The sequence below is a fragment of the Rhinolophus hipposideros genome (genome assembly GCF_964194185.1).
Source record: "Rhinolophus hipposideros genome assembly, chromosome: 5".
In the NCBI taxonomy this organism is placed as follows: Eukaryota; Metazoa; Chordata; class Mammalia; order Chiroptera; family Rhinolophidae; genus Rhinolophus; species Rhinolophus hipposideros.
Window position 1 is genome coordinate 24,020,011 of NC_138051.1, and position 72,089 is coordinate 24,092,099.

Genomic DNA, 72,089 nt, shown 5'->3' on the forward strand with positions numbered 1-72,089 from the left:
ATCATAGAATTTTTGCTTTTAACACATTCCCTCGAGTACCTACATGTTTTCATTATAAACCAGTAGTTGAAAAAACACGTCAGATGCTAAATTCAAATCCACCATGCAGGAAACATAGGAAAATATAACAACTGTTTTGGAAGAAAATGTCTTGAAGTCAGTCAACTTACATAAAATCTTAAATGATTTGCCAATGAATGATGATTAGCATTTATGTTACAAGTACGACTGTTAAACAATTTCTGTTTAACTACTATAGGACTGAAATTATTTTTGTCAAATACGCATAAAACCCTTAAGCTAAATGTCTGTGTTATAACTAAACTAAAAGTGTAGTGATATAAACGTAGAATTTGTAATTTCTACAGTTTAAATTATAAAACAAAAAGAACAAAATAGTTTAAACTCTAGAGCACTTAAACCCTTTTAATACTTAATACATTATATGAAATCTCAAAGAATTTTCAGCACTCAAGGTAATAATTTCTTATATAAATATTCCATAACTTATATGTCCAAGTACACTGAAAACAGAAATATTTCTAGAGGTTCACATTCACTAGAGTAAATGAAAATTTAAGTATCCTTGTGTAAAAGTTAAAATACCTCACATTATTTTCTTAGTAAATGCTTACTAGTCTTCATCAATCATTATTCTAAAATATAAAGAAAATTATTTATATAATGCAAACAATATAATCAATGAAAGGCTATATGCAGATAATGCAAGATAACTGAGCTTATAATACATACCACCTAAAATACTTACTCATTTTTATGACTACATACTTAATAATTTATTTCTACTTAATAAAATAGTAAAAATGCCATTTTCTACTTTTTAAAATGCATACTTACAAACATTTTCCTCTCACAGAATTGTTCATTAAATAATATGCGTTTGCAGTTAAAAAACTAATGTATTTATGCATATTCATTTTTCTATATTTATTTATTTAATAAAGTTTACAGTTGGTTAGGCCAGCATGGAAACAAAGTTCATGATGTTATTTTGAACTCCATACACTCTTTTAATTTGCAAACAGGAAATTAGATGAAAAAACTGGAATGCACTAAAAAAGTATCTGGAAAACAATAAATACTTTATGCAAGAAATATTAATTAGTGTTATAATCTCTAAAAGCAGAAGTATACACACATATAATCATCTAAAGAATGTCAGTCTCTAGCTTCAGTTAATTACTAAATGGTCATTTTAAAATGTTTCTTAATGAGATTACAAATATATCTTTTGGTTAAACATGAATAATAAGGAATAGTTTGATTTTTAATAAAAATGTCAAAATATAAGACTAACTTCATATATGCATATTAATTATGAGAAAATAATTAAAACATGTATACCTTCCAAAACAGTATCAATATAATTAAAAATACTCTTAGTGGAAATGAAACCATTAATATATATAGCCAGTCTGCAACAGATTATTGGTATTATGAAAGTGTGAGTGTTGAGTGCTAGTAGCTGTTATTTGCCATTTGTTGGGTAAAGTGTAAAATAAGCAGGACGTTTGAATCTATTTCCTTAACCATGGTGAATAAACACCATCATGAAAATATTAAAAGTCTGCCTTTTGGAGAGTGCCTTGGAATTCATGTACTAAATGGGTTTTAATATTAAAAACCATCTCATCAGTAAAATGCAACTTCAGATAGTTGTATTTTGGAGTATCATAGCAAAGTGTGCACTGTATGTAAAGTGTACCATCACAGAAATTCTTCATAGAAAAGAAATTCTTAAATCTGAGGTTATCAATCTGCTGTTTTTGAGTATTGTACTCGTTTAGAAATAGCAGTTAACAATGAAAGAAAACTCTTAAAAGTATTGACTTTTATACTTCATTCTAACAAAACAATTCACTATTTACGTATTTCACAGTTAATCTCCATGCTAAATCTGAAAGTATGTTCTCAATAACAACTATAATAAAAGAGTGTTGGGATAATGACACAAGATGATAAAAGCACGGGAAATGCTTATTTGAGGATATAATCTCACATATATGAGCTTTAAGTAGAAAGGAAGTAGGATAAATGCTCCACAAAAAGTTACCAAGAAGATTTCTGTAGAATATAAACATATCAAAAGGTGGTAGAAAGTCTTCCTAGCCTCCAATCCCTGTTGACAATGTCTTTGTAATGTGAGATATATAGATCTATAAAATTATGTGCAAATAAATTTTATAAGCAAGAGTTCCTCACCATCTTTAGCTAATTAATTGACTTAGTATTGTTGGTGGAAGTTTGTTGGTAAGGCAGAGATAATGCTCTGTGTTAAGCAATATGTTAGTTTTCCTCTCAAACACACAGCTAAATTACATTCCCAAACCTCTTCTGCAGTTAGGTTGGTCCATATAACTTCTGGCCAATGGAATAAGGTATTTTTCAGAATCCTCAGCAAGTTTTCTTTCCTCCCTACCCAATGCAGAGTATAAAGTAGAGAACTTTAGGGCGCTAAAAGATGGCAGAGCCACTTCTGTGTCCCTGAATGACTGAACAGAACTAAATGGAACAAAGACTCACTCCCACTTTCTACGTGATATGACATGAATAGTAGTAAATCTTGATAATATTAAGCCACTGAGACTTGGAAAAGACTAAAAGATTATTTATTCATTAATTTATTCCTCAAATATTATGAATAACAAAGAATTATAGTGCACAAAAATAAAATTTTGCACTTCAGAAGAAGGCAAAGGTGGTAATTGTACTGGTTCTAATTATTAGAATAGGAGTAGTTTTTAGAAACTATATGATCTCAAGTATTCTGCAGTTGGTCCCTGTTAAAGTCTTACTTTCCTAATCCTACACTGAATTTGTCATCTTATTATATTAATATTATATTATTATTACTCTTAGTGATAAATGCTTAAAGCATTAGTTACCATTCACTTCTTGCCATACCTTGGATAGAGCTAAGCACTTCACGTGATTTATTTAATTTCAAAGAGACCATATGAATTGTTTTTGGCAATATACTCGTTTTACAGGGGAAACTGATGTCTATAAGAGTTAAGATGATCTCATACCATGTTTCCCCGAAGATAAGACCTAGCCGGACAATCAGCTCTAATGTGTCTTTTGGAGCAAAAATTAATATAAGACCCGGTCTTATTTTACTATAATATTAAGACCCAATATAATATCATATCATATCATACCATATAATACCGGGTCTTATATTAATTTTTGCTCCAAACGACGCATTAAAGTTGATTGTCCGGCTAGGTCTTATTTTCGGGGAAACACGGTAGTAAGTGGTGAATCCAGAACTTAAGAAGTCTTGTTTGAGCAATGGTAATTTAACTAATTTCCTACCCACAAACAGAAACATACAGGTGTATGTTCATTTCGTAGATCACAGAAAAGGCTGACAGGAAGGGTTTACCTTTGCAAATACCGGGCATGCCAAAAATATGTATACCAGTGGGTACTTCGGTCAGCGTTGCTCAAGCAGTAGTTCGCTGTAACCAGAAGTGTCTGGACACTTTGAGCACCTCTTGTAATTGCAGAAGTTAAACGTGACTTATATTCATATTTTGTTATTGGTATATATTGAGTTACAATTTTAATACAGTTTTACTTTCTTAAATGTGTATACATTTTCTTGACACCCTCTGTATATTATAATCCTTGATCTGCCTCTCATAGTGGAAAGCTTACACCCTTATTTTATCAACATGCCAAAAATTGATCCGTCTATCAAAAGTAGATGCACAGTCATCACTAACCTTTTGCCCCAGAAATCAAATTAATTCCTTATAATGAATAATTTAAATGAAAAAACTTCACTTTAGGCCTGCGATATAATATTTACTCAACTAAAGGTAACTACCGTTGTAGACAATATATTTGATATTCATACTAGATAAATATATATTCTAGAAGCAGAGATATTAGGTCGGTGCAAAAGTAATTGCGGTTTGTGCAATTATTTTCAACCCTTTAAACTGCAATTACTTTTGCACCAACCCAATATTTTGGAAGCCCAATAATAATCTAAATATCGCTTGAAGCACATGGATTCAAAATGAAGAAACTTTCATAGATAGAATGCTTAATAGCATCAGGTTGAAATAGCCTGACGTTCATTCACAGTAGGAATGGCCTTGTCACTGGGATAAAGTCCACGCCCTCATCTCTGAGCCATTTGGATAGGCTATGCAGTACTTTTCACTTTCCTTTATCTGCTCTCAGGGCTGAAATTCTTTCTGTGGTTATGTCAATACCTTCAACCCTGCTACATAGGAATTTATCTGTTCTTTTAATATAACTTTGCACATTCTTGTGCCAAACTTATCTGTGTCGATCATAAAGTTTAACAATCAAAAGGCAAGTTCATCTTACATCCTTTATTTCAAATTTCTTGCCAACACTTCTCATTATAACCTATAGAAACAAACCAAAAACAATGACAAAAATGGAAAAAAAATAATTCTAGAATAAGATAATGCTTACTGAAAATCCTGGATATTGCTGAGAAATGAGTGAGGTAAATAATAAGAGCTGTCCTCTTTTTTTTTCACTTGGGCTAGAAGCAGTGTATGGACAAGATTCAGTGAATCATCTTAATACACATCTTGATTGTTAGGGTAAAGCTCACCAAACTCCTCCTACAAGAGGCACCATCTTTCTCTTTATAATGGTACTGAATCCCATACTCAGCTAGAACTGTTGCTCTGGAAGGAGGTGTGGCTCAGAATAAATCAAAGCTGACATACAATGTCAGGGAAAGATGGTGCTATGTCGGTTGCACCCCATCAATGAAAAAAACTAAGCTTGTTCAAGCTTTATGCTGCCATAGCACCATGCGCTTCAATAGCAAAGTGTAATGCTGCAGTCCTAGTGTTCCTTTTTCCAACTAGGCAAAAGCCAAGAGGAACATTTTCCCACAAACAAGTGTGTGGGAGATAGTAAATGCAATAATAAGGCTAATTAACCCATCAGGGTGCCTCAAGACTGGAATAATTCAGTCAGACAGAAACAAACGATTTTTATTCCTTTATTATTATTTCTTCTTTATCTGTGGAGCCAGAGGGTGGGAAGAGGACCAAGAATTCAGACATGGGAAAGATGAATGAACTTAGGAACCTATGTAGTACAGTTTGCAGGATACTGTAGAGAAAAATATCCCCTCTCCCCCAAAAAACAATGCTGAAGCAACTTTCTCTGGAGACATATCATTCATACTTAGGGAGTTCCCAGACACCTTTCTGCCTGGATCCAGCTACTTTTCATTGAGTTGGAGAACATATATTTGGAAACCTCTGACTGTTAACAGCACACCGATGAACAGTTATCCTTTGGTGCGTGGTGGACCATCATGCCATCAACCTTCATTGTACTGACCAATGAGAAACCTCTGAAAATAATGTGAAAAGGACAAGAAAATAGATGATCAGTACAGAAAAGGCAAAACATCTTAGTAACAGAGAAAGAAAGATAAAAATTAAGTTATAAAAACAAAAAACAGTTTTAAACTTTATTGATGTATTTGTAATATTTTAAATTGTTGCAGTGTTATTGTATGTGGTTAAGCTTACCAAATTTTATTTTTATTAGTAGAAGTAATTTAATTGATAATAAAATGATGGCAATTTCATTATCTATGGTGTAGAAATTTGGTAAGATCTAAATACTCGAGCTGTTTCAGTAAAGCAAAAAAGAACACATGTGAAAACTTGTGTATAACTGAGGACATGCAAAGTCATTCTCCCCAAAAATGAGTAAAGAAAGAGAATTTAAAAGAAAAAATGCCAAGAGAGTTATTTTTGAAAAAAAAAAATTGTTGCAGATCCTAAAACCCTAATTAACTTATTCTATTCAATTCTTAGCAACAGTAAAAGACAGGATATAGAACACCAGATTCACCAACCATCACGTGGTTTCACTTGATTCCACTTAATAACAGTGTCCTATAGTCAACAACAAGCTGAACCATATTAATGGAGAGAAATCAGAAGAAACATAAAATTCTAAAAGAAAATATTCCAAAGAAAAAAACTAAAGAAATATCTAATAAAACCCCTGAAATGAGATAATTACTCTCTGGCAGAACTAACGAATGGGGGGAAAATCAAAGTTGAATGAAAGCTTTATTACATTTTCACTACTACTGAAGAATAGCTTGAGGTATTTTGTCCAAAAGCGATTTTTTTGACAATTATTTTTTGGTTTGTGGGATTTTTTCCCCCAAATATTAAAGCTTAATAATATGTGCATAACAGAAAAATAATGAGCTATTAAACTTTACCTAAGACTCTTAAAGATTACTTTCAAGAAAGAATCTCATACTCAATTATAATGTTAGAGGAAACTTCCATTTTTCAGAATAACAAGTTAGTCCTATGCAGTTATATTCTGGGAGGCAGGATTTGACTTTCAAGTTCTAAAAAGTCATTATCATAAGGCTCTGCTTTAGTCGTGTAACTACAAGTTGAATCTGGGTTTCCCTTTCTAAAAATGGGAAATCAAAAGGAATAAAGTACTAAGCATATTTATAATCTTTAAACTTATGGGAAACATGGTGCCTATCATTCATTATTGAGTGGGGCATTCGGTTTGTCTTGTCTACAACAATTAAATGGGGTAATAAACAAAGAGGAAGGCACATTCAACCACATGCATTTTTCAATCAGAAAAAGAAAATGCTCAGATCCTGTGAGTTACCTGTCCTGTTTCATAGGTAGCACCTGTATTGCGACCACACATCTGTAGAAGTACAGTATCAGCCAACTGTTAATCAAGGATCACTTCCCTTCAAAGTGACTGATGATCCACCGTTAAAACAGCTTATAAAAATAACTTCTGCACGGAAAAGGTGCTTCAGGGTTTCCAGACACATCACACCATTCCTGCTAGCTTAATACAAGTTTGAAAGTTGATTTCTCATTAATATTTAAAGAAGAAATGGCTTCAGAACAAATTTTAAATGATCCATTACATTTTAGAAATAAAATGTTATTGGCATTATTTTCATCTCAATTACAAGGAATAATAATGTCCAAGATTGGCTTTTAAAACTGTTAATGAGCCCTGGCAATGTGAAAAAGATATGGATTAGGTAGATGTAATGAGATATTATTAAAGGGTGCAAGCACTGAAGGGTGTTGGAGAAATTCTTTTCAGAAAGAGTATAATTAGTGTCTGATAAAAGTACTTAGTAGATAAGATTTTTGAAGAAGAAAGGTTAAGATAAACACATACTTTATGACAAACCTGCTTAATTTTTCCCCTTTGGTTCTCTTACATACTCAATATTATGTTAAAGTTTCATACATAAATAATGTTTGTCAAATACTTGATGCAATTCTACCAGACAATTAGAGTGGTTTAATTGCCAGGCACAGAGAGCAGAAAATGTGTTGAAACATCTTATTCCATTTTCAGTGTACATTTCTTTGTTGATTTATGTAATGTAGCTAATAATATGCAACGTACCCTAGTTTTAAACAAACAAATGAACTTCTAAAAAGCAAGCTTCCCATAAGTTGCTAAGCAACTCCAAAGGCACATTTTATTAATTGAATAAATAACGTTTAGATGACAAATCCTTAAGGAAGATTTCTTTTCTAACTCCATTTTATGAAAAGTAGAAAATCCAAGCAGGTATCCTTCTGCTTTACCTGTTTCTAAGGCCTCCTGGCTAGGAAAAGACACTGCCATTTTCAATAGCTACATTTGACTCACTAAACAAATTAAAACATTTCTTCAACTGAAACTGTTACTATAATAGAAGTTAGGTTCTGGGACTCATTTGTGTAGCTCTCCAGAGTTAGAACTCATGCTTCATTCCCGTAACTGAAGGTTTCTCAACCTGGGTATTACTGATATTTTGGACCTGAAAATTCCTTGGTGTGAGGGATTCTCCTGTACATTGTAAGATGTTTAGCAATATCTAGCCCTGGCCTCTAATGACTAGATGCCAGGAGGGGCTCCATAGTTGTTAACAGCTAAGAATATCTCCAGACATTGCCAAACGTGCCCCTTGTGGGGGAAGGGGTGTTCAAAATCACACCCGGTTCAGAACTACTGTAATTGAATAATGAGTAAATATGAATGATGGATAAATGACTAACTTCAAGTCACCATCAGTCACCTAATATTCCCTAGCACCACCAGCAATGAAAAACAAAGGGGTAGTACTGATTGCAGTGGCACTGTGGCTCTTGTCCTATCCAAGGCTCATCACTAACTTTATCATTTCAATGTAATTTCCATTATATAAAAATTGGAGAGAATTCAGGCATACAATTCTGAAATCTATGTAACTTTACTAACAATTGTCAACCAATAAACTTTTTAAAAAATTGGGGAGAAAGGTCCTAATGATGGCTCAGTCTATAGCTACTCTGTAATAATATCCTATTCTAGAACTGTACCCAAATCTTTTCTCTTACTCTTTCTTCCTCAGTTTTCATTACACTCAGTGGCTGGATAGAATTATTTTAAATATAAATCTCAATTTTAATCATGCCATCCTCTGCTCATAGGGCATCGGTCTCTATCACATCTAGCAAATACACACTCTTCTGGTCTTTAAAGTTTCCTACAAATTACCAGCAAATTCCACCTCATCAAACATCTGTCTCATTCTCCATGAATGCTACCGTTACCCAGCCCCAACACAGCTTCCATATTCCAGTCTTCTTATGTGACACATAAAGGACAAATTCATTTCCACCATGCAAGTTTTCCTAATTAATCCTTTAGTTCTTAGCTGTATCATATTTCTGTTAAAAGAATGACATGACTGCCAATTAATCTGAGGCAATTATTTACTGAATGTTTGCAATATGCCAGACACTGAGTATTCCTTAGTAGCTGTTTCCATCAATTCACATTTATATTACTTATGCACAACTAGATTGTAAGTTCCCAGAGGACAAGAATGAATCTTATTTGTATCCCTCTGCTCTTCTTAATAATGATGCTAATAAATACACTTTAAATTTGATTAGCAATTATAACTTTCAAATTACTTTCATGGTTGTTACCTTATTGCTTATATATTTTCACTGTTTTACAGTCAATGAACGTGGAACATTAATGCTCTAGGGAGTAGTCTACAGGTTACACAAGTAATGCTCTGTAGAATATGCATTTACTATATGTTGACTGACTGAATCCAGTCTCACCAATTCACAATGATAAAATTTCTCTCCTGGTTCCAAAAAGTTCTTAACGGCATTTAAAAACAAATGTTATTGTAAAGAATAAGAACAGCTGAATGATACAGAAGACACAACATAGACGTGAATTACGGTTGGCAAGGGTTAAACTATAATGTAGCTTGAAAGCAAAAGAGAAATCTCTTAGTTTTTGCCTCAAATTGGCTACAAGAGATTAACTTCATAAGGTCTTGACCTCTTAGCACAGAAAGTAAAACTTTGAAAACAAAGCAAAATGGAAAAGCCACACAAGAGCTAATAAACCCCCAAATTCTAAAAATCACAGCACTTTACCCCATATATAAGTTCAAGAAAACATTTTCAACAACTCGAAGAGATTTCCTCCCAGTTTTTGAGTGTCCCTAAAAAACATCAAAATACTTATAAAAATCATGTATTAACCTTTCAACTGACTTCAACCAAAAGCCAGAAGTCAGAGGTCAGCCCATTTCTAAGGATACCCACTAACCCTAAGCACCACGGCCCCTAAGAAGTAACATCATGTATTCAGTACTTCTTTCAACATTTATTGCATGCCTACTAAGTGCAGGTACTGGCTTAGCCCTAGGAGTTAAAAAGGCCTACATCTCAGTTGTTCGTGTGAATTTAGGCAGAGAATTAAGAAAGGGCAGGTGACCTGAAAAGACCCCCCCCCAAAAAAAAAAAGACATCTTCAATGCACCTTAACTCTCAACCTCTGGCCCCCCTCCTCTCCACCACTCCAGGTTAGGGGGTGGCCCTAACCTTACCCTGCCAAGTTTGATGAAGTGAAGAAATCAGAGGAAATTCCACATAAAATGGAGGGAACTGGTAAAGGTCCCATCAGCCACCTGAAAGATGCACAAAATAGTTCTCAACCATCTCTTTCAGCCACGTGAGTGGGCGGAAGCGCAGGCGCCCACGAGGCGGAAGTGCGAGGGGTAGGGCAGGGTCGGGGCCCCCCAGGGACCGGAAGTGCGGGACCTGGAGCGCGCGGGACGAGCAGCCCTCGGCAGGGCTTCGCTGCCGAGCAGAGGCCGTACGAGGCCTTTCGGGGGGTTTTGGGGGACCACGAGGCCCTGTCATATCACAGCAGGCTTTCGGCAAAATAGGGATTTGTGAGCTTTTCCGAAGAGGTTCCTAAAGGTGGCGCGGTAAGCTTGACGTGAGTTCTTCAGGGAAAGGTCTGGGCTCCTCACCCCGCGTTTTCCTAGGCGATTCTGCGCTCCCCACGCGGCGCGGGGCGCGGATCCGACACGTAGCCGGCGTGCGTGCCCGACGTGCGTGCCCGACGTGTGCGAGCGGCGCCGTCTTCCTCACGGGGGAGACTGAAGTGCGAAGCGGGACGCCGCCGGCGGCCAGGGCGTTAGACGGCGGGCGCTCGGGCGCCGGGCTGCGAGGAGGGCACGGAAAGTGGATCTGCGCGAGGAGCTCGTGGAGGGGTCGGGGCTTTGTTCTCGCCGCCCACCTTCCGCGAAGCCCGGCCGGGCTCCGGGTGGTGAACCGGGCAGAGCTCGGGCTCCAGCCTCTGCGGAAGGCGGCGCTTTGTGAGCCTCCGAGGGCACGGGGGTGGGGGGTGGGGTGGGGGGTGGGGTGGGGGGGGCGGGGACGTCACCGGGCTCTTCTGTTATTAAATAGCTAAGAACCAGGTTGCCCCCGGGATTTTTATCCAGGGTATATACACGAAGGTGGAAACCCGGAGTTTGGTTCAGTTTGTCCCCCCCCCCCCCCGCCCCCGCCCCCACCCCCGAATCAACTCTGAAGCTCTGAGCCTGGCGTGCACACGCGGGAGCCTTGGGAGAAGGAGCGCCTCTCTTTTCCTCTCTCTCCCTTTCTCCCTCCCTCTCCCCATGGATAGAGTCGCCCCCACCCGCACCTTCATCCCACTCACTTCATTGGACCATTTCAGGAGTCCCTTCCTTACACATTCAGCAAAACGCGAAACGCCCGCCCGTAGCGCTCCACTTGACTCGCTCTCAGCATCAGGCAACCAACTTACAGCCGACCAGGAGAGCTAGAGACTTCCTTGCTGGCCTTCATTTACATGCACCAGCCCTGTTTGTTCCCAAGGATGTAGAGGGGAAGTGGTTGGACCCGGCGCTAAAGGTCAATAGATCTTCACAGCATGCTTATAAGATCCCTTTTAAGCGTTCCTCAACCTGATGGTCACTGGGAATTAGGTTGTGAGAGGAAATAGCGTTCAAACGTATGACACCTCACTCTCTACTCTCTTTGAATGTCCAAATATGGAATGGAAACGCTTAGGTTAATTTCCAGAGGATCCTTAACTCCCCCTTCCCTGCACTGTTTGCCCCCTGCCATCCTGGGCGTGGGGAGAAACCCTGAGGATGGGGATCAGTGGCCTCAGAACTGAGCACCCTAACAACTTCTGATTATAGAGAGGAGGAGGAAGTATGGAGAAAAGAAATGGAAAGAGGAAAAAAAAAAACATTTGTGTTCATTTACACATTTCCTGTGCAGAACAAAAAAGTCCCACCATCAGCAAAAGAAGTCTCTTCCTCCAAAATAGCAGCCAAAGAGGGAAAATTAGAATATGCATAAATTCCTTCATTTTCTTTCGCAGAGAACACGATTTCCGGCAGATTTGTATTTAAACTGCTCGATTAATCACAATCTCTAAACAGCATTTTACTTAGCATCTTCCTAAAACTCACCTAAGGAGTATTGCTCTCCTCCCACTATTCTGTTTTGAAGCCTCCCTCTTCCCTATTCTCCAACTACGAATGAGAATTTCTTTGATAAGAGTGTATTTTTCCTGTTCATTGTTTTCTTTTCAATACTAGACTGATGCGTTGGACTATAATACAAGCTGGCTGCTGTCTGTGAAGCCATAACTGCAAGTGAGAGCCTAGTGGAAAGGATACGTTTTTGAAATGTGTTGTTAAAAGAACAAACATGATAGGACCAGTAGGCTTTTGCAGTTCCTCTCATGGCATGGAATCCTTTCCAATTCTACACAAACCATATCCTTTCACCATCAGCAATAGATGGGATGCTTGGACATGTCCACCCTCCAAATCATCCTCCTTCCCATTTTTAAGAAGCATGATAGACAATTACACGACCCTATTCAAAGGAGTATTATTCTTCATAAATATTCGGAGTTCCAGTCCATTAAATCCCCCCACAGCCCATCTCTAAAATATTTGCTTTGCCACTTATGCAACAGATCTGTCTGTATCTGCCTTGAAAAAATCTTTGTTGGAAATGTTATTGAGCATCGCTTGAAGCCATTCCCTTTCTGAAATAGCATTGCTTGACTTGGGCTTACCTCTCCTGTCTTTGAAACTGTATATATTTCTTTTATTTAATAGTAGGTTGTTAATGTTTAAAAAATGAAATTACATCTTGGTTTACTGAAAATGTAAGATAGATCTTAATTCCACTCACCCCTAAATTCCTTACTCTTTTTGCACACCCTAAGATAGAAAGAAATCTATATGTGCTTCATAATAAAAATCTAAACAAAATGTAATGGTTCTGGCTTTCTTTCAGTGTTTACAGATCACAAATAAACCCCAATTATTGGTGGTTAAAAAGTCAGAAATGCTAATATTTGTTTAGTTCTTAGTTTCTATAAAATAAACATACATATTTGAACTATGCAGCATAGTATATATGATACATATGTATAAGCATTTAAATATCTGGTTTATGTTGGCTAAAGGTTTTTTAAGATATTGCAATATAGAAGCCTATTAATTTTGTTAAATGCATGCATAAATTGAATGCACGTGAATTCTGCATAATTTTTACTACTTTGTGAAATAACTTATTGTTTCTTTACTTTCTATCAAATATTCCCACTACAAAAGTATTGAAACTTTTTTTTTTTTTTTTTTTTTTAGTTAGGCATGTCTCCAATGACTCAGAGGTTCTCAGTCATATACAATTAAAACCAAAGGATTTGAAAATAAATTCTTAACAGGCATATTTAGGGGGCTGTATATAACAGGATTCAGGGGCACTTTTACTGGCATTGTTGACTTTTTAAAATTATCTTATTGAAACAAATTATAGTTTTCTCTTAACCAGAGGAACAATTCAAACACATAAAAAAAACCCACAATAACTGAGAATATTGTCCTTAAAGTATTATTTAATTAGAATTGGATTTTATATGTCAAACTGCAGTTTGAGTTCAAGTTGCAGAGCTATACTTCTGGAAGAGTTGAAATGAACTTAGTTATTAATTATTATTAGTGCAGGGGAAAAGCCTGGGCTACCATTGAAGAGCAGAACAATATACAGTTGCAGCCAAAGCCGCCTTTCTCCCGTTGCAGACTAAGCATCTCCTCAGTGAATTTATCCCTAGAAATGAAAGCTCCTTGTTCTTTGCTAATCTTTAGTGAAATCATATTCTCATAAACTGGAATATTTTCATACTTTTTTAAGTGAACAGAATAGACGGAAATGAAAAAGAATTGTTCAGCCTCCCTGGTGTGAAAGGTGAAGAGGTGGATGCATGTACAATCAGCAGGGATGTTGTGTCCTTTTTCCCCCCTCCCTTTCATCCTTTAACTCCTGTTTGGTTTTGGTTATGGATTATGTGTGTGTGTGTGAGAGAGAGAGAGAGAGAGAGAGAGAGAGAGAGAGAGAGAGAGAGAGAGAGAGAGAGAGAGAGTTTGAAGACTAAAGGAAAAAAGTTTTCTACAGAACAAAACTGGGCATTGGTATAGTTATGCCTTTCTTTTTGTCATTTGTTTCTTAACAAGCACGCAGATCTTGTTTTCTCATAAATTTTCAGGGCTACATTAATGTACAGGAAAACAGAGCAAAGCAAAAATATTTAAGTTACCCTTCCTTGCTCCCAAACTGCCCTTCTATACAGCTAATGTCCTTTTCCATTTGGCCCTAGCCGCTGGGCTGCCAGGGAATTTCTATCTCAGTCTTCACTCTCTTCTATAACCGCCCTTCCTCTCTCCTAACCAGCTTTCTTTTCCCTCTACAAATGAAGGCAGTTATCAAACGACCTGCTTTAACCCCAGCATCTTCCTGACAAACATTGAGTCTAATTCCCTCCCCATCCACTTTTTATTTTCTTTCGTTTCTTTTTTTCTTTGGTGGGGATACAAGGGGCTCAAGAGATGGGGAAAACATTGGACTGAGAGGAGAGTTAGATTTCTGCAGATACATACTCACTGGCAGATTCTTTCCAGCCTAGCCTCAGAAACTGATGGCTGTTCTCGCACCTAGAACAATAAACCTTGGCAGGTTTACAATTGACAAAAGCACCTCTCTCTCCTCGTAAGGAGATGAGCTTAGCTTTTCTAGCTACATCACCACCAGTTAAATCTTAAACCTCGTCTCCTCTCTCCACTTCTACTCCCTTCACTTTATTGTCCCCTTTCTGTCCCTCCACCCCTAAATTAATCAAAAGAACTCATCCAAGGGGACCTAATTGCTAATTTTTATGTCGTGCACCATGGTCTGATTTTCTCAAGGCCACTGTTCTCTTTGGACTCACAGGAACCTCATAACTGAGGAACTTTGCTCATCTTAAACTCTTCAGTTCGGAGAACATGATTACCACATATGACAAGTTACCCATTCACCAGCAGAGCTCCAGCCAGAGCCACCAGGTCCTTCTACTCAAGAATCCCTTCACATTTATACCTCTGCTCCAGTCTCCTTCCCAGGTTGATTTACTTCTGAATGGTGTCCAAGGCGGACATGCCCATAGCAGTGAAGAAGAGTGGCTACAAAAGTACTCAGTGCCATTAAAATGACCTACCATATTAAACCAAGGAAGTCTACTAGACTTCCTTGAGTTGGGCTGGAAAGATCAGCCATCTAACCAGCGAAACAAGAAATCAGAGAAACGCCCCACTACAGTTATGAAACACAAATTTCATCTTCATCCTGTCAGCCAGAGAAATTATTTTAAAATTGTTTCCACTATTATTGTTTGCATTATTATTAACATTTTATTTTTGTCATTATTGCTGCAGATTTTATTTTATTTGTGTTGTTGCATCTATTACACTATTCAACAGAAGTTTAGGAACATTAGTCAGATTAATTAGTTTATCAGTAATTTAATGCTGAAAACTACTAATTAAGCCAAAAACTAAAAAACGATCAGGGATGATTCATACCAATGTAGGATTTGGGAAGAAGGGAATCTAAATTTTGGATATAAAATTTGGCAGCTGTGAAAAAAATAGGACTTGGGGATCATAAATATGATAATTGAAATATTCTTAGTCTCTCAACCTCTCCCCCTCCTCCAAATTCAGCCAAGATCATTCTGTGATTTGCTTGGTAGAGGAAAAAATATATATTTGTTTTTGTTGACAGAGAACAAAGACCCCATGCGTGTTCTCCATGTGATTTGCATCTGCACGTGGATTCACTCTGCTCAGGATCACTCAGATAGCTAAGATCACTCCCCTCCAAGTTTGCCTCCTTCATCTCTTTGCTCTTGTTAGGCACCTCACTGAAGAGGTGCATCATGTAAGACAGATACAGACTTTCAGCCCTCTCCACAGACGGGTTCCATGGAATATAACTTCAGTAATGCAGTTGTCTCCACAACAAGCTCTCTGCTCTCTTTCAAACATAATTAATATTTTCATAGTATAGTTCATATATATGTATATGTGTATATATATGTGTGTATATATATATACATATATATATGTCGTAAACACACACAGACTCATGCTCTAGCTTCGCTGTTTGTGCATCTAAAACAGAAATGGATGTGGCTCTTTCACTGATTCTTAATTCAGCCCACAGGTAAGAAAACTGGGTAGGGAACAACTTCATAGTCTATTGTGTGCCCCCAAAATATTGAAAACAATGAAAAAAAATGCAAGCCCCTACTTTTTGATAGTCATTTCTGTCAAATTTCCTAGAAAATAAAGGCTATTCTGAATAAAGATATTCTGATACATTCACTAGATAACACTTAAAATCAACAAAATCACTGTCCTAAACTACTGGTTGTCTTTTTCAAGTTTTGATGATGGAAACTGAATTTGAATACTTTCCATTTTAAGTCAGTTTGGGTTAAACTGACACATATATAAAAATTAGCACCCATAATAACAAAACTATGATTTCCATAAGAAATTGCTTATTCTGTCAAATACCTCAGTTTTATGTTTTAGGTGGATTAATTCATTTAGTTGCAACCAGTTGTATATTGACATACATGTGTAAAATAGATGGTCAAAAAGACTGACAGATACATAAATGAGAGTATGGCCAGTAGGAACTGAGGGATCAAATGCTGCTGAGCTTCCATATCCCTAATATTTCATTTGTACAAGCTGATTACAATTACTAGAGGACAGATAACCTTTCAGACTGTTTTCCATCTTTAATAAAGAAGATACATAATCTATAGTACTTAATCTAATGAAAATATAAACCTTATTCTTCCTATTTTGTTTTTGAGTTAAGCTAGTTATTTGGAATACACTGATTTCCAAGCATCTTGGCCATTTTGTTTGTGAATGTATATAAGGTGTTGGCAGGAGAAATATTTTACACATCTCCCCACAAAATTTGTAGAGGAGATACATAAAAGGGGTTTTTAAAAAATCTTTTGAGGTTTTATTTTCTTCACGTGGTTTGTGATGTTTATAACTGTGAAAGATTTTTAAATGAACAAGGAAAGGAGCACATGCAGCTGATTCCAAGTAGATCTTTTAACTGGATGGGAAAGACACAGAACATTTCCCTAGTGTGGTTGTGCAAAAAAAAAAAAAAAAAAAAAAAAAGGGAGGGAGCGGGGAGACTGATTTGTGAAAACTCACTTGTGCTTTTTGTTATTGTTTTAGTTAGTAGCCCATCAGGGTTCCTTTCCCATTACTTTCTTCCGAACTGTCTTCCTTGAAAGCATAAATGTGGGAACTACTTATCCATTCATTTCCTCACAGGTTAACATATAAACAGCAAGTATTTTAGTTAAATTTCCAATAGAAAAAGTCTTTACAAGTTCAGAGGTTGTCTTAGTACAGAACCAAGTTACCATTCCCAGTTGATTAGATACAGTTAGCTTGGTATTTGCCTCTACTGAGCTATATAAAACATATAAAGGTAAGATTTTTTATAGTATTGATGAGAAATGATGTGTAAGCTATCAAAAAGAAATTCTCGGACTTTTTATATTTTTCTTGTTTTACTTTTCTTTCGATTTGTTTTTGAGGCAGTGATACGATTATTTCTCTGGTTCTCAAATGAAGTTTTATTTGGCTCAGGTTAATACTAAAGAAGATCACATATACGGTTGGAAAATATTGTTATTTTTCTTTAATGGGGAAAATTGGACGCCCACGTGTCAGATTTGTGGTTTTCCGAGGGGCAATGGAAATGGTACTGACATCACTTTGCACTTTGACAATCGGATTTGGTCAGGGTACAAGTTGTTTGTTTAACCCGACAGCTCGGTGCACCCCGTCGCACGCTTTGCACACTCATTAAAACGATTATTCACGACCTGTCGAGTGTTTTCGGGTTCATTCATAGGAAAGGCTTGGAGCGAGCAAGAGCAATTCAAGTGAACACTGTCCACTACGGCGATACACGTGAGGAGAGCTGGAGCGTGCGTCAAAAGACAGAGGGGGGTGGGTGAGCACACCCTAGCTCTAAATCCTGTTCATCCGATGCTCAGGAATCTCAATCTCCAAAGAATGCCAAGAGTGCTTGGTCCTAAAGGGCCATGTTCCTGTGTTAGCTTCGAGGGCTTGGCACAGGACAGAAGAATAAAATAAACAAACTCAATGCTCTCCCTCGGCTCCTCCTTTCAACCTTCTGCAAAGCTTGAGGTCCCTGGACTCGCCCACCTTCTGTCTGCAGCCGCCGGACTGCGAGGCTCCACCTCTCACAGCGCAGATGCTGAGGTTAAGTAGTTTCAGGAAACCTCGCCAGGGTGAGGAGATTAATTCCTTTTCCATCTCCCAAGGCCCTTTCGTCCTCAAGAAAGAATTCGGTTAATTTTCCTCCCTATATTCCTCGCAAATACTGGAGGGAGTCGGGGAGCTCAAGAGAGAAAGCATAGGAGTATAAACCGTACTTGGTAGATGTATTCCAAATAATTAGCAAGGAAAGATTTATCCTCCAAACAGCAAGAAAAGTCCTATAAAACGAGGAATAAATAGCCCTCGATAAATTAACGCCACTTTTATTTTTTAATTTCCAAGTCATCTTTCAACATTTTGTAATGACAATAAGAGAAGCACAAACTCGAAAGCATCGTAGTCTCTCACTATAGCCTTGTACGTATAAGATACACCCCGTGGGCTTTCGTTATCTTATTTGTTCCAATGAGCCCTGATGCATAACATCCACTAGTGAGCTATTAGTTAAAGAGAAATGGTGTATCTTTATACGGAATAATGGTACACATACGCTAAATAATACCATAGATGAGTGTATGTATTTGATATGTACTGAAGAACTCTGGAGTATCCTGTTCAGCATAAGTATCCCTGGCATAATTTAGAGTCAATAAATGTTTTAAAACAAGGCCATTTCTATATTCAAATCTTGCTACTCCTTGATTTTTCATCTACAGCATTAGTAAACCCAGCAGCCACCTTATTATCAGGGTAACCTAGTCTTGCCAACAGAAAACAGACAAGCCTTATTTATCAGTTTTATTCTATCATATCTGACACCATAAAATTGTCTGTTTTTCTGTTTTCTTGGAACACATCAATGCAAGAGAATAATGGAAGTTTTCAAATAGCATGAGGTTTTAATCAGAAATAGGTTCCTAATGGCTGAAAAGCAAGTACGAATAATTTTATAAACTCTTTGGGTTGCCATAATTCACTATCAGGTTTACTTAAAATTGATCTGTCAAGTGTGTTTCCTATAAAAGTGCTTTCATTAAAACCAACCTGTGATAATAATCAAGAGGCAGATGCTGAAATATGTAAGTAAATAACCGAAAGTCTCTGCATAAATATACACAAATCAATGCAGTAATAGACAACACTATCGATGTAGGAATGATCGATTTTAGTCTTCCAACCTGCAATCAGAGCTCAAAATGTATAATTAAAAGTATATTTTCCAACTCTGCTAATACTATCTCCACTACCGAAATAAATAAATAAATAAATAAATAAATAAATAAATAAATAAATAAATAAATAAATAATAACAAGCCCTGCTGCCAGTTCTACCTGATTTTACTTCATTTTGTTTGAAGTACTTTGGATAAAGTGGGAGGAGTACTCTACGTTTTCTAAGAAAGCTTTGCCAACTTTAAAACTACATCACTAATTATAAAAATTATAAAAGTATTAAATAATAAAATTATCACCTTATCCTTGTTCTGAATTTTTCAACCTTCATCATAGCCTCTAATTATTCATTCAGCACATTTTAATAGCAAAAACACACAATAGTGCTTATTATTTTTGAAGATTTTTTTCAAATACCTAATACCTTTGGGTTTAAAGATTCTTTGGGCCTTTTGTGAAAACAAATAAGAAAAATGTCATTTCCTTAATATACCCTGGAAGCTCTCATGCCTAAGCCTGCATATGCAAGCAATCTGAAACAAGGGGCGGGAGGAGCATCTGCGCTATTCCAAAATTGTTTCATATAATGATTGCAAAACAAACAAGTGTCTGACTCAAAGAAATAAATATACTTTGGATTTCTAGAAATTCATATCTAAAACAACATTTCAGATTTTGCTTAAAGTTAAATTTCCTTTTTGAGAATATTTATCCCTGGAGGACAGAATTAATTTAGATTAGCAAGCACCGGTATATATGATGAGTCTGAGTATTTAGGTTTTGTAGAGTAATGAAAATATGGTGTTCATATTTTGTTCTTAATCAACAAAGATGTTTATTTACATTCATCCTTGAATTAGTGTGGTCCTTCTGAAACACGGGCCTCTAAAAGAATTTATTTATGAAATTCAGCTTCTTTGAAAGTGATTTCTCTTACATAATATCACCAGCACATAAATATTGATTTTGATTATCTTCACATTTTCATATGATCAAGCATTGTCTTTGACTCCTCTCCTTCTCATCTAGGGAAAAGAATTCAAGGGCAACCAGACCCAACTAGAAAATATCATCAGTTATTATTTAAGGCTAATTTAACAGATAATTTAACTTCAAACAACAATGATCAGGTCACTATTTCAGAGCAGTGAGAAAAATGAAAGAACTGAGAGACAATTCTCCCTAACCCCACTACAGTTTCTAGTCTTCCTGATCAATCAATGGAATCAACAATGCCTGGCCATCCAGACCTGGAGGAAGATGTTTGCATCTTGAATGCATTCTAATCAAAGAATGAAACAACAAGAGGGGAAGAAAGGAGAATGAAATTGAAGACGACGACACCAATTCAGGGAGTGCTATCTGGGTAGGAAAATTAAACCTAAGGCAAAAATGAATATCCAAACATGTCTGGCAACTCAACACTTTTCATTCGGACATGAATCTCCAAATCTCCTAATGCACAATGTGCTTTCCTCCAGTGCAGCTCTTTCGAAAGGCCTAAAACCAGGGGAGAGGATTATACCATAGGCAACAGACCCTGAAAAGGAATTGGGACATTTTATCTCCCCTCCCACCCCCACAAACATGATCTTGAGAGTTATTTGTTACTATTTTAAAGGTATTTTAAATGCCTTTCCTGATTACAACAATTTCAGAATTCCTGCCTACCTCAAGTTTTGATAGAGGGCCACGTGAGGATGATTGAAGCATCGAAATTGGGTCTTATCTGGGGTGGGGGAACAGTCCGAAGTGGATGAGCTCTATTCTGCAACGTCCTTTCCTTCCCGTTGTCTGTCCAAGGCTGAAGACCACTGCTTGAGAAACTCCCACACACGCCGCGGGATGCTGTGTCCACCAAACCCCTGCCTCCCTCTCGGCAACCTAGGGCCACCCTTCGAGTTAAGGGAGTTCCTATCCCAAGGCTACCTATTTTCCTGTAAGAACCCTTCGCCTTGGACCACAGGGTTGGGCAGAAAAGGAAAATAGGGTAGAAAGCGAAATGGAAGAGGAGTCGGCAGTGGAAAGAAGAAAAGATGTCCATTACAGAGAAAACAGTTTTATCAGCTAGCAGCTAAGTGCTGAGATCTGAAACTGTACCAAGTAAACAAAAGAAACAACTTTTATGGGGGAAAGGGTAGAGGAGAGAACGCAGATGAACAAGGAGAAAGGAAAACGGTGGGGAAGCGCGCCAGCCAAGGTTCTGGAGTCAATTTTCCTGGCATCAGCCAGTGCGAGCTACCGACTCAAAGCTCGGCTTGTCCTGGGCAAGAGCGCCCTCACGTTGCTGCTCCCTGTGCAGCGCCGGCTTCCCCTCGGCCGGACTGTCGGCAGCCAAGTCCGACAGCATTTCTCCCCGGCTGCGGCGCCGCCAACGCCGCAGGGACTCTGCAGCCGAAGTCACTTTTCTACATGATTCCACACCCCCCCCCAAAAAAAAAACAAAAAACAAAAAAACATCACGCTGCCGGGTCCCTGCCCCAACGATTTCAAGTCCCGCTGCCGTGCGTCTCACCCAGGAGCCCCCGATGCGCCGGGAAGGCTAATAGGAAACCGCGGCGAGAGCCCCAAATTCGCTTTGGGCCGAGCCAGCCCGTGTCTCGCGTGTTCGCAGACACTCTCGGGACAGCCAGGCTCTCGAGCTTACACCGACGTCCCCTAAGTGTGCATTAAGAATCAATTATTTGCATGAGATTCCCAAAGCCGGGAACTGGGATATTCCCAGCAGGGACGAAGTCAAGCCCCGAACAGTGCTCATTTTCCCAGTCCTGCGAACAAGCAGAAGAGAAGCCTTCCAGCCCCGTCCCGCGCCGCACTACCTGGAGCAGTTCCGCTAAATCCTTCGGGGGCCCCTCTTCCTGACCCCGGCCACCGAGCTTCAGGCGGAGGGCCAGCTCTGGGGGCGGTTGGCACTGTTAGTGTGAAACTGGGGAGGAGGGGCATTCTACCGACCCCCAATAAAAAAAAAGATAGAAAAGAAAAAAGAACATTAGAATGAGGCAAGTCGTTGGCTCGGGAGCAAAGAGCTTTTGCCCAAATAGGAAGAGCAAATAAATACCTATGGGTTTGAACGTTAAGAAAGCCCACTTCGGATATTCTCACAGCTGCAGTAAGACGCAGAAACCATATTTCCACGAAATAGATTACTTTGCACTTTGGGACCTACTTCAGTCTCCTACTACCCCTTCTCCATATAAATTCGTCTGGTTTCCCTTCATCAATCTTTCCAGGTCCCTCTTTGTCCTGCCTACATCCTCTTTTTTTAGGGATCCACTGTGCCTTTCTGCCGACGTGGGAAAAGCATGCACTCGTTCAGCTACTGCGGCTGATAGGACGCCCAGCTAAGGAAATTTTTCAAAAATAAAAAATGAAAACTGGGGAGCACTTTAGCCCTGGACCTCTAAGTCTCGGTTTAAGCCTCAATCAAAAGCAGTCAGGAGTAGCCCTCCTCCCCTCCGAAAACCACTTTCACTTACCGATCTTGGGGTAAGAGCGCTCCCAGTTCTTAAGTCTTTTTCCTCCGCATCTTTCGGACAACCTCGCGCAGAGTCTCGGGTGGAGGGAAAAAACAGAAATCGGAAGGGAGAAAACAGACTCAGAACATAACAGTACATCACACATTCCCCAGAGTCACCTTGGCCTACATCCTCAGGACAAGGTCCCGGTAAACTCACCGCTACAGTGGGGAAAAGGTTGGTTTGGGGGCCGAAAACCAAGAGGTGGATTATTTTAACTGCTGGTGGTTGGTGGGGGGGGGAGGGGAGGGAGGCCCTGGAGAGGGAGTAGGGAAGGGGGAATGATTGGGATGAGAAAAGAAAGACTTAAAAAAAATGCAAAAGAAAATCGAGAATGAAGTACTGTGAAAGATAGCGCCTTTGAACTCTTACAGGTAGGTAGCTCTAAGAACGCAGAGACGTGTGTATGCGCGAAAGAAGGATCTAGATGACCCCTATTCTTTCCCTATCTCCAGGATCAGGCTTCAAGAAGGAAAAAAAAACGGCGGGGGCGGGGGGGAGAATTTTAATTCAAGTTTCACCTACCCTGCTTGTTGGAATGGTTGCGCAGATTTTCATATTGGAGAGTTCCATCTGTCTGGCAGAAGCTGGAGTGGTGTTGGGGGCAGGTTATCTGGTGAAGTAGGAATGTACAGGAACCCCGCCCTCTAGGCACAGTTACACAACCCCAGCAGCCCGTCTCAGCCAGCTCTAAAACCTCTAATGATCTTCACCTTCACCCTTTGTTAGCCTATTTCTCCAACAGGCATTTAGTCCCAAACACAACCAGCCACTTTATCTATTCATAAAATTAATTTCTCAAAAGCAAAATTACTTCAATGCATTCGAATTCTTCAACAATGTTGTAGATAACACTTAAAAACACATTTACATTAGTTCTAAATATATTCAATTTATCCACCTATTTGTGATCACTTTCACCTATTTGAGTGAAATGTCCACCAATTTAAATATATATATAATCAATCAATACACTACAAGACTCATTCTTTTGACCCTCTACCTTTAATTTTATGCAAGTCATAGAAACCACATGAAATCTTAAATGATCATAAAGATATTTGTATTAAATCTTGTTATTTCCGGACTTTTATGTTCACTTGATTCCCAATTTTGTAACAAGTTGAAGAAACATATTTGAAGAATCCGTTCACTGTTCTAGTTTAACTGAATCATTTTCTCAAGTTTTATTTATAATTTGTATTAACTTTATACCAGACAAATTCAAGTAACATACTTTAAACCTGGAAATAAGCCGTAATTTGGGGTTTCAAATTTTAAGTTGTGATCACTTTCAGTTCAAAACTTTCAAAAAGAGCAAACTTAAGCTCATTAAAAACAGTTATAAGTATGAAAGAAAAAAGCTTCAAAGTTTTGAAGTGTTTTTCTGGCATGAGCTAACTTTAACTGGCAAAGGTTGATGACAACAAATATCAACACAACATTACAACCAATTTGTTGCAAAAAAAATCTTATTAAATGCCATGCTAGACTGTTGTGTGTTTTTGAAGAAGATAATTTAAGGGATGGTAGGACAGATTGAGATAAATGAAATATTCATATTGGGCTGCTGGAGGCCCTCACAAAGTTCTCTCTCTTTCTCTCCCTCTCTCTCTCTCTCTCTCTCTCTCTCTCTCTCTCTCCCCCCCCCACCCCCTTGTATCCAGTATGCTTATTAAACAAGCAATTCTTACTTCTAATCACATCCATTATATATGTAATTTGGACATGTATCCAAGTAGTATTTCCAATCCAGTCCTTAGTTCCTATGAATCCAAAGAAGTAAATTTTACTCTTGTCCTCAAAGTTTGACATTTGCCATTGAAATTCTACTTCTCAACCAGGCAAATAAACACTTATCACAAACATAGCTATTTTATACGTCCAGAAAAAAATATTCAAGGGGGAAATTTTTCTTCTATATCTATCTCCCTTTACCTCAATATAGGAGTTCAACTTTCAACTTTTGATAGGCAAAAGACTATTTTTTCTGTGCCAGTACATTCTCATTCCACAAATAAAATCCATGGCAAAAGCAAACAATACATCATCACCTTTTTCAGTCTAAACACATGCTTTTCTTTGAGCTATTTTGGTTCACAAATGTGTAGTGGGGATCTCCTTTGCCTAATCTCATTCATTTGGACTCTATCACTATTTTCAATATATCAACCATAAATTTGGCTTCCAAACCAATTTATTTGTGGAATTTTCTTTCATGCTTCATTCTGAAAAACTTAAATTTCCAGGAACTTGGACCTTTTGTGAAACTGCTCTCATAGGAAGAAAATAAAATGAAGCCCAGTCTGTTTAAAGGAGATAATTAAGCTAGTTATCTTAAGTCTATTTTGGTCTATTCCATATTTGTGTATATTTGGTTCCAGGTCTTTTAATTTTCCTGACCCTTATATCTTTCTGTCTTTCTTAGATCTCTCTCTCTCTCTCTCTCTCTCTCTCTCTCTCTCTCTCTCTCTCTCTCTCTCTCTCTCTCTCTCTGTCTCTATCTCTCTCTCTTTCTTTGGTATTGGGGGATTTTTTTTTTAAAAGATCCGATTTCTCTCTCCTCTCCCTCTCCCTCACTCTCTTCCTTTATCTTCCCTTCACAACCCACCCACCCCCATGTCCCAATATTAACTATTCTCTATTTCTATTTCAAATCTATTTGAGTCACCTTGCTTCTCTCCTAGGCTTTTTTTTTTTTTTTCCCCTGAGCAACTCTCTAAGTGTTTGCGATAACATCTTGGGGACAGATTATTTTTCATTGGGCCCTTTGTAAGAAGTAGCCAGCTTATTGCATTACTGCAGAACACATTTCAGACTATACAATTGTAACAAATGAACAACTTGTCCTCCACGGACTCACCACAGGATCCAATTAGTTACTAAACCTTTTACTTAGGTTTTCTAATTATTTTCTGGAGTCATAGCAATTGGGCTGCTGAAACAATTCAAATTGTTTTCATTTTGTTTCAGATTTATATATGTATGCATATATATATGCATATATGAATGCATATGTATACTGCAAGTTAAAATTATGACTGTAAGCAAAAGGAACAAATCTCTAGGTTATACAGACATTTAGTAGGGAATCAAATACCTCTATATTGTAAAAATGAAAGAAAATGAGAGAGAGGCATTTTACTTCTGAACATCTAGAATTTTAAATTGTTATAATTAAAAAATAAAATATAAACATTGATCTGCAATTCATTACAACAGGTGATCACTTCAGCAAAATCTATATTGCAACTTCAGCACATCTTTATTAGAACTCTTTCATTGTGGATAAACAGCCACAAAAATAAATGCTGACTTAGAAAGTATAAATACAAATATTTAAACAAAAATATTTGCAGCATTCATAGCGCAAATTGTACCTGAACTGAAGGGCTCTGTGTGTCTATATATATTACATATGTGTGTATTATATTCACTTCTATCTAACCATATACATATATTTATTTATAATTTTCCAAGTGCTATAAACAAGATACCTGAAACAAAATATATAAAAAGTAAGCATTCTATTAACTGATTTGAAAATAAACACAAGGTAAATAGCTATGCACATAAAATTATCTCTTTATGCTGTATATCTACAGAAACTTAAAGATATCAGTTGAAAAGCCTATACTTTGTTTAAAGCTAGTGTTTATTAAATAGCCCGCTCCTTATAAAATTTGATTCACAATGGAAAAAATACTATTTTCATTTTTAAAGTATCAATTAAAATGAAAGGAGCAGTCTAAATTTTAGTGGGCTGAAAAAAGCCTTTGGATTCCCTAGAACTTTAATGATCTTTTAAAAATCAGCTCTACTTAATAAAAAGAGACAAAAGTATCAAGATATATATGAATTTAGCCTATTTTTTTATTTCTGTGTGTTCATAGTAAACATTTTTGTAAGTGACAAACACGGGCATATGACCACAGTATCACAATCAAGAAATTTTAAGACAACATTAACAATCACTCAAATTTATGCGGCATTTGCGCAACACAGGTTACATATTTGCAAGGTTTACCTATAAGTACAATAGGTATTAACATTTCACTACATTTAGAAAAAATAAAAGTGACCTGTTAGTGACCACATACATCAAAATATACACAACACAAACTGAAGGCAATCATTAATTTTGTCCCCTTCCAATTCATTTGAACGGGCAGTGCTGCCAACTGAAACAACTTTCCTTTTTCTGTTTGTTTTTTAATACTTAGTATACCGAGTGCATTTTCTAAAACCCAATCTTTGGTCTAAAAGTAAACAAAAGAAAAAAAAAGTTTTTGAAAGTAAAGGACAAAACAATAAATGGCCAAAATAATTTCTTGGGCACCTTTACTAGGAATGCTTCTTAAATACAAATTACAGTTTAACATTTAAAAACTCTCCCCATAATTTAGGTTGTTCTCAAGGTCTGCGTCCACCATATTGATCCATGATAACTTATAATACTGCACACATGGAAATCTGGCGGCTTTTAGAGATAGACTTGTCAGGTTTGAATGAAATGGCAAAGCAGTCACTATTTAGATACACATTCTACTATAATTTTGACTTCCAAACCTTATATTCTACAATGTATTCTCCCCACATTGCACCTCGCTGACACTCCACACCTTGTTAGAATAATAAACAACCCTAAAGACTGAACAAACGTACAGAAATGGGGGGGGGGCTTAATAAAAAATACCTGGACTTATTTTTTAATTATCATTTACAATGCAAATGTGTGTAAAACGTTCACTTACAGTCTGGTCCCAGGGATGTTAATGTATTAAAGGGTTGGAAGAAGACCCCTGATTTTGATGTGTGAAATAATCAGACAGTCCCCCCGACAGTCCCGTCGTGAAACTTGGCAAAGAGGGTCTTAAAGACTCACAGGGCAGGGTCGAGGGGGCCTGCGGCGACGTGGAGGAGGACGCGGCCCGGGCGCTCATGGACGTGCTGCTCTGCGAAGTCATTGACGGGTGCGGGACGTGGGGGAAAAAGTAACTGGTCTGTCCCGCAAGCAGGTTGACCGAGCAGGGGTTGAGGGAGTAGGTCCCGGAGCAGGGCACCGACAGGCCGCAGGGCACGGAGGCGGCGAGCGCGGCGGCCGTGAGGTGGTGCGTGGCGTATGGGATCTCCCCGTTGACCAGCCGGTCCACGCTCAGGCCGTTGGCCGTGGAGAAGGAGTGGTTGTTGCCCAGCGAGTTCTGAGTCAACACGGAGCTGTAGGGCATGGGGTGGCTGGGGTAGGCCGACGTGGTGCCGTTGTAACTCAAAGTGCTGCTGGCGCGGGGGTGGTGCAGGGACAGGAAGGGCGACATGGGCCAGTAGAGGGAGCCGGCGCGGTCCATGAAGGTGAGGCCGGTGGAGGTGAGGCGCGCCCCGCGCTTGAAGGCCAGCTTGGCCCGCGACGTGGTGGAGCGGCGCCGCAGTTTGCCCGTCGTGCCGCCGATGAACACGTCGTCGCTCGACGGGTCCAGCATCCAGTAGTTGCCCTTGCCCGGGTCGTCGTAGTGGCGCGGCACCTTCACGAAGCACTTGTTGAGGGACAGGTTGTGGCGGATGGAGTTCTGCCAGCCCTGCTTGTTCTCGCGGTAGTAGGGGAAGTTCTTCATGATGAACTCGTAGATGCCGTTGAGCGTGAGCCGCTTCTCGGGGCTCTGCCGGATGGCCATCATGATGAGCGCGTTGTAGCTGAACGGCGGTTTCTCGTACTTGCCGTTCTTCTTCTCGCCCTCCTTGCCCCCCTCCCCGTCCTTGCCGCCCTCGCCCGCCCCCTTCTTCTCCTCCCCCCCGGCGCCCTTCTCCTTCTCGTCCGGCCCGACGGGCGCCAGCTCCCCCGCCCCGCCGCCCGGCTCGCCCTTGCCGCCCAGCCCGTCCGCTTTGGCCCCGTCCAGGGCGGCGGCCGGTGGCGGCGGAGGCGGCGGCGGCGGGAGCAGCAGCTGCTGAGGGCCCTTGTCGTCGTCGGCGGCCGGGGCGCCCCGAGCCTGGGGGGGCTGCGGAGCCTGGGGCGGCGGCGGCTGCTGCTGCGGCGGAGGCGGCGGTTGCGGGGCGGGCGGCGGTGGGTGGTGATGGTGGTGGTGGTGATGGTGGTGGTGCTGGGGGTGATGGCTGTTGTGGTGGCCGTGACTCGCGTGGTGGTTGTCGTTCTGGACCGCCTCTGGCACCAGGCTGTTAATGCTGAACGAGGACTTGGGGATCATTTTCACCTCTTTCCTATCTCCCATGTCCAGCATCACCCAGTCGTCGAGGGGAAGCGGCGGCGGCGCGGGAGCTGGGCAGCAGCGCGGCGGGCGGCGGCGACCGGTGGGTGCCGAGCGGGGCGCGGGCGGCGCGGGCGGCGGCAGCGGCACTGAGCGCTCCGGCAGAAGCGCAGTTGGACCGCAGGCTCCGGCGCTGGCAAGTCATGTAGCAAAAGCAGCAACCACCCCTCAGGAATTAGAAAGGAAAAAAAAAAAAAAGGAAAAGAAAAAAAGAAAGAAAGAGAAAAAAGAAACAACCACCGCCCCGGGGGTGAAGCTCCCTCGCTCCCAACTCTACTTCTCGGTCTCCCCCCCACCCCCCGCTCCCCCCCCCTGCTGCTTCCTCCTCCTCCTCCTCCTCTCGCAGCAGCAGTCACAGCAGCAGCAGCAGCAGCCCAAAGGGGGGGAGAGCCGGGCGGCGGGCGGGCGCGTCCCGGAGCGGCCGCGGCGAGGCTGGGGAGACAGCGATCGAGGCGGCTATAGCCACAATTAATTTTCCGAGCTACAGGCGCACACTAGGGCTGTAAAAAAATTTTTGGTTTAACCTTTCCTACCGCTGGGCCAATCAGAGCCGGCGGCGTGCGGGAGCGTCTCTCGTGCCGTCGACCAATCGGCGGGGCCGGGCCCACCCACCCCCACCCCGCCCGCCGGCTCCCGCCCCCTCGGGTGCTCGCCTCCCCCTCTCCGCGGGTCTCGGCCTCGCGGCCTCGCGGAGCCGCGCAGGGATACGCCGGCGGGAGCACACTGCGCGGCGGCCCTTCGCTGCACCCCCTCCACCCCCCGGGGCTTCTCAACCGAAATCCCCCTCTTAGGGCAAATATCTCGCATTTCAGCCTCCCCTCTGCCTGTATCGGGTCATTTTCGTTTGAGCGTCAGTCCTTGTCCTTATTGATTAAAGTTTGTAACCAATTTTATTTTTTTTAAGCGGGGGCGGCGGCGGCGGTGGAGGAGAGGACAGTGGGAGTGCGAGGAGAGGGCAGGAAATGGAGGAAGAGGCGAGGCACTACTTTGCCGAGTCGGCCCTGCAGGCCGGGTCCGGCCTCTCGGGGCCCGTAGGAAAACGGTGCCCTTCGTAGGTACTTGCAGCGACGCTCCGGCCGGATCAGGCGGGAAGGCCCACCCCCGGCGCGGGGAGGGGTGCCCTCTACCTTGGGGGAGGAGGGCCTGGGAGAGGATGGAAAGGACGGGGTGAGGAGGAGGAAGTGGGTGGCGAGCGCGGGGCCAAACAGGGGTTACTTACTCGGTTCCTGTGGCCTGGGCGGCGGCGAGCTCGGGGCTCGGGCGCCGCCGGGAAGCCGGGCCCGGGGCTCGCGGCGCTGCGGCGGCGGGCGGGGGCGGCTTAGTGGTGGGCGCCTACGATGGCCTTCCGAAATGAGGGGTGCACAGAGAGAAAACAGTACCAAACAATCTCGAAATAAACCAGGTAACACATGCTGTATATGTGTGTCTCTTCCTTCCCCTTCTCTCCTGCTCCAGACCGTCGCTCACGCGTGGTCGTTTTTCTCCTCGCCGGTCCAGCGTCGCGGTTTCTAATCCGAATTGGAAGCGAGTAGCCGCAAGCGGTCACCCTGGAAATGTTTTCATTTTGCTTGTTGACATTGGAGGGGAAATAAGGGTGGGCGTCTATTTCTTTCCGGGTTTTTTTTTTTTAAAGCTTTTCTATTCTCTTTCCGTTTCCGAAATGTTTTGAACGTGTGCGGGCCTTAATGCTGAAATCACCGCATCCTGAAGCCGGCCCTCTCCCACCCTGAATGCGGGGACGTGAGACCTTGGAGCGTTGGGAACGTGGGTCCCCCTATCGCAGCTTCTTGGGCTTAGGACTGGGAAGGTGCGGATGAGAGCTGAAGTGAGTGGGGAGATTGTGATTCGGGGGCTTTAAAAGGATCCCGTGGCCAGGGGCAGGGCTAAGGCCCAGCATTTCCCAGGGATTGGAATTTGGTGCGGAGCACACTGATCAAAGGCTGTTTCATCCCACATGGGCACGAAACATACCACATTTTACGGAGGATGTACCCCGAGAGAAGAGGGAGGTGGAGGAGAAGCATAAATGAAAAACACCCTTTTCCTCCTCTGTAAGGTAATTCATCACAAAATGTAAAAAAAATTCTTCACTTTGATAAATGCTCAGTTAAATGATCTGGCAGACTTGGTATTTAAGGAAACGAAGGAAGAAAAACTGGTGCCTTTATGTGATCTTAAATTTCAATTCTAATAGAAAGAACGCAATTGACGAATCCTCGGGTGAATACGGAGTCCCTACCCCTACCTTGAAATTCTGAGGGAGAATAAACTCTGAAGAGAAAAACAGACTACACATAGCTAGTGATTTTTAAATTATTCTATTAGGAATGCCCTAAAGGAGCTTTGAACATTGGCCTAACCTCAACTATCCTTCTACTGTGTGTATTTTCCCCCTATTTCTACATATTTTCTTACTTTAAAACGAACTATATTTACACGTGGGAAAATTCAAGGGTTTCAGCTGCCAACGTTGGTCGTGACATGGCCCCCAACATAGACTTCTAAGCTCCGGATTTCTTACAGAGCAGGGTGAGCTAATGGGCTTTTCGGACGAGGCTGGAAAGATCTGTGGGCCTTCCTCTTCCTGCTCACTTTTCCTCCTCCCACTCTTCTCCCCTCCTCAAGCCTGTTATTCCTACTTTTCCTCAACTCGCTTTGCTCCCTCCTCCCCTCTTCCTTCTACCTACCCCTCACCCCCACCCCTTCTCCTCCCTCTGTTCCTCTCCCTCACTCTGTTCCTCCACCTACTCCTCCCCATTTCTGCCCCCCACAACCCCCCTTCTCATCGCCACTTATAATGGCACACAAGGGCTCCCTCTGAGGTGGACGGCCCGGTACGTTTTCGTAGTCGGTCTAGCGTGAAATGATTCGGTGTAACCGGATTCTTGGGAAAGGACAGGTTACGTAAACATTTACTGATGTGGAGTAACTATACTATTTGTACTCTGATATGCAGGAAGGAAAGTGTTGATTAACACAGAAGAAAAAAAAGCGAAATTAGCTGATTGCATGCTCATAAGTGCAAGCTGTCATTGAACTGCTTTTAAAATAGACACAGCTGGGTGTTTGTGTTGAAAAATTTCTTGTGTTTTTGCTAATACTGAAATAAGCATGATTTTGTATACCAAACATTTTCAGATCATTAAAATTTGTAATCTGTGCTGGTTTTAAACACAAAGAAAAGAAACAGAATCATTTCGATGTAAAATTTGCTGATATTATATTAACTCAATCAGGTCTGTACAAATTGTGCATTGTGCCTCCTAAAATCTGTTTGATCAATTTAATACACAAAGTGCCAAACGTGGGTATTGTTTGTTAACATTGGGCATTTTATTCAAATCCAAGCTCAGCAGCAAACTGGAGGAGCGTTCCTTGAACACAACACCAGTACTGACTGATGAATTTTTAATGTTTTAAGGTGTTTCTTAGGTCAAAGATGAGTGTGCATTGTTTTGTAATCCTGCATAAAATGTTAGCAGGTGAAAGTAAGTTTTTCTTCTGTTTACTTTCAAATAGCAAAAACTAAGGTCTGCTAATGAGAGCTGTAATGATCTGCTTTTATGTGCCAAGAGCTTATATTGACTGGAAAATGTTTTGCATGCAAATTAAGAATGTGTTATATTATTTTAAGGATTGCATAAATGCAAGTCTCTCAAAATAGGATATTTGTGTAGAAATAAGTAGATTATAGTTTAATATAATCATATTACAGATCTAGTCTCCCTAATGAAAAAGGTCATTTGCACTTTGGGGGGAAGTGAGTTTGAATTCCTGTTAATTTTAATTGGACTTTGTGGTGAGATAGAGTGCTGTATATAGGTGTGGGGGTAGGCTTGTTCAACAAAACATGCACTGTTTACTCAGCAGCCCACATTTGTCTCAGCAATAGCTTCTTTTTGGAACTGCTACTAGATGAAATGGAGGGGGAGGGGGTTCTTGGACAGAGTATTGTGCAAGTTGAAAGTCCTTGGATGGAGCTTTGTATATCCTACCGGCCAATTTGGGTACAAATTGGATTTGAAGGACTGCCCACGTCCACTTTGGGCCTCTTTCCTAAACACATGAAGCCCTAACTCTGTATTTCCACCTCACTCAATCTCAGTGATTACCTTCAGAAGACAGAGGGCATCCAGTAGTCTCATATCTGAAATGCATTCTGTAGCATTCCAATATTTTCTCATCAGCAGCTTAGTATCTCTCTCTCTCTCTCTCTCTCTCTCTCTCTCTCTCTCTCTCTCTCTCTCTCTCTCTCTCACACACACACACACACACACACACACACACACAAACACACACACACACACCTATAAATGTACACTGTTAAGGAATCAAATCATAAGTCAGAGCAAATGTAATTTTCTGGTATATATAGTGGTGAACTTCTTTCCACCTCTGTCTGCCATCCCTCCCCTCAACCCCAAAAAGGACAGGCCTTGTAAAAAGTGAGCAGTTCCAACGGAAGAATTGCTGGGAAATGAATTAGATTATTCCGTTTTTCGTTGCAATCAACAACTAAGGCTCCACAGCCTATTGCATCAGAGCAGCACACTTACTTTTTCCATTTGGCCGTGTTACATTAAGCCTTCTTTAGAGCCTATTTCCCTTCTTTTCCCCTTATTACCTGTTGGTTCAAGGAGGGCGGGCCCTTTCTACCTAAAATCCACCCTGCAGTAGGCTTCCTGGACAGGTTATCCTTAAAGCTGCACCGGGCTCCAAGCTCTGGCCAAAGCTCTTTTCCTGCAGATGCACAGGGAGTGCCTGACCTCGTGACGTTTGGGAGCCAGTGGAACTCATGTAGAGGCATCCAGGTTATTTCCAGAGATCCTGTAACTAGCGAGGACCGCCCTCGCTTGAGCTAACTCGCCTAGAATCCCTTCCTAACAGCAGGTAATGGTGCTAGCATTTAGTGTTACTCTAAGTTACTCTTTAACGTGTTGTATTCTTGTTCTGTGAGTTTTGGTTACAGGTTATATGATTAGGTTTGCAAGAACAGTAGTGAACTAAACTTCTCAGTAAGAGGTCTTCACACCAGGGAAGTGTTACTTTTCTGCTGCAGCCCTGCCTCGTCACTCATTAGGGAGCTGCAGGTTGTCAAGCGGCTGCTCTCTGCGTGCGCGCACCCTCGGTATCCCCGAGGGCGCGCACATATGTGTGTGTGTGTGTGTGTGTATGCGCGCGCATACACCACACACACACACACACACACACACACACACCGCACTAAAACTAAATTAAGAAGGCGATGATTAAGACAAGCATCTACTAGGCCTGTCATTTCAGCATCCTTCCATCATAACATTGTGGCAACGGCAATTTCGCTTGAGAACCAACCTCAAGGAAAAAAATCTATGGGAGAGCCTCGTATTTGAGAGTCGAAATGTTTAACTTGTATAAGCTAGGGAACCACTTGGGAAGCGAGAAAGTCCAAGGTACAAAAAAGAAAGAAGGAAGGAAGAAAGGAAGGAAGGAAGGAAGGAAGGAAGAAAAGAAAGAAGCCGGCCTTGATAAAGACCCCTGGGACTCCCCAGGTAGGTTTCTGTGACGCTACCAGGGGTTCCAAACTCTCTGAAGACAAGTACATACTCATCCAAAGGAACCATCCTGAGACCCGCAACACAATACAAACAAAATACACTCGAGAGAAGCTTCTTCCCAATATTACTCTCCGGAGAGCCGGGTGCGGAGAGATCCACGATGAAATATTACTACCCCACAGCCGAACGACCTTTAAAAAGTCTCTCCGAACAACCTGTCAGTCTAATACTCTGCACATCTCTCTTGTAACTATAAAATGCCCACTATCCTTTTGTTTTCCGTTATTTGCGAGTGCGCTCAGAACCTTCGAGGGTGGACAATTTGAGGAAAGAGTTGAGTCCCTGACAGTAAGAGGGTAGGCCAGTTCCATTTCTTGACCCCATCCAATTGGGAGAAATGGTCCCACACCGTTTTGGCAAGCACACGACTTACAGGCCAATTTGTTTTTTCCCTCTAGTTGCCCAAGGAAATGGAGAAGCCCATCCTTCAAAGGGTCAGGTATGCTAAAGAGCAAGACAGAGTCGGAGGGGTGATGGTAAAGGTGAATGAGGGGTGCGAGGGCTCAGATCCTTAGGCTTTAATTTAATCGTAGAGTCTATCTGAAAAGGGAGGAAGTGAGACTTGGCAAAAGTCAGCACACAAGACGACGGGCGTACCTTGGCTTTTCCATCAGTGACACACCAAAAGAGAGAGAGAGAGAGAAAAACAAGACTTCATAAACATGTATCAAGTTGAAAGAAATGCTTACAGGCCCTAAAATGCTGAGCTCCTAACTAAGAGTTGGAGCTCCTAGCTCTCCCATCACTGTTCTCCCTAATTAGTTGGAGCTTCAATTTCATTTCCCGTAGGAGCCTGAATAATCTACTTTGGAAAGTGTTACAGCACTCTTCGGATAACGTGGGGGCATCGAGTTTCCCTTGTTTTTAAGCACGCCTCCAAAAGGTCCCCCAAAGTCCTGTCCTGAGGAAAGATGGAACGGTGTGACTCAGTCCCGATTATTAGGTAGTCGGCTCTGAACCAGCCACCTTCTCAATAGTTAAAAGTATAGGAAGAGCACTGAACAGCCCGAGGTCCCTATAGGAGATTGATGAGTATGTTTTAGAAAATACTCGCGCTCACCGAGGGTCTGTGAAGGGATGAGAAGAGAGAAAGCTGCATGGGGTGAGCAGGCCAGGAGGCACACACGTCCCCCTTCACATGAGGAAAGTCATATGAGAAAATGTAAACTATTTACTAATCAAATACATTTGCTTCCTTTCTAAAAACCCAGGTGCACAAACCAATGAGCCAGCTTATACTTTGTGCCTGTCTCACACTCACCTGCCTCCACGGTCTTGAAATGCTGTTCCTGGAGGTCTTCCCCCTCCCCCTCCAAATCGAAGCTGTAGAAAATCTGTGGGAGCAGCATTTGCCGAAAGGTCCGATCTCCCTCCCCACCGCTCACCCCTCGAGACTGTAACCGCGACGGTCCCCGGCGAGGAGCGTCGCCGAGTCCCGGCTCCTCCTGGCGCACACCCGCGCGCTTGCCCCGCGCTCCTTTGTCCCCCGCGCCTGCCGAGCGCAATCAAGCTAGAGGACTTGCTTTTAGGTTTCATTTCCGGATTTTCCCCCCTTAAAGTTACCTTTTCAGCCAAGAAGTCTCGTGTTTGCACATCACACCGGAAGCATGCACACAGATCAATATTTTTGGGCTAAGAGGTCATTTGCCACAGTGAACGCGGAAAAAAAATAGAGCCCAGTTAAAGGTTTTTAGCTTATTTGTACAAGCACAGCTCAGAGTTAATAGACTGGGGTGAAGGCAGGTGAAGTTAATTCGAATATTCAATTACATATAAGGGGCACTGAACTCAGGGGGGAGAGCAGTTATACCCCTATTTCTCTGCTGCCGTTTGGAAGGAGCCACATGCAGGGAGAAGAGCGGCCAGGATAAGCTAGATGCAGAATGGCGTCAGGAACAAGTTACCGTTATGATGTGAAGAAAAAAAAACAAAAACAAAAAACCATTTCAGAATCTACAACAAAGGTAGTGGGGTGTCACTTTTGTTTTTTTATTTTCTATTTTTATTTAAAAAAAAATCCCTAAACAGATTCTTGTCTACCAATTTTAGTATCTTCCTTTTGGGTTTGTGCTAAGGCACGCAGGAGAGAAAGTAACGTTCAAGAAGAAAGCAAGTTTGGCTCCCGTGCTTGTGAACTATGAATCACTACGATGAAGAGGTTCCCTTTTATTCTCACCCTTTTCTTTTCTTCTGGAGCGTGAACTTGTTAGATAAGATAGCAGAGGCCAGGAGGAAATGGAAACGCTGAAAAAGCCGGGCTTCTTTGGAGAGCGGCCTGGGAGGATGGCAGGCGGCGGCTGCGCGCTGTCTTGGAGCTGAGGGGCGCCGGACTAGTTCCGGAGCTGTCCCCACTCACGCCTCCGCGGCCGCCCGCGGGGACAGATGCCGCGCTCGGATCGCTGCCCAGGCAGCCTACCCTTTGGCCTGAGAGTAAACACCCCAGAAGACGAGAGAACAGCCCCTAATTGAACTATCTTCTCTCCAGCTGGGAACACACTAATAGGGGCCCGCAAGTTTTCCTGGAAGAAGTTCTAAGTCCCGACTACAAAACAATCGGGGGGGGGGGGGGTGAGACACTAGGTTTTAAAGAAATCTGGAATCTCACATGAAACATTGTCCTCATCAAATAGAAGTAATTCTCTTTGCATATATATGTCTCGATCTCTATCTAGATATAGAGATATAGAGAGATATCTGCTATTGATTAGACGCCCGGATTTACTTGAAAAATTGCTTACAGTATGTTAAGCACACACTCTTCATTCTTTGTCCCTCGAACATTTTTAGCTAATAGTGTGGCTGGTTGCGATCAATTAGAACTGGATTTTGCCCCAGGATTGCTCCCCAGGGCGGACAAACGGAGCCAACTCATCTCCAGCGACTTTTTCTCTGCCCACGTGCGTATCCACGCCAGGGCTTTAGAAACAGTTCAAAATCCCGAGCCTTGGTTTCACTTGATTTTGTTGTTGTTGTTGTTATTGATAAATATTGGGTCATACACAAGCCACTTGTCAGAGCCTTTGGCTCCATCTCGCAGCTGCAGCTCCTAGCGGGGAGTTTGAATCGTGTCCTAGGAACTGGAGGGATTCGTTAGGAAAAGAATTGCACAATCTCGCTCTTTCAGTTGCCGAGATGGCCCATTATAATCCTACGACCTGTCTGTCTGCTGTCAAGATTATTTCTTAATTTGCTCAGAAATGTGCACACTGGATAGATATGTGAGACTTTTCTTCCGGTATATTTTGGTTGAAATTGTCTTTTTAAAAAAGGGAGAAACTATTGATCCCAGTTTTCTATGTATATCCGAAACCGAAAAGAATAGGCGAGTAGACAGATAATTGTTGTAATTGCGGCGGGTGGGTGGGTAGGTAGGACGTTTGGGGGTTGTGTAATTGGAGTAATATATACAGTTTATCTTTTGGCTGCTCTGTGTATACTCTTTCCCTTGATATATATTGCACATGAACTGAACCCATGGTCGGCTTGTCTTGGCATGTTTGAAGCCCCAGACACCCAACAGTATCATTACAGGAAAGCGACAAAACCCTAAAGACTCGAGGCAGGGAGGCGGCTGCCTTTGGGGTGAAGGGAGAGTTTGTCTTGGCGTTGGACTTCTTCGGTAAGCGCACCCAGTGGCTCGGACTGCCCGGCAGCGCAGAGTTCAGGGCTTCCCCGCATTTAAGTGCAGGGGTGGGGTGGGGAAAGAAACAGCTGATTTTCGACATTTCTAAGGGAATCTTTCTATTTATCACTGTTACCGAAGTGTACGTTACTGGAGAAACAACAAAACAAGCACAGAGCTGCAATTTTCAAGAAAATAGGATCCCCAAATATAAAAATAAAAAAGTAGCAGATAAGATGTATAATTCAATCAAATTACAGAAAATTGCTTCAAAATCCAGCACAGTAGCGATCCATTATGCTTCTGTTTTATTAGTGACAAGTACAATTACTCTAAAATAAAGAACACTGTTGAATATATAATTGGCTGTAATCATGTTAGTGTTTGAATAAAAATGACGGGAACATTTAACACTCTGACAACAAAATGTTCAGAAATAACTTATTTATTCAAACAGTTTTTATTTTCCACCAAGTGAAGGAGAAACACAGTTTTGCTTAGGAAAATCAATGACTTTTCCCTGCAATAAATAAATATCCAAAAGAGGAAAAAAAAACAGCCCCACACCTCTATATTATTGCTATTATTATTTTTAACCAGCAAGAAGCTTAATCCTGTGTTTGCAGTCAGCACCCGCCTGACGTTTGTTGGAACCGACGTCCGCCACCTAGAGGAAGAGCTCTGCAGCTCACCCAACGCCGACACGGTTTCCGGCGGTGACCTCCGGAATCAAAGTTAATATTCCTTTGCAAATTGCTCTCCAAACTAACTCCCTCCTCCTCCACCCCCTCACGTCCCCATCCGCCCTACAACAGCGTCACAATATTTTCTTAGTAATTGCTCTGTGCAGTTGACAGAAGCGCTGAGTCTCTGGCAACGCCGTGCTCTCCGCAAAGCACCCGAGCGCGTTGGGGGAGCAGGTCAGGGGATATTTGGGTCTGGAGAGATAATCCACTTTCCTCTACAATTTGCCTAGAGCAGCCTGCATTCGGGTCTATAAAGCAACGGCTGAGGCCGGCACCACCGCATGCCAGTGCTTTTCATGGCTTTCTTAGAGAAAACACAGCCCAGCTCCTTCTGGGGAACAGTTGCTGACGGGGGCTTTTCCAGACTTCATCTCCCCAACCCAAACTCCACTCCCCTCACCACCGCAACACGACGGTCTGTGATCCTGGCCCTTGGTCCTCAATTCGTCGACCCCAACGGGTCTTTTGATTTTCTTAGATGGGTTGCTTGAAGTACCGAGGTAAAGGCATTAAGGGGGAGGCCGTGTTTCGACGGGTCACCCCTGTCACGGCCCTGGACACCGACCCAGGAGAAATCCGAGGTCTTTGCACGGAAGCCTGAGTTTCCAAGAAACTTACATAGTGTGTGTGTGTGTGTGGGGGGGGGGGATTGGGGGCTAAGCCCGAAGGGAGTAGTGGTGGGCTTTTCTCATCTTGGTCTTGTGCATCACATTGGCGCTTCACGCAGAAAAAGCCATCCTCACTCCCCGGTCTTGCATGGCCGCTCTCAAACAAATCTTTGGGGACAGGAGATGCTAAGCGAGGGTGAAGAGGTCATGGAAAGTGAAGTAGCGAGGGTATTCGGTGCTCTCAGGGTCTGGTGGATGCCAGAGTAGCTGACGGCCCACATCCGCGCGCCGGCCCACCAGCATGTCTCCCCGCCCCACCCGTCCAAAGTTTTGCTTAAAAGTACCTAGAACACTGTTCAAGCTGAGAGGTTGCTAGAAAATCGAGGAAGGAGCCAGCAAGTTGAATTTGGGTGTGTGTGTGTGGGGGGGGGATGGGAAACTAACCTGATAAATAGTTAGATTTCAAATTGGGTTTTATTCCTGCAATTTTCACTTCCCTCTCTTCCTCCTTCCCTCCCTTTCTTCCTTTCCTTCCTCAATTTCTCTTTCCCCTCCCGCTTTCCTCTTCTCTTTTCTGCTCTCACCTACCCCATCTCTGTCCCTATCTTTATCTCTTTCTCTCCCTAAGTGTAAGAGAAAAGAAGCAGAAGAAGGAGTGTGGAAGTGACCATTTTTGTGCTGAGATTCGCAGCCCCCTTATTTGTCAGTTCTCAGTCCCAATGCAGGAGTTTAAAGGAGATATTCTGGAGATGACTTTTCCTGTCGTTCTTCCCAGAGGCAACCTCAAAACCACGGACTAAGAAGCTCTTTGCATACTGTAGAAATTATTTTTCAAGATGATCAAAATACACACACACACACACACACACACACACACCTCGGGTGCCAAAAAAAATGTATACACGTGAACGCGGGTCAACGTTGCTCCAGCAGTAGCTCGCTGTTGTCAGAAGAGTCTGGATGCTGATGGTAACCCCTCTGAGCACCTCTTGTAATTGCAGAAGTCAAATGTGACTTGTATTCATTCATCTTTTGTTATCGGTATATATTGAATATTACAATTTTAATGTTTTTTTCCTTTCTTAAAATGTGTATACATTTTTTGGCATCTTCTATATGTATAAAACAAGCCCCTAAAACTGCTGTCCCAGCACATGCCCATCTGCCTACCTTTGGAGAGAGGCATGCCCCAAACTCACCCCACCTAACCCCCTAAGAACTTAAGTCCTCAGAAATGTTTCGTTTTGTTTTATGTAAAACTAGCACTTCCACTCTCAACTCCCAGGTCTATCATTCCTCTCCCGCATTATATTAACAGGCGATGTTAGCCTTTCACTACGTGTTTAGGCTGCTAATGCGGGCCACTTAACGCAACAAAAATGCTCATCTGTGGAGATTTTCCCAAGGCTAGCCTCAGTGCTGGCTCCCTTTTCCTTTCTTTTCAGGGCACGTCTGTTCCTCCCTCCCCTTTTTTTTTCTTGAGGCGGGGGCTGAAAAAGGGGTCTGACAACTTTGAGTGAGTGTTTGAGAGCTCCCTTCTCTATCTCCTGCCTGCCAACCCACCCAAGAAGGAGTGGATTTTTGGTTTTCCCTTGGGAGCAGGAATATCTGGAAGCTTCAGCCGTGACACTTGGTTGCCAGTGTCAGTGAACGTGCCTTCATCTTTCCTTCCGTCATCCCTTTTCTTTCTCCTCACCTCAGCCTGTGAAAGCAGTTCAGGGTTCCTCTCACAGCCTCCTCTGCCTGTGTCTTAGCTCTAGCCTTGTGAAGAAAACTGCTGGGTTTCTTTTCTGTTGGCAAGAAAGCTGGGTTGGAGATGCTGTCTGTAGAGGATTGTTTGTGTGTTGTGTATGTTTGTCTAGTTTTAATAAGTTTACAGAGGAGACTCTCCTGGGTTTGCTATCTGCTCCCCCCCACCCCACCCCGTGGAGGAGACTCTCTGGAGGAAGGAATCACTTGAACCAAATGGCCTTTTGTCAGATGCTCTTACTCTTTAAAGTCTGGCCTGGGAAAGTCATGCATCCTCATGATTCATATGTATCCAGTTTCCAAGAAGGCCATCAGGAAGAAAGCAAAATAAAACTAACTTAATATGTAATAAGTATTATTCAGTGGGTTTTGGATTAAAAAGATGACTGCCTTCATTGCTTCCATCTGGAACACTTTTGCTTTTAAAAAGCCTATAAAGTATAAACATGAGAAAGGAGTTTTCCAGCTCTGGCTTTTTTCCTATGGATCCTTAGGAAAGTTACTTCACCTTTCTTCATCTGAAAAATAAGTGATTGGCACTCATTAATATATACAATACCATCAACTCACCAAAATCCCAACAACAATAATAGACAATTTCCAAAACCACAAGAATCTTTTTTTTTCTTTCTTTCTCTTTTTTTTTGGTAGAAGCAGGAAGAAAATCTCATTTAAACGGCAGCAGCGACATCTAGTGACCATAATGCTCAATAGCAGCAACAAACGTGAGGGACAGTTTACCCAGGTTTTCAGAAAGACATCTTGGTTTTTCTAATAAATCTTGACTGTTTGTCTGGCAAACAGTACTCTTTTGATATCAACGGTTATTTTACTGAGCTTATATTATGTTAATAATATAGATAAAGGAAAATATGCTTAACTACCTCAAGTCTGAACACAGGGCAATTAAAATTTGTAAGAACATTCTAATATTTTAAATTCCATGTGAAGAGACTAAAACATAATTTTGAGGGTTGTGCTTTATTTCACTAATTTTTCTCATTAAAACTAAATGTATTACTGCATTTAAAATTGGGAAAGGTAGAAATTTCTGAGATTTCCTTTGTCTGAACCAAACATTTAGTTGATTTGAGATTGCTTGTAGTTAGTATCAGGAAGCATACTAAACATAACCCTTCTGTCATTTCACCTTTGCTCGAAATACTTTGATGTTCAAAAAAATGGTATTCCCATTCCTGGATGGACTCTAGCTCTTCTTTTTATAGCAAAAATTAAACGGAATATCTGGACACAGATTCAGTCTTGGCTATGGCGGAGAGACATGTAGCCCACGAGTTTTCAGAATAATGATTTTAGCATTTTCTTGGCATTTAACACTGTAGACAGAGGTAAAGAAGACTTTGTCTCATTTTCTGTGAGAATAAGCTGGTCATGTGCGTGGGTGTAGTTTGTATAAGAACTTGCTGAAGCATAACTGTGATTCATTTCCTATTAGCAAAGCGATTGATGACTACTGAAATATAAGGACCCATGTTTTGTAACTTTAAAGGAAGCCTATATTGTTTATTCCATTTTATTTTTGACTAATACTTTCTGTGCTTTTACAACGGATTTAGCTACTGATTGGAATACTAGCTAGTTTAGCCAGGTAGTATTCTAGAGTAATAAGATAACTGGACTCATTTTTTACAATGGGAGAATTTGAGTTAGTCATACTGCTTGCTTCAACCTTAGTTTTCTTATGAACAAAACGAGGTGGTTGAATGTCTCCACTGTCTCTTATAGCTCAAAAGATTTTAAAAAACTCAACCTTCATATCTCAGGAATCTGAAAATGGAACTACCCTATGATCCAGTAATTCCACTCCTAGGCATCTACCCGGAGAAATCCAAAACTCCAATTCAAAAATCTGTATGCACTCCTATGTTTATTGCAGCACTTTACACAATAGCCAAGATATGGAAACAACCAAAATGCCCATCGGTAGATGACTGGATTAAGAAGCTGTGGTACATTTATACAATGGAGTATTACGCAGCCATAAAGAAGAAAGAAATCTTATCATTTGCAGCAACATGGATGGATCTAGAGAACATTATGTTAAGTGAAATAAGTCAGAAAGAGAAAGACAAGTACCATATGATCTCACTTATATATGGAATCTAAAGAAAAGACTATGTGAATGAACTAATCAGAGTCAGTTTTGGGGACGCAGAGAAAAAACCGAGAGTGGTTAGATGGGTGTGTGGGAGGGGGTTGGGGATAAGGGAAAAGGTGAAGGGATTTGGAAGCAGCTGGTAACCACAAGATGGCCTCAGGGTTTTTCTTTTGAAAATTAATTTGGGGAAGGTATTCTATAATGTTGTAAAGATTTTGTTGGGTATCCGATGGACATGCGTCCTATCTGGGAGACCACCTCAGGGATACTGTGGATACCTGATCATGGCATTGTACATCAGAAGCTAAACATTAATGAATGCCAACTATAATTTTATATATATAATGTGATGGTTCAGTGTGGGGTCGGAGGGATGGTGGATGGGGGGAGGGGGGTTCGCAGTGTGGGGGATGTAGATGATGAACGTCTGGGTATTGCCTTGTTTTGTACACCTGAAACTAATAAATAAATTAATTATAAAAAAAAAAAAAAAAAAAAAACTCAACCTTCATTTGGGAAGACCCTCTTCTGGTGCCTCTGTTGTCATTTGTGACTCTTCAATATCAATTCTGAATTCTCCAGTTAGGCATCTCATCAGAGATACAAATTGAAGGAATTGACAAATCCTTCTTCTTTATGTTGCACCCATCTCCCCCTTTGTCTGATTTTAAAAAGGACAAACATCTTTTAGTTCATACTTACTGACTCATCGGCATTCCCTCAGCTCTCTCTTACTGTCCATCCAGAAAAATGACAAAATGGGAATAGGACTAAACTGAACACAAAGCTGAGGCAGCCGTATTCAAGTTTCTCTAACATGTTCCCATATCCTCATGGTAATGGTTATTTGTTTATTATTATTATTATTATTATTATTATTATTATTAAGCAGAGTCAAAGTATTCTGGCTGCAAACAGCCCATATTTCCTCCTTGCTTCTGTGGCCCTATGAATAAATTCCTTTAGCAGTAAAATGTCTTCCACTTCTATATCTGGGTTGGAACATCATTACACACATTTAGCAAGAAGAAGACTGTTCACAGGAGGTAAATGATGCAAATATGCTCAGCATTTAACGTAGGCCCCAGTGAGGCTGAAAACATATACAAAGAGAATCAGAACTATACTAACCTGGATTGATAGATGAACAAGGTTCATTACAAAGAAAATTCTGAATCTGTCAAGTGTTTATTTTTTAGATGATTTTCTGCTGTTCCCTAGATATCTTCCTGCTCTTCCCACTACTCAGACTTGTAATAAAACTACCCTATATTTTTGTATATAATTAACAAGGCATATTTTCTCTTGTGTATTCCTCTCAGACTCAAGAGAGATAGGCATTATTTTATTGTAGAAGTGAGGAAACTGACCTAGAGAGGCTAAATGACTCACCTGAACTCATAACACTAGGAAGCCATAGAGAAGGATCTTGAATCCTATTCTTGGGTAGGCTACGTCTCACTCCTGATCGTCCTCAGGGTTGGGACCTGCCCTCACACTGGGCACCTGGGTTACCATCTGATCCTACTACTGTTCATTAGGCCTCTCACCAAGATTCCATCACACATATTTGAGAAGTCTCAACTTTTAGAGGATTCTAGGGACTCTTTGTGTCACAGTAGAGCCAGTGGTTGCTACTCTTCATTTGTGTATGATTTTCTCCTCTTACTGCTAACAATTTTATATTCTTTCTACAGGAGAGATAATCTTTGCAAAAAGAGAGTTCCCAAAACATGTTTGTTAATGATCTTGGGATTCAAAATTTTGATTCAGCAACTCTAGAGAGAGATTACTATCTGATTCAATGGCTTCTGAGAACTGTGCTGAATCAGAGAGTGTCTGAATTATTCTGAATATTCTAGCGTTGTTTCCTGCTATCTCCCTTGCTTCTTGGCTTCATACATTAATATATTTGGGAACTCAATTCTTGTTGGTTACCCTGTGGGCTGGTTTACCAAATGGGCTGCCTCTTCATTAGCACACTGTTGATCTATTTATTATCTGACTAAAGCCTACTCTCTGCTGGGAGCTAAGTCTTGGAGTGTATTTTCTCTCAAGTGGCTCTCTGCTGCCCTCTACTGGGCATTCAGCCACCAGCGCTAGCTAGCCTGCATCTGCGCTAACCCATTGCATCCCGCGCTCCAAAAGAGATATGGGAGCATAATTAACCACACTATTTATTGTTTTTATAGCATGGAAAAATACAACCCGGCTCTACTTATACCCCATGTTCTCATTTCCTATGAGTCTGTGGTTAGGCCGTGAAGGAATGTAGGTGACTTTCACTTTTTTCAAGTATTTGTGCTGGAGTATTTGGAAGTACATACTTGAAAACGTAAACCTTCCATTTAATTATCATGCTGAAATACACTTCAGCCGACATAAAACTAGGCCACAAATTTATGAACTTGCTGTACTTATTCAGTCTTAGGGAATATTAAACATTTATCTTTAATGTTATAAAGATATAGTGAATTATATGAAATTCCTAAATGACATGTATACTTTTTCATTTATTCAATGAAATATGTATCAGGCACATGTTATATGCCAGGAATGATACTTGGTGCTGAGAATACAGCATTGGATAAAGGAGACAAAAACAAACAAACAAACAAAACCCCTCTACCTTTATTGAGTTTGCTTCCCAGGTTGGAAAGATAAACATTAAACAAATTAATAAGCAAAATGCCCTTTAAGGCATTATAGCATTACCATATCTATTTCCTACCACAAATACACTGTAGTGAGTCTGTGTCTTTTTTAAGAATGTCAGTATTAAGGTTAAGAGAGGAATAACTAGAGGTTTGATGAGGACTGCATACACTATAATTATTCAATGTGTTATTCAACCATTTATAAATGTATTGTGACTATAGTATGGACCTATAAAAGCAATCAACACAGATGAATATATAAATTCCTCAGCTGCAAGACATAGTAGTTACCCTGTGGGGCCCAGTGACACGGTCTCCCTGGCTCCTCACCAGAGCCGGGTGCTTCAGGTGTGTCCCTCCTGTAGGTTGTGTGTGCCCTCCTGTTGTAGTTGAGCCTTGGGTGCTGTTGGCATATCAATGGGAGGGACTGACAGTCAGGCTGATTGGTGATGAGATTTAAACATGACCACAGTGGAGGAGCTGCGATGCACGAGCTGACACTACAGAGCAGAGCTTGCTTTAGCAGGGCGTTGGTGCCTGCCCAGTCTGCCCTTTGGGTGTGTTGTCCTTGGAGGAGGCTGGATGATGTTCTGGCTGAGTCTGAAGCTATCACCGGGCATGCCAGCCCCAGAACCTCCTGGGAGGGGACCCACGGCAGATCAAATTCAGCCTCAGCCTGGGCCCTGCCTAGGGCCACCCGGCATGAGCCACAGAGCAATCCATAGATGACTGCTGCCAGCACTGTACTTGGAGGTACCTCAAGAGACCAAGCCTGGAACCCAGGCTGGCTGTCGCTGGTGCCAGGTTTAGGGCTGCTCAGCCAGAGGCACGGGATATGCCGAAGCCAGATGCTGCTTGTTTGGGTTTTGTGAACCTTTGAGAGATTTTAGGAAAGTCTGCAGCATGAACCAAGGCAGGCAGTTTGTATGGAAAAGCCACTGGAGGCGGCTTGGGTGTGCCTGAAAGTTGGGTGAGGCGAGGTCTCAGAATCTCTAGGGCAGGGCATATGAAAGGCATCAGATTGATGGAGACTCAGATACGGAGGCTGCCTACCTGTGCATGCTGGGAAAGGGGAGGGCTCAAGAAAGAAATAATAGCTTCCGCCAGCTCCTCCATCTGGGAGAAAGCTGCCCCTCCAGCCGTCTCCCTGAAGCAGACATTTCAGTTCCTCCCTGTACGTCCCTGTCGCCTTTTGAGCTGCTGCCCCAGTGTTGAAGTTCAGAGCCAGTGAGTCTGTCAATGAGTAAGTCTGTGTGCGGAACTTTTAAGAGGAACACCTGGGATATTAGCCACCTTCTGGCTCATTTAGCTACAATCTCCACTGGTTTTCACAACCAGAAATTATGGGGATTTCTCTCCCCAGCACTGGAACCCTGGGCTTGGGAGAGGTTGGGACCCCTCATTCCTCCAGGAGGGACCTCCATATCTGCAATATTCCTCCCAATTTTAAATGGTCACACACATGTGTGGGACCAGCATGTTCACATCTCTGCCCCTCCTCCTAGTCGTGAGGTGGTTTCTTCTGTATGTTGATAATTGTAGGGCTTTGGTCCAGCTAGACTTCCGGCAGTTCTCAATGATGGATGTTCTGTAGTTTGGTTGTAATTTTGATGTGGTTGTGAGAGGAGGTGAGCCCACCATTTACCTACTCTGCCATCTTGACCAGAAAATAGAAAAGCTTTAATTCTTAATAGAAATTCGGAGAAAACTCAGGATTTCTAAGTAATATGTTTGTATTAAAAGAAAAAAAGAGAGCCCATGTTTTAAAACAATCTCCATAATATAAAACTAATTCTGGGTTGTTGGGTAAGAAACTTCATGCTTCCCTTGGAGGATTTTTCTGAGTGGAACTTTCCAGTTTTGTTTTTATGGTGTAGTCTCATAATATGGTCTTCTACTAGGCAGACATGCCACCATCTTAATGCAGCAGGTTAGTCAGGGCAACAGGTAAGAATCAAAAGACCCATCTGTTCTTATACATGAGTCAGAAGTGTATATTTTTATTAATAAGTTATAAAATAGTTTTAATTTTTGCTTTCTTTTGATTTCAATTTAACACAGACTTCCTGGAAAAAAATTCCCAGTATATTATAAAGAAGAAAATAAACATAAATCACCTATTGAAAGAAAACCCAAAGATACCTTCAGTCAACATTTTGCATAATTAAAAAAAAAAACAGGTCTTTTTCTATGCATAAATATAAACATACTATATATACATTTTAAATAATTTGGATGGTGCTGTGATTATGCTTTGTGTTTTGCCTCTTTTCATTCAGTATTTTACCATGAACATTTCCTCATCACTATTTCGATTTTTGAAAACTACTGTTACAAGTGTCTATATTCATTTTTGGATTAACAATGAACAATATAACCATTCCATTATTGCTCCACATTTAGGTTGTTTCTAGTTTTTCATCATTAAAAGGACTTGCACATAGATGTATTACCCCATCTCTGATTACTTCCTTTTGATAGATGTGTTTAGGGAAAGAATTTTGGGGGCTCCAAGTATGAATTTTTAAAACACGGTTGCCACATATTGTTGAACTGTATTTCATTGAGATTTTACTAATATATACTTACACTGGCAATCTATGAAAATGTCTGTCTGATTGAATACTCATCAAATATTAAATTTTCTTTTGCCAGTGTAAAAGTAAAAAAGTAATATCTAAAACTGGCTTTAATGTATATTTCTTTATCTACTCACAAGATTGAATACATTTTTTCAAGTATTTTTCACATTTCTAATTTCTTTTTCTGTAATCCATTTGTTGTGTCTTTTAGCATTTTTAAATTAAAATTGTGCTTTTTAAATTAATTTTTACAGGCTTTTTTATGTAACGATATTAACTTTTTTGTTATATGGCTCAAATATACTTGACATTTTTTCCTTGTGTCTGGATTTGAATCTGATTCCATCACCTTCTAGCTACATAACTCTGGATAAATTATTAAACCTCTCTGTGCTTTAGTTTCACTAAGTTTTAAATTGGAATAATAATGGTAACTATCTCATAATGTTTTCATGAGAATAAAATGATTTCACCTTATAAGAAAGACACTTAAAGTATAATAGGGAAATATTAAACCAAAAATAAAGATTTATCACATCTAGTATTGCTTACTGTATTCAAATATATTAGTTTTAAAGTTTTTCATTGCTTTTAATAATAAAAAATAATACTTAAATATTTAGAGATAAATACTAACATGTATTAACTAACTTCAAATTTAGCTAAGATTTTGGATACATAGCCTTATAAATTAAAAAATGATTTAATTATTCTGATGGGAATACTATTATGTCTTTTTATTCATTTATCTAACATTGATTTTATTCATTTAACAGATATTTATTGAACTATTACTATATGCCAGGAACTATAGTTAAACAAACAGTGAACAAGACAGATAAAAATCTTTGCTCTGGTGGAACAAGCCTTCCATTTGGGAAGATACAACAAACAAAATAAATTAGTGACATGAAAAAATATAATAGAAGAAATGAAAGGGAATAAGGAATGCAAAAGAGAGTGGTTACAATTTCCAATAGGTTAGCCAGTAGACACCACTGATTGCATTAGTTTTCTACTGCTGGCAAAAAAAAAAAAAACAAAAAAAACCCCATAAATTTACAGGTTTAAAGTAACACAAGTTTATTATTTTACTTTTTCTGTAGGACAGGTCAAGAGTCCAGGAAAAGACTAGCTGCTCACAGCCTAACAAGGCTGAAATCAAAGTGTTGGTTGTACTCTTGTTCTCATTGTTCTCATGTAGAGCTCAGGGTCATCTTCCAAAGTCATTTAGGTTGTTGGTAGAATTCAGTTCCTTGTGGTTGTAGGAATGAGGTCCTTGTTTTTTTGCTAGCTTTTGGCTGAGGTCACTCTCAGTCCCTATAGGCCACCTGCATTTCACCAGCATGTGACCGCCCCATAGGCAATTCACAATGTAGTGGTTTGTGTCTTCTTTGAGGTAAGTCTCTGACACTTCACCTTCCTTAAAAGACTTCTCCAATTAGGGCAAGACCACCCATGATAATCTGAATAATCACCCTTTTGATTAACTGACAGTCAACTAACTATTTAGTAGCTTAAACACAAGTGATATTTCAATATATTCACAAGTTAACTCACACTCAACGGAAAGGAATTATACACAGTGTGTGTCCACCAGGGGGCAGCCTTCTTAGAATCCTGCCTATAACAGAGAAAATAGTATTTGAACAGATATCAAAGAATTGAGAGCGTGAGCCATGTGAGTATTTGAGTTCAGAGCATTCCAAGCAAAAGGAACAGCCCTTGCAAGGCCATGACATTAAAGTATTTGGCTTGTTTAAATAACAGGAAGATTGGGGAGGGGACTATAAAGCTGAACAGAAACACTGAGGGGATCAGAGACATAATGGAAGGCAGGGTATTATGCGGCTCTTGTAGGTCATTGTAAGAACTTCGACTTTAAGGTGAGTGTATGGATGGGGCCATTGTGGACTATTTTGAGCAGATGAGTAATAAAATCTAACACTTTAAAATAATTTCTCCTGCTACTCTGCTAAGAATAGGCTATTGAGGGTCAGAGTGGATAGCTAGCAGACACGCTATTAGAATTAGTTAGCTAGTTAGAACACTGTTGCTCAAATTCAGGTAAGAGATTATGGGAATCCTGGATTAGGTCATTAACAATGGGGGTGGTAAGAAAAGGTTGTATTTTGTAGGTATTTTGAAGGTAGAGCCTATAGCTCTGCCTGATGAAATAAACATGAGATGTGAAAGAGAGGAGTCAACATCAATTAGAACATTTTGGCTTGAACAATGGGAAAATCAGAGTTTCAGTTCACTGAGAAGGGGGAGACTTCTGGTGGACCAGGTTTGGACATGCCATCAGAACAATGGCTTTGATTAGGTTAAGATATCTAGTTGACATCCAAGTGGAAATGTCAAGTGGACAATTGTGTATGTGAGTCTGGAGTTCAGAAGATAAGTTATACATTTGTGAGTTATCAGCACACATAGAAGATATGTAAAGCCAGTAAAGCTGGATGAGATCACAAAGAGAGTAGTATATAGAGAAGAGGACTAAGGACTGAGTCCAGTGGATTCCAATGATCGGACGTTGGGGAGAAGTGGAGGAATAAACAAGGAGATTGAGCAGGAGCAGCAACTGAGGTTGGAGGAAAACCAAGAGTGTATGATGACCTGGAAGCCAAGAAAAGAAGGGTTGGTAATCAATTGTGTCAAAGGCTGCTATGGGCCAAGTAAGATGAAAACAGAATATTGATTGGAGTTAGCAATATGGATGGCATTGGTGACCATGAGGAGAATTCATTAGAATAGTGGAGATGAAAGTCTCTTGGGTGATAGTCAACATGAATGAGAAGAGAAGAATTTGAGATAGCGAGTATTGACAATTGAGCAGTTTTGCTAAAAAGAAGTGATAAAAGAGGCATTGGGTAGGGAGAGGTGGAGCCAAAAGAGGTTTGTGTTTTTTTTTTTTTTAAATGGGAGAAAAAGTATGTTTAGTTGGTGATGAAAATGATCCAGTAGAGCGGGAGAATTTGAAGATGTAGGAGAGAAAGGGAAAGAATTGTTGAAGGCATGTCTTTGAGTGGGGAAGTAAGATCGGATCAAAAGCACAAGATGGGAAGCATTGGGCTTAGGTGGAAGTACCAATAGCCATCATTCATTACAGGGGAGACACCAAGTACATGGGTATCGAAAGGTACTCTCTTTGAAGTGCTTTAATTTTCTCAGTGGACTAGGGAGCAAGGTCAGTTACGACTGAGGATGATGATGGAAGTGATTGAAGGGAGGAGGAAGACTAAGTTATAAAGTACTTGTCGAGGAGAGCTGGAGACAGACAAATGTAACATAATTGCCAAGCAGCATTAGGGACCTACCAAACATTCATGTTCATGAATTAAATGAGACTAATTTACATATTGTATGTTTTCTTCAGCCATGTTAGTTGCAGAGGTTCCAGAACTAGAAAGGCAGAAAAGCATATACGAGTAAAACCAATATTGTGATTCAACCAAAATGAATATGAAGTGACAGAGGCAAGGGAAGGTAAAAAAGGAGTGAGTGTAATAATTGGTCATAGAATTTAAACTAGTAAGAAGGGAAATGAGTACATCAGGGAGGCGAGAAAAGTGAAAAACATAGTATATTGAAGACCAGTCATGTGCTGTGGTAAATTCTCAGAATAATTGATATAAGCCTTTCTTTAAAACTGACATTTTGATGATCCCAAGGCTATACAGTATAAAATGCCGGGTGGAGGTCAAGTGATTCTAATCTCTAGCTCCTTGGGCAGAAGGTGACTCTCATACAATGATTTATATTGATAAACTGAAAGCACTTTCACAATTCTTATACTCTGGTACGCTTATGAAGGAAGAAAGGGCACGAATATTTTTATTTTATATCTAGATATGTAGAGGTAGGTATAAAGGGAGGGTCCATGACCAAGTTGTAAAACAAAGATGAAATTTATTGTTCACTCCACTATTTTTTTCTTTCTTTTTTTTTTCCTGTTTTGTTTCTTGTTTTTCTTTTCTTTTTTTAAATTAAAGTTTATTGGGGTGACAATTTTTAGTAAAGTTACATAGATTTCAGGTGTGCAATTCTGTAATACATCATCTATATCTCACATTGTGTGTTCACCACGCAGAGTCAGCTCTCTTTCCATCACCATATATTTGACCCCATTTACCCTCATCTTCCCCACCCTTACCCTCTGGTAACCACTCAACTATTGTCTGTGTCTATGAGTTTTTGTTTCTTCATTTGTTTGTCTTGTTCTTTTGTTGTTTTCAGTTTTATATCCCACATACCAGTGAAATCATTTGGTTGTCAACTTTTTATGTCTGACTTATTTTGCTTAGCATAATTGTGACATCATATAATAATTTGTGACATCCATGTTGTCACAAATGGTACTGTTTCACTTTTTCTTACTGCCAAATAGTATTCCATTGTGTATATATACCACAACTTCTTTATCCAATCATCTATCAAAGGACACTTTCTTTGTGAGACTTTTAGCTTCCTTTGTTCAGCTCACTACCCTTTGCTGCCTCGTAGTTAGTCCATGTTCCCCGCTCACTGTAGCCTCCTTCCCAAGTTCACAGGCAGCACCATGTTCTATAAGTTGCTCTTCACTGAAGCTTCCTTTATTAAAAACTGAATGTTAGATGTTCAGTCCTACTGGGTAACCCATTAACTGCTTTGGTAAACTAATTCCAACTTGGGTTAAGTTCTCAATGTTATTATCACATTTAGAGTGATGGTTTTCAGAATGCTTTTGCCTCAACCTATAGTAAGAAACATAGTTTACATCGTGAACCAGATTACAAATACATATATCTACATACACACATTTGCAATCAAAACAGAACCTTTATGAAATTATACCCTTACTATTTTATGATGCCCTCCGATATTTTTGATTCTATTGTATTCTATTTACAATTCAGTTGGGATCCACTTAATGATGTACCAACTACTAAAGGGTTGATGAACTGCTGCTTGACAATAAGAGGGCTTTTGATGCTCACAAGGCAGGTAAGTTATAATCATGGAGGAGATTAAGGGTGTTGCAGCATGGGGCATTTTTGAAAAGAAAGGCCTCTTGGTTCTCTTTAAATTATACCATATTTATGATAATACAAAAAATGATTTTATGTAATATGCTAATGAAATAGACTGATATACTTAGGAGAAATAGATTGTGGTCCTAGTTCTACCAAAACAATGGAAAAGATACTAAAGAATAAATATGTTTATTCATATAAATATATAAATATATTTATATTAAGTATATAAATAAAGATACTAAAGTATTAATATGTCACATGTGCCTAACCTTTAAAAATGAATTTATGAAGTATTCTAAATAAGAATAACAATTAAGAACGTATTCACTAAATTTGATGACTAATATCTCTTCTCCAAGATGCCGATATCCTTACTTATTTGCTAATTAAAGAGAGTAAGTACCAGTCACTCTTCTAAGAGCTTTAAAAGCAATTCACTCTAGCCTCAAAACAATTCCATGTTGTTGTTGTTTTATAGTTCTTATTAAAGATGAGTTCTTATTCTAGATAGATGAGGAAACGGAAATACAGAGATTAAATAATGTGCCCTGGGTTTCCTGGGTGCCCTGGGTTCCCTGGTAAGGAAAAGAGTCAGGCAGTTGGGTTCTCAAATTCATGCTCTGAAGCAACTACCATGTGACTTTTTTTTTGTGTGCCTTTTTCTCAATGTTTATTAAAATATATAGGAAAGGCCTTTATTGTATCTACAATTGCCCAAGTATAATAGGTACCATGATATAATAGTAATTACTTACAATATATTTTTAGAAAAAATTACAATATTCAGATTAAATGCAGAACAGAAAACATAACATTTTAAAAACTTGATATTTCCATTGACTCTTCATGTTCTGCAATTGGAAGGTAATTTCACGTGTTTAGTTTTCTGTCTATTGCAAGACACATGACTACTACCACTACTTGGGGCTGGGGGGCTAAGTCAGTGTTTTGTCCTTTTCCTGGGTTTCTTGTGTCATATGTCCTAGCTTTCCTATTAAACTATGAGGGACTCAACTGTTTCCTGCTATATTAATAATGTTAATAGCTGCTTTTTATTGAGTACACTATGCTAATGAGCTATTTTATTATCTTTTTTAAAACCTGGGGCACCCATAAATAAATGCTTTTATTACGTCCTTTGTTATCTTTCTGCTAGACTACAGGTGAGAAAACAGACTATGTACTGAAATAATCTGAAGAAGATCAAGCAGCTCATGGATGGTGGAGCTAGGTGTCAAACCAGCATATTCCTTGATTACTCCCATCTTGATCCTTACTTTATCCTCTCACCTTCTCTCTGGAACACTGTACTTACAATGCAATTTCTGGATTCTGTCTATTGAGAAACACTGGGCTGCCTTTCAATCACCTTTGCTCTCCTTTGCTTTCTGTTCTAAACCTTTCACCATTCACCCTGACTTTCCACTGCGGCTGCTATTCTACCACTGAGCTTCCACTTCTGTGTGGCTAGTGTCTGTACTGAGGCTGTCACATTGTCTGCTTTTTAATGATTACATAGCTTGTTCTTTTGAAACTGTCTTTTGACATGATTGAAGGGGCTATTTATTTCCACTAGGAAACTTCGTTGTTCTGGGTTAGAAGTCTTGGTTTCCTATCAAAGTGCTACCAGCAAGACCTTTACTCTGGGAAATAGGAACACACTTTTCCTGTGATGGTTCCTATTTTTCTGTTATAAACCATCCCCCAGATGCAGAAGATCATCTGTTTTTATTGCTCACCATGCATGGATTGTGCTTTTATGTTTTTGGAATGCCTTAATGGATCTGAAGTATTAATATGAAAGCCCACTGTAATGAGAACACACAGTCCAAGTGTCTGCCTGCTTGGTGGCATGGGTTACATGGCTTTTAGCATACCTGAAATTCTTGGATCAAAGATACTAGATAACTTACAACTCAGTCAGGAATACTGATTTTGTTTTGTTTTGTTCTAGTGTTCTTAGGATCTAGTTAGAGAAAAAATGTTTTAGGGGAAAATAAAATATATTCTTTTGAAAAGATATACTATACCTAAGTCAAATAAATATAAACAAAAGATATATATATATATATATATATATATATATATATATATATATATATATCTTTCATATATCTATATAACTGTATGTTACATTTGTGTTTGCTCAGATTGTTCAAAAAGTTCATTTAAAACATAAGGATATAGTAGGCAGCCTTTTAAATGTAGCTCATAAAAATACGTGCTTTTTAAACTTCTTTTATAACCTATTAGAATTCGCTGCCACTCCTAACTACAGTATTGGGCAAGTGTAGAATACTGCTGTAGGTTTCATATGAAGCTTATATCATTTCTACCATTTACTCTACTTGTGAGTAGCCATTTCTTGGGATGGAGAAGTGGGAGAGGCTTTAAAAATTAGTTTGGAAATGGCTCATCACAGGTTTTGGTATTTTATAAAATAACCCATAATTGAGATCTGATAGGATATGTATGTTTTAGTAGATGAAAATGACAAGAAACCAGAATTTACTGGAAAGGCCATTGAACATCAGAAGACTCAAATCCTAGACTCCATTCTACCACTTAATAACTGTGTGATGCAGGGCTTCTCATTCTAATCTCTCATGTTCCTTCTATCTAAAATGGTATTCAAAACACCTGCCAGGGCTAACTCTAAAACTTATTCTCAAGAGCAAGTGAGATGTAAGTAAGTGAGGAAGGTTTATAAATAGCAAAATGTAATATTCTGATTTTATTTGTGGATTTGATTTATGTTGGGACCCTGAAATTCACACAAACCCTCCAAAAGATAAGAATAGTCAGTCACCAACTACCTACCCTTGATTCATTGTCATCTATTCTACAAGTATGTTGAATTGTTTGCATATTACACTGTTCCTTAAGTATGTAAAATAAATATCACCGGAAAGTATCTGCAATTAAAAAATTTTTATATACTTGACATGCTATCTAAAACTTTTTATGTATTTTAATAAAAATGAGTCGTATTTCTTTTTTTTATATAAGGTTTTGGTATAAATCCACACATGAATTTGGAAGGCATAATTTTAATGCAGCTGCTGTGCGTTTTTTTCACAGCTTATTTGTAATGTCATTAGTCATTGTTAGGTCTATTAGTCGAAGTTTCAAATCTACAAAGTGGTTGTCAATTTTAGTAATTATTTTTAGAAATGCCGACATACAATTTAGTGTGTTGAAATTCAGCTTTATTCACAGATTTCTCCTTCTGTTCTTTTGTAAATCAATGTGGATAATCTCAAAATTACAGTGCCTCTCTACACTCTCAGCATTTTAGATGTGTCATCATATTAATTTTTTTGCCCTTTACTATTTCCATTAATTAATTTTGCCCTTTAACTTTTGCTGATCAATGTGGATTAAATTGTAATTGCAACATTTCTATGAAATAATACCAAATTAGGCTGATAGTGACATGCTGTGAGTTAGTGAGGAATATTAACATTTTGAACTTGGTAAATTGATTTAAAACCAGATAGAATTGTGATTTATGTTAAATTCTAAGTATGAAGAATTTTGAATATTACATCATGGCTAAAATTTCCTTGCAGTGTCTGCTAAATACTGGTGACTTGGAAATATGTAGCTTTACATTATCTCTATCCCATTCTACTGTCATTAGAAGGTTAAAATATGCAATGATGTAAGAAAGGAATTAAATGTCTCATGAATATCTATATTAATTCCTATACATTGATCGAACTATTGACTTTAATAAAGATTACCCAATATGGTTGACTGTTTATTCACTAAGTGAACATATAATCATTACCTACTCTGCACCAGATAATGTGCCAGATGATAAGGGTAGAGTGATGAATAAAATTTAGTTCCTACTCCAAAAGAACTCAGATTATGGTCGGTGAGATGAACATATATATATGTGTACATTAAACTTAGTGTCATGCTGGAGGTGTGCATTGGTACCATGAAAGCACAGAGAAAAGCCACTTGGATCTTCAGGTTTAGGAAAGACTTTTTGAAAAAGATGCCACCTAAGCTCTCTCTTCAAAAACTTAATTAAAAATTATAAATGGAATACACCGACATGTGATAATAATAAAATAATTTAGAAGAATGTGTGATCAAAGTAATGGAATCATTTCTGTTCAACAGCTATTTGGCTTCCTAGAGGCAAGCTCCTTTAAATAGTTTTGCTTGCATTTCTTTTAGTGGTTCCTCCACAATACTAAATTATGCAATTATACCGCCTATGTGTGTTGTAGAGTTATTTATCGTTTTCTTACTTCTACAGGTTATTTTGTGATAATAAATAATACCCTGCTGCATTCTTAAGAGATGACACTATCACCGCTACTGTTTCCTCCACATTTTTACCTTCAGCACTCTCCACCATTTATCATCTACTCTATTATTTTTATTTTTTTAAGACTGTTATCATTTGTAATTTGATATGAAACAGCAACCAAGCTTTTCACCTTCTCCATAAATTGACTCTGAAAGTTTATATTTTTATGACTATGCTGGGTCAGGTACTATGCTATGGATAGAATTAATTCCCTTTTCTTACTATCAATTGCTTGAAATTATGCCAAAAATTTATTTTCTCTACATTTGAATCATGCTTTTTTATACAATTTTGTTTTTTTCCCCTTCTTTGGGTTAGCTATTGGGTTTTCTCTCTTGTCTTAAAAATATAACATGCATCTTACAGTTTCACATATTTTCTGCGTATATAGAGGGAGCCAAAATATGAACACACTTTTTAAGAAAGGAAAAAGCTGTATTAAAATTGTAATACTCAATATATACTGATAACAAAAGACGAATACAAGTCACATTTGACTTCTGCAATTGCAAGAGGTGCTCAAAGTGGTTACCGTCAGTGTAATTTTAATACAGTTTTTTCTTTTCTTAAAATGTGCATACATATTTTTGGCACCCTCGGTATTCTGAAGCGGAGATCTCCCAAGTGCCTTCCTCCTGACACCACATCCTCCTGCTCTAACCTGAAATCTATTGCTTTCTAGGACTACTGTACATCCTCTCTCTAGGAATTTTCTTCATTGATTTCCTGGGTGGGATTCACATTTTCTAAGTCTCATCTCTCCTCTTTTTCTTTCTCTGTCTCTTGTTTTGCTAGTCAGCACCATAAAGTTACTGTTTAAGAAAAGATATGTGGTAAAAACATATCATTTTGGCACATGCTTTTATTCTGCTCTCTCTCTCTCTCTCTCTCTCTCTCTCTCTCTCTCTCTCTCTCTCTCTCATTTTCTGTGTGTGTGTCTGTCTCTCTCTCTCTGTGTGATTGAACTGGGTATAGCATTCTAGAGTCAAAACATTTCTCCATAAACTGGAAGGCTTCAATCTACGTTTTTAGTGTTGGTGATAAGTCTAAGTCAATTCATTCTCATTCTTTTTTAGATAACCTGTTTTTAATCTTGGAAGCTTTTATGATCATCTCTAGGTGTGGCTCTTAATTACAATCACTCCACTTGCCACTTTGCACTTTAAATGTTTATATATTTCAAATCTGAGGAATTTGGTTTATTATTTCTCTGTTAATTTCTTCTTCATTTTCTGCATTCATTCTTTTTTGAAATTCTCATTTGCAGATGTTGGACCTCTAAACTGCTCTCCTGTGACTCTTAGCTTTTCCCTCATGCTTTCTGACTTTTTGCATTTCTGCTTTACACTCTAGGAGAGTTCCTTGACTTTATTTCCTAGGCTTCTATTGTAACTCAATTTAGTTAATTGTATATTTTGCATTTTCCAACCTTTAACAATATGATAATATCTCTCATTTGCTGATCATTTCTCTCCTACAGCCTTCTCAGTTATGTATTCTATTTTTAGGGATTTCTGTTTTATTTTAATGGCATCTCAGGTGAGATAAAAAGTAAAGGTGTGTCACTGAGACCTAGTATGACATCATGGGGGAACTAAAAGCAGTAACAGGTTGTTTAAGGTTGGAGTATTAAACTAGGAATAGTCGGGCACATGACTGAAATCATTGCTATGCAACATATCATGATGGCCTTGTAGATATACTCCACTCAGGATTTTAGACTTGATCTTATAGGTACTGAGTGTTTTAATCACAAAAGTAGTATGATTATATAAGGAAGATATATTTAAAGACTAGAGGCAGGAAGGAAAGTTAGTTGAAAGAATTCATATTATTCCTCTTATGTGTGTTTTAGAGTAAGTTGTTATTTTGTTGGTAATGAGGATCTGATCTAAGGCAGAAAGATCAGAACAAAATGAGACAGAAGTAATAAAGAAGAAATTCCCCAAACTGATTAAGACTATCAAGTCAAGAATTGCTCAGAACCCCCAAAACGGATAAATGTAAAGAAAACCACTAGGCAAATCATGATAAAACTTCTGGAAAACCAAAGACAAAAAGCAGATAGAAAAAAAAAGAGGCACATAACCATCCAACAAGCTAATAAAAGCAAAATAAGAATGTCAGCTACCTTTGCAAAATAAACAGAAAATCCAGAAAATAATGGAACAATAATCTTTAAAATGCTAAAATAAAATAAGATATATCAGGTTGTCATTAAAGTCTAGTCTACTTCTACTTTTGTCTGATTTTCTATGCAATAAGGAATGCCACTGATCATTAAGACAATGTTTTCTTACATTGTCTAGTTCTACAGAAGTACAAGAGAAGAAAAATTTCCGTGGAAAAAATAATGAATGGAGTTCAGGAGATTTGGAGAGCACTGTGAAAAAGCATAATTTAAATAGTTAATTTTGTAAGATGATGGTCTAGGTAGAGTAAGGGATTTCAATGCTCACCATTTAATATGTTCCAGATGGTTAAAAGTCATAGGTAATCTAGAAGCAAGAGTCAACTTATTTTTTTTAACTCCCTTCAGCTCTAGTATTTAATAATTTCTAAACCTCTTTTTCATTACACTTATCTTAATAAAGTTGACTCTTAGATTAACTGTGGCAATATTTGACAAACATATTAAGGCCTATAATAAAATGAAAATAAATAGAAGGCTGTGTACAATATAGGGTTTATAAAGATATAGGTCAGAATGGATCTTTTTAAGAACTGTTAGGTAGTAAATAAGAAAATGGAACTATACAATTTTATGTCCAGACAGATATTATGAAAATAAAATCGAAATGCCGTATAATGTAAGTGATTAAAGGCAAGAGCTGTGAAGCTCGATTTCCTAAGTGAAAACTCCAGCTCTTCAAATTACTAGCTGTGTGACTTTCAGAAGTTTTTTTTTACCTGATCTGAATTTCAGTTTCTACTTTTTTAAAACCTTTTAAAGATTGTGGCATAAAGTTGTAAGCATTCTTCAGATTAACCATTATTATTATAATGAAAAGTTGGCAAAGCGAGGTTAGTACATTCATAATAATTGTGTAATAAGTTTTGCTGAATTCTGGTGTTTGGCTTAGGCAAAGGAAGTACCCAAGGAAGTATGCATTTTTACATAATAATGAAAGAGTAAAAAGAAGAGAAAAAATATTTAATTTTCCTGAACAATAGGAATTTTGTTAGCAATCCACATGTATAATTTTCTGTAACTAATGCAGCTATTATTTTTTATAATTTTTTAGATGATGAAACTGGCTTAGAGATGTTAAGTATCCTAGATTATTTTTAACTTAACAATATAATTTAGTTTATCAATAAGGGGTAAATTTCAGGACAGAAGACTGATTTCCTTATATGAATCCTAGAAAAATTAGTAGGTGGTTAACTGCTAACATATAAAACTGATTTCTACCTACTGATATGATCACACATCTGTTAATAATGTGTCCTTCCCTTCTCTGACTGATTATTTAGTTTATTTATTGATTGATTCCTTGTCTTTTTCCTATCATTTAGTTTGCAGTAGAGTCAATCAATTCCAGACAAAGTTGAAAAGTAGGTGAATTATATCTTTTCATCGTAAGAAAAACCTCTCACTTCTACTTTCATGTATCCTGTCCAATAAAAATTGTTTTTGGACAAAGTCTGAAATCAGTAATTTATAACTGGACATAAATTTAAATTGTTTTCCCTTCTCAGAAGATTATCTCAAATCTTAACTTCTTTTAATGGACATTTTACTCTATTAAAGGAAAGCCATAGACATTTTTGAGTAAGCAAGGAAGACTTGGGAAGTTGAAAATTGATCTTTTCAGGAATTCCTGAAATAACATAAGTTAGTCTGCGTGTAATTTACCTATATGTTATACAAACCTTATAATAAAATAAAAAAAAAAACTAAACTGATTATTAAAATCTGCTCATTGAAAGATTTAAATGATTTTTAAAACAATGACATACGTCATTTTGTAAGTCTTTCTTTTACTGGTCACCAGACTATGACCTAAAATTAATTTGGAAGTTTTAAGTTTTTATATAAAGTCAAATCATAAAACTTGATTATGTACAGCAGTTGAATTTGGGTATCATTACTATGTTTAGACTATAATGGTAGGGGTAGCTCTTAGCTATACATTTTCGAATATTGCTTATGCTTTTAAAGATATATGAATGTTTGGCCACTCTCAATTGGTCAGGCCTATATTGATAAAGAATAATGAAAGGAAGTACTGATGATGATATTTCTTGGACAGCTTCAGTGAACAGGAAATACTAATCTCTCTTAGTTAGGATAAGAATAGAATGTTATAACCAAGAAAACAATGATTCAGAAAATTAAAGAAAATAGAAGTTGATTTCTCTATTACATGACAGTCCCAACTGAGTGGTTCAACCCTTCTCTGTGAGGTTATTCAGAGATCCAGGTTTTTCCATTGGTTGCCCTATGATCCCTTAGGGCTGTCATCCTCTGCATGGTGGTGAAAGGATGTCTGTGAGTCCCAGCCACCGACAGGGGAAAGACAACATGGTGGAGTCATACTCATAGCACTAGGACTTAGATCCATAAAGGGCACATTCCATTCCATGGAGAAAAACAGTCACATGAGTCCATTATGAAAAGGAGGCTGGAAAATTCCATTTAGTTTTGACTCTAGGAATAAGGAACAATACATTTTGGTAGACAACTAACAGTCTGCACTTTATGGTCTGTGCTGTTTCTCTCGATCATGTTGAGGTTTCCTGATGATGTGCAGTTTTTCCTCCTGAAAATGGTGAGAATTGGTACAGTTTCTGTATGGACCCTTAAACTGGAGAAATTATACCACCTTTATTTTTCTGCAGACTATGTACATTATTGCATTCTGCCTATAATGGTGAGAAGTTACCATCTTTCTTTGAATAAGATTCTTATTCAAAGGATCAAAATTATCCAAAGACCCAAAATTGATTGAGTCTCAGGAAGATAGGAAGCAATATTAAAGCTCTTGTGATTTACCTATGTCTTGTGAATCTGCTTCTAGTCCCTTTTATTTAGAGGGGAAAAAGCCAGCTCTACACCTAACTCCCCAATGAAAAATAAGTACTTGGTAGATCAAAACACATTTTAATCTTTTCTTCCTGAAGCAAGGTTTAAGCATTGCTGAATAGATATCTTGAAGTGTGTTCTCTTTTAAAATAATCTAGTGTACAGGTAACTTCTAAGGGGAAGCTCACCGGGGAAATGAAACATAAATCTTTCTTTATTGTTAATAACTCATTCTTCAGCTGACACTGAATATTTTTAATAGATACTTTATAGTTCAAAAGAAGAGAGAATGGTTTCCGTTCTATAGGATAGTGATTATTCTCTAATTTTCTAATATGACCAAATTTATGTTTTGATGCAATATGAAGTTTTGTATTAATAAGACTCCAATAGACCCAAGCTCCTTATCACCCATTATCATCTCCACTTACTAGCAGATGCCAAAATTTCTGTAAGAAATTCTTGTTTTCCTCTGGCTAAGCATTAAGTAATGAGATTTTTTTTCTTCAAGATGTTTTTTTCCCCCTAAGCCTTTTCTCATGTCACTGTTTATTGTCCATTGAACAGCTCATCTGAATGAATTTCACTACTTCCTTGGCTTCAGTTCCCATCATTTTTTTTAAGGAATCCCAAATCTTTATCGTTAGCCCAGCGTATTTTTGAACTTCAGATGTGAATATTCAACTGCTTACTGAAAATCTTCACCTAGATGTTTCACCTGGCAAAAACCAAACTCATCAACTCCTTATCCCTTCTTCTCAAAGTTCTCTTGTTCACTATCCACTAAGGTGCTGAAGTCAAAACCTGAGTTTTAAGTGAAAAGATCTGGCCTAAGACCACAACGCCCATTGGTTATATATTTTCACTAAAATAGGATCCTGTCTATAGATGATAACTGAAACGTTTGAAGCCTTCGTAAGCTTGCGTGTGTACTATGATACCAGAACACTTATGTTGTATGAAGCAACAATGCATATAAGTAGTGAAGAACAATTTATAGTGTATCTGATGTTTGGGATATGCTAAGAAAACTACAATAGTTTGGATTTAGAGCTTTTCTATCTTTTGTTTGTTTTTCCTGCTCAAGCCTGTTGAAGCTTGTAACTATATACATTCATCCAAATTTTAATCAGAAGGATGTCAAAGAGCCATAAAGAGTTCGCTTGTCTGCATAGTTCTTAATGCTTTGGTACTTTTACCAGGAGTAAAACCCAGTAGTTTTTCTAGTTGGCACATAACCTTTCTTCTATCCATAGACTTGTCAAGAGCAGACATTGTTCTATATTAACCATGTGTCCAGTGCCACATGAATACTCAAAATCTTGATATTTTAAATCACATTTAATCAACTGCTTTGTACTTAATTATTTACTATTTCCTAATGCCACTTTTCTTCTTATTGGTTTTATTGGTATTTTAGTACATTTTTTGGTAATTTATGGTGCTGTGATCATTAACCCTGGAAATAATTTTAAACTACCAGCAAATATTTCTGTGGCTTAAATTTGGGAAGCATTCTGTCTGTTGAAGACCATATATGCTTATACTCTGAAAAGTAAAAGCTTGCAGTAAAATTATACTTGTTTAATCCAGTGGTTGCCATGGAAATCAAAAACAGTGCATAACATTTGTCATGCTATTTACTCTTTCCTTTGAAAGACTCAGAACTTTAAAATTGATACTCACTTTAGTTAACTTCATGAATGCCTTTTCTACTGCATGGACTAAGTGAGAGGGGAAATCTTTCATTTATATACTTTCAACTTGGGTAGACTACACAAGAGGTATTTTTTTAATCTTTATTTTAAATTAAAATATATCCCCAAAAATCTGAAAACATTTATCCGTAAAAATATATGTGCTCCAATATTCATCGTAGCTTTTTTCTCTTTCTTAAACAGCTTCTCTATTTGTTTGCTATTGCTTCAGATGATCTCCGAAATTTCTTGACCATCAGTCTTAGGTGGCTTTGCCTTGTGCAGGTAAGATTGTCTCCTTTCACTGACTCCATTCTTACACTGCTAAATCTGTTGTGCTGTTTCTTTTGACTCTGCCATCTTCCTTTTCTTTCTTATTCTGCAGTCTTTGTCTTGACAAATCTCTTTCAGCTTTATGGAATATTATTATTTTTGTGCTCCCACATTGACTTTGTAAGAAAATGTATCCATTAGAGGATAGCTGTATACCTTAGAATGTTTCATTTAACCAGTTATTTTGTATGGGTTTCTCTCGTTTAGCCTGAAATCTTTTCTGTAGCTCAGATGGATTCTAAATATCCTTGACTTTTCAGAAACATATCAATTGCATAAAATGAAGTGTATCTGTAACATGTAATAGCATTAAAGGAAAAATATTGTTTTGGCAGAGAAATATTTAATTGTTTGCTGTAGTAAAAACAGCTACAACTTTATCTTCTACTCAGCATAGAAAATGCACTTCAGTCTTTAGGTCAGCTCACATCAGACAATTAACTGGTAGGAAAGTCAGCCCTTTTCCCTCTTCGCTACAAGGATACAACGATATCAAGGAAGTGTTAGAATAACTTAAACTTCCCTAATGAGCTTCAGGAATTTAATGAGAAGATTTTCTATTCTAGTGTGATTAATATTGCTCTGTGATAGAAAGAGGACTTTTTTTCTGAAGGAAATTCAGAGCAAAAGAGTTTAAGATAAATGATTAAGAGGAAGTTAAGAAGTGGTTAATCCCTTTCAGACCGAGGGGATTAATTATTGATGATCAGTAACTGCCACCAGCATGAGTAGTCTCTGCAAATAATCACTATAGCATACAATGAAGTAGTAAAAAACTGTTTAAAAACAGTTTTAAATAGTTTTTCCAACCAGTTTTTTAAATGCTGGGTTCTTTTAACCATTTATTTTCTGAATTCGATCAACCATGCAATCCGTGTAGACTGGGTATATAGTCGCATGAAACTGTGAACCTGTATCGTGTATTTAGAGACACTATTATTATTTATAATTGGTTTTATATTTTTTCTCCATAAAAAAGTCGTAATTGTAAATTACTAAGTCAAAATGGACAAACTGACTCTGTGTGTGTGAGTGTGTGAAGGTGTTTGTGTGTGTGTGCATGTGCATTTATGTGTGTATAATAGGTATACAGATTTGTGTGTGGGTAAATTTGGAAAGTCAGTAAGTTAGAATAAATAGAATGAAGAAGAAAGAATAAGGAAAAGAGATAGTATAAAATAGTCACTGATACTAAGTAAAATATTAGGATTTGTGGGCGTACGTACTCAGTGGCTTTTTTGCACAAACACAATTTTTTTTTTGAATTACTGTTTTTTACCATCACTTATCCACTAAGCAAGATGTCAAGGAGAAGTAGTGAGAATTTACTGAGAAATAAAAAGTGACTAGAAATATTTAGATGTAGAAGTGACTAGTAGAAGTAGTGAAATTTAGAAGTTGTGAGAAGTAGTGAGTATGTCAAGGAGAAGTTTGTGAGAGAAGTAAAATACAGGTAGATGGTCATTCCATTTAAGTAGAGGTTAGCCATGCACTTTGAGTAAAAACTGGATAGAAGGTTGATGGAACTTAGGCTACAGGGATTGCTTTTTAAATTTTAATTGGGAAAACAATAGCCATAGAGAAAAAGAAGTAAGAGCAAATATCAGAGGATAAAGGAGAAAATTATTTTGTTATTGTCAGCTCTCTGTGAATATATGCTTAGGAGGTTTTAATTTCAGTAGGAAACATCACATGTATTTATTTAAAAAGGCAGTTAAGTTGATAATGTTATGATTCGTCTATGCTTTTTGAAGTTTTTTAAGAAAGACAGTCTCCTGCACACAGTCTATCAACCCCAGTCCAGCCACATAAGAATGGGCCTTGGGCCTGGAATACTTTCCTTAGCAAGAGATAGGAAGCCTACACAACCTTGCATGGGAATATCTTTCCCTGTTTCAGACTCAATGTATTTTGCTTGAGGGCATGCATCAATGGCCCTCAGACACGCCCCCAGCTTTCTGTATTTCAGGCCCCACAGGGGAGGGGTTGGGGCCCTTATACTGTAGCAAGAAGTAGGGTGCATGCAGACACACTGCCTGTGATGGCTACAGAATGGATCTGTTGGCCATGGAGGCCCCATGCATTGCAAGGGGCTGGATCTTGTGTACGCTCTCTCTCCAATCTTGCTTTAAGTAAATGCTGTACCACTTGAGTCTGGTGTGCATATTATCTGTACTCAGCAACTCTGAATATTGCACTTGTCTCTGCTGGGTGTCATTTACCTGCCATTTAAGCTTGACCTCACTGCTGTTATATTGTATTCTGTGACACAGCCTGACCACCCAGTGGATGGTGAAACAAAGCTTCTCTTTCCCAAGCTTCAGTGAAGATTATGCCATGGTTTGCAGTTGGGAGGAGAATGACAAATCATTAATCATCCATCAATACTGATTATTATTGAGAATTGCTACTTCAGGTCTACCAACTTCTTGCTGCTTCTGTATCCTTCTTAGGTCACAGGACATTTGTCAACCCAGCAATCAACTCAGATTGGCTGATTTGTGCCTTTGGTCCAAACGTCTTAGATGGATCACACAGCCATTTCTCTCTTAGGTCTCATGGTCTTCCTTTCAGGAATTCTTTCAGGGATAAAGGATGAGTTTCCTCACTGTTCTGGATTCCCAGACTTTTCTTATTTCACATTTAGGGGAATCTCTACTTCACATCCTGTCTTAAACTGTACTTTCCCTCTATTTTTTTTCACATTTGACATTGATTACCATTAAAACTAGAATCTGAATCATTACCCCGAAAGATATTATGTATCTTTCCTTGAACCAGAGGGCATTAATCTTTAAAACATTCCATGAGGGAAGGGATGGTATACCATTTGTCTAGTATGGCAAAGAAAGGGGAGAGAAACAACAGTTAAGTGTCCATATTAAGATTATTTGAACATTCATAGTCTGCCAATTTGTATTTAAATTTGCATATAATTTTCAATAATTAGAGTTATACAAATGATTTTAAGAAATAACAAAAAGCCAATTTTTCAAAATGGAGTCAAGAAGGTATGAAAATTCTTTCCATTTTAAGTGCTCCTTAATTATTGGCCTTTCTGTGGGTGAATTTATATCAACAAAGAAAATTGGAGATTAAGGTAATTAATCACAAAATTCAGCTTAAAAATAGCTATGAAAAAATAAGTGAAATTTCTTACAAAATTCTAAGGTTTGGTATTTACACAGATAAGATTCATTAGGTAGATGCTTAATTCTCTTCTGTACTCTTACAGAAAGATTATTCTTTAATTGTCATTGTGTATAAAGTAAAATGAAGATGGATTATTCAGATATTCTGATTGATTAAAAGATTAAAATTATGAATCTTCCAAGAAATACGTCTGGATCCAAGAATATATTATTGCACTTTAGTTTATTTTCGACTGTAAATAAAGGATCAACCAACATCTTCTAATAACTAACAACTGCATTTTCGCTTGTTAGAACATGTCATCCAACACTTTTTGATGAGATGTTCTCAAATGATACATGGGGCAGATTGATCAAAGGAGAGCAATTTTTTAAATTGGGATAACATAATGATTTCATCACAGACTTTCGTTACATAAAGCTATGGATATCACCATTTTTTGTGTGTGTCTATTAATAGCACCATATATTTAGTGGAATTTAAAACAGGCCCTTTTCTGTAGGTCTCAATACAACTTTATAAAAGGTCATAACAAAGCCTTTAGAATCAAGTTCACTTGCTGTTCTACAGAGAAACAAGTTTTCTAGTAAATTTGCCATAACTTGAGGACAGGGACCCGGTAAACACTAAGCAGTGGGATGTGGTGAACAGAAATCTGAATTTTCTGCTTGGCTAAAGCCAGTGACTTTGTGGGCATCGGTTTCTTCTCCTATGAAAAGAGGGGGTTGAAAGAAATTGTTTGAAAACTGGATCCAAGATGGCAGAGTAGATAAACACTGTGCTTGCCTCATCCTATGAATACATCAAATTTACAACTAAATTACAGAACAGTCAACCTGGAGAACCCTCTGAAGTCTATCTGAACAGAAGTTTTGTAACTAAGGATATAAAGAAGAAGCCATGTCGAGACTGATAGAAAGGGCAGAGGTGTGAAATGGGTTAGCCCCAAACCTCCATGTGGTGATTGAAAATCTGGAGGGATATCTTAGCCATAGAAGTTCCCCACAGAGGAGCGACAGATGCCAAGACCATACCTGGCTCCCCAGCACAGAATACTGGTACTGGGAAGAGGAGCCCCCAGAACACCTGGCTGTGAAAAACAGTGGAGATTCTGACCAGCCATATGGAATGGAAAGCTGCGGGAAACCCAGACGTCCTCTTAAAGGGCCTGGGCAGACTCACTCACTTGCAGGCACTCATGCTGGCCTCCAGTGGAGGGACAGTGACTTGGGGGGCATTGGAGCCATACGGGGGAGGGGGCCAACTGAAGTGTGTGGTTCTGGAGTGAGGGCTGGAGGACAATTGTCATTTTCTCTGTGTGGGATCTTCCTCTCATGCAACCAGCAGGTGGATGCCATCTTTACTGTGTTGAGCCCTTCTAATACACCCAAGGCCAAATATGAATCTGAATTGATCTGGTGAGCTTTGCTTGCCCCACTCTGTGATTCTATGAGACCCCCACCACACACACAACACTGTAGTACATGAGGCTTTATCAGTGACTAAACCTTACGGGAGCCAGCAGCTGGCAGCAGACATCTGAGAGTTTCCTGGCTTTTTGCAGAGCTACCCCAGACCCAGTACTGGTGGCAGCCATCCTTGGTTCACAGTGTGACCTCCCCCATGGTCCAGCACAGGCAGCAACCAACCATGTATTGCTTTGTAGCTCCTACCAGATTGTTCCTGGCCAGTCACAGGCAGTGGCTGACCTGGACCTACACTTGAGACCCTCCCAAGAGGCCGCATAACCAACACACTTGTAAGTTGACCTCAGACCACATCAGAGTACCACCCAATAAGCGCCACAAAGGGCACACCAAAAGGGTGATCTCAACAAGTACCAGAACCCTCCGGAGTGAATCCTGCTCCATGGTGTAAGCCCCTGAACAGCAGCCCATAAATTGTGGACATCACCCAACCCCATAGCCAGTCAACTTGAGGGTCAATCACATCCACTGACATTCCAATAGCAATCAAGGCTCAAATATAACAGGACGGCACATACAAGCCACACAAAGGACACTCCTGGATAACCCAGTGCAAGTAACCAGGGAGACTATGCCACTGGGCTCAAGAGAGCACTTAATACATAAGGCTACCCAGCAAGACTGGGAGTCATAGCAGCCCTACCTAATACATAGAAACAAACACAGAGAGGCAGCCAGAATGAGGAAATAAATAACTCCCAAATGAAAGAACGAGATAAAACTCCAGAAAAAGAACTAAATAAAATGGAGGCAAGCAACCCAAAGAGACAGAGTTCAAAACACTGTTTATAAAAATGCTCAAGGAACTTTGTGAGAACGTCAACAAAAAGATAGCAAACATTAAAAAGGACATAGAAACCATAAAAAAGAACCAGTCAGAAGTGAAGAATACTATAACTGAAGAATGCACTAGAAGGAATCACCAGCAGACTAGATGAAGCAGAGGATTGAATCAGTGATTTAGAAGACAAAGTAGCATACAACACCCAATCAGAACAGCAAAAAGAAAAAAATAATTTAAAAGAAAATAAAGATAGTTTGAAACCTCTGGGACAACATCAAGCATAATAACATTCTCATCACAGGGATACCAGAAGGAGAAGAGAGACAGAAGGGATTAAGGACCTATTTGAAGAAATAATGACTGAGAACTCTCCTAACCTGGTGAAGGAAATACAAGCCCAAGAAGTGCAGAGAGTCCCAAACAAGATGAACCCAAAGAGGCCCACACCAAGACACATTATAATTAAAACGGCAAAGGTTAGAGACAGAGGATCCCAAAAACAGCAAGAGAAAGGCAACTAGTAACTTATAATGGAGCTCCCATAAGACTGTGAGCTGATTTCTTAACACAAACTTTGCAGGCCAGAAGGGATTGGCATGAAATATGTAAAGTGATGAAAAACAAGGACCTACAATGAAGACTACTCAACCCAGCAAGGCTATCATTTAAAATATGAACAACAAAATGACAATAGCTATATATCTATTAACAGTTACTTTCAATGTAATTAAATGCTCCAATCAGAAGATATAGGAGGGCTGAATGTATAAGAAAACAAGACCCTTATATATGCTGCCTATAAGAGACTCACTTCAGTTTGAAAGACACACATAGACTGAAAGTAAAGGGATGGAAAAATTTATTTCATGAAAATGGAAATGAAACAAAACAACAAATCTAGGGGAGCAAAACTTGTACCAGGTGAAATAGACCTTAAAACAAAGGCTATTACAAGAGAAAAAAGGACCCAGTAATCCTATTTCTGGGTATTTATTTGAAGAAACCCCAAACGCTACTTCAAGGTGACTTGTGCATCCATATATTCACTGCAGCATTGATTACAATGGCCAAGATGTGGAGGCAGCCTGGGTGTCTATTGATGGATGCTGGATAAAGAGGAGGTGGTGCATATATATAATGAAATACTGTTCGGCCATGGAAGGGAATGGGTTCTTGCTATCCATGGTGGCATGGATGGACCTGGAGGGCATTGTTCTGAGTGGAGTGTCAGACAAAGAAAGACAGATGCAGTGTGATTTCATTCATATGTGGAATCTAAAGAACAAAATAAAACAGAAACAAACTCATAGATACAGAGAACATTTTGATCCTTGCTGGATGGGTGGATGACTGAGGAAGAGGGTGAAAAAGGGGAAGTGATTAAGCAGTACAAATTAGTTGTTACAAAGTAATCATGGGGATAAAGGGTATAACATAAGGAATACAGTCAGTATTGTAATAACTATGTGTGGTGTCAGATGGGTACTGGATTTATCAGGGTGATAGATGGGAGGGGAATTGGGGGACAGGGTGAAAAAGGTGAAGGGATTAAGAAGTACAAATTGATAGTTACATAATTGTCATGGGGATGTGAAGTAAAGTGTAGAGAATATAATCAATTATGTGGCAATA

General features: G+C 39.3%; 2 protein-coding genes across 7 annotated transcripts; both read right to left on the reverse strand.

Annotated features, from left to right (window-relative positions):
• Positions 1 to 3,247: 3,247 nt before the first annotated feature.
• On the reverse strand, positions 3,248 to 23,198 carry LOC308497333 (uncharacterized protein). Of its 5 annotated transcripts, none has more exons than XR_013993309.1 (3): positions 11,062 to 21,983; positions 9,486 to 10,698; positions 3,248 to 6,882 (listed from the first exon to the last, which is right to left on the reverse strand). XR_013993309.1 is itself a non-coding variant. In XM_081047971.1 (3 exons), exons 1-3 carry the CDS (start codon positions 11,064 to 11,066, stop codon positions 10,014 to 10,016), a joined length of 342 nt encoding a protein of 113 aa, XP_080904097.1. In that variant the 5' UTR covers positions 11,067 to 21,983; the 3' UTR covers positions 3,248 to 10,013. The 5 variants fall into 5 exon arrangements, 2 of the variants coding, with proteins under 2 accessions (XP_080904097.1, XP_080904096.1); XR_013993310.1 differs by having other exon boundaries at positions 3,248 to 5,383; positions 6,691 to 10,698; XM_081047971.1 differs by having other exon boundaries at positions 3,248 to 10,021; positions 10,370 to 10,698.
• A 3,346-nt stretch (positions 23,199 to 26,544) lies between these two features.
• FOXG1 (forkhead box G1) lies at positions 26,545 to 35,953 on the reverse strand. 2 transcript variants are annotated; one of them, XM_081047968.1, is made up of 2 exons: positions 35,805 to 35,953; positions 26,545 to 30,493 (listed from the first exon to the last, which is right to left on the reverse strand). In XM_081047968.1, exon 2 carries the CDS (start codon positions 28,917 to 28,919, stop codon positions 27,462 to 27,464), a length of 1,458 nt encoding a protein of 485 aa, XP_080904094.1. In that variant the 5' UTR covers positions 28,920 to 30,493; positions 35,805 to 35,953; the 3' UTR covers positions 26,545 to 27,461. The 2 variants fall into 2 exon arrangements, with proteins under 2 accessions (XP_080904094.1, XP_080904095.1); XM_081047969.1 differs by lacking the exon at positions 35,805 to 35,953 and having other exon boundaries at positions 26,545 to 29,113; positions 30,166 to 30,783.
• Between the last annotated feature and the right edge of the window lie 36,136 nt (positions 35,954 to 72,089).

Bases quoted from the DNA above. Each gene is read 5' to 3' on its own strand.
- FOXG1 (XM_081047968.1), bottom strand. From the start codon at position 28,919: ATGCTGGACATGGGAGATAGGAAAGAGGTGAAAATGATCCCCAAGTCC.